Source organism: Brassica napus, chromosome C9 (genome assembly GCF_020379485.1).
Source record: "Brassica napus cultivar Da-Ae chromosome C9, Da-Ae, whole genome shotgun sequence".
Lineage (NCBI taxonomy): Eukaryota > Viridiplantae > Streptophyta > Magnoliopsida > Brassicales > Brassicaceae > Brassica > Brassica napus.
Window position 1 is genome coordinate 25,756,423 of NC_063452.1, and position 72,089 is coordinate 25,828,511.

The 72,089-nt window shown below is 39.4% G+C and overlaps 3 protein-coding genes across 3 annotated transcripts; 1 reads left to right on the forward strand and 2 right to left on the reverse strand.

The window, feature by feature from the left end:
- Positions 1-1,773: 1,773 nt before the first annotated feature.
- On the reverse strand, positions 1,774-2,733 carry LOC125592960 (peptide methionine sulfoxide reductase A2-like). The gene is made up of 2 exons (XM_048768690.1): positions 2,326-2,733; positions 1,774-2,240 (listed from the first exon to the last, which is right to left on the reverse strand). Exons 1-2 carry the CDS (start codon positions 2,500-2,502, stop codon positions 1,989-1,991), a joined length of 429 nt encoding a protein of 142 aa, XP_048624647.1. The 5' UTR covers positions 2,503-2,733; the 3' UTR covers positions 1,774-1,988.
- An 18,382-nt stretch (positions 2,734-21,115) lies between these two features.
- LOC125592559 lies at positions 21,116-21,814 on the reverse strand. Its single transcript, XM_048767793.1, has one exon. It carries the CDS (start codon positions 21,812-21,814, stop codon positions 21,116-21,118), a length of 699 nt encoding a protein of 232 aa, XP_048623750.1.
- A 7,547-nt stretch (positions 21,815-29,361) lies between these two features.
- On the forward strand, positions 29,362-31,325 carry LOC111204538 (basic leucine zipper 43-like). The gene has a single exon (XM_022699563.2). It carries the CDS (start codon positions 30,367-30,369, stop codon positions 30,895-30,897), a length of 531 nt encoding a protein of 176 aa, XP_022555284.1. The 5' UTR covers positions 29,362-30,366; the 3' UTR covers positions 30,898-31,325.
- The last annotated feature ends 40,764 nt before the right edge of the window (positions 31,326-72,089 follow it).

The window sequence follows — 72,089 nt, forward strand, 5'->3', positions numbered from 1 at the left end:
TTCCGTCGGAATATTCCGAGGAAATACCGAGGAACTAGTGTTTAGGGTTTCAAAACATCGATTTTTTTGCCGTATTTCATTTCTTATACAATTGTAATGCATACCATTGAGGATTCTTTGTATAGATGATCATAAACCATGAAATAACAAAATTTCAAAACGAATTGTAAGTATTCCCTTTACCGTTCATTAAAGTGTATAAGTGTTTCTCTTATGTTGTGGGGATTTCGTTCATACAATCGGAAAAGTGTTTATTATAGGGTAAGGAACAAATTTTTGACTTCATAATCAGTCTAAGACACTTAATAAGGGCTATATAAGTGTTATTCAAACCGCAAAACGTTGTTTTCGGTTTAAAAACCCTACTTCCTCGGAATTTCCTCGGCTAGTTCGTCGGAATTTCCTTGGAATTTTTAAAATCCCCCAACGGCTCTCTAACGGCTATAATATATCCTCAAAATTCATCGGTTTTTTCCGAGAAATACATTTTTCCTCGGTATTCCATAAGAATATTCTGACGGATTAATATTTCCTCGGAATTCCGTCGGTATATTCCGAGGAAATACCGAGGAACTAGTGTTTAGGGTTTCAAAACATCGATTTTTTTTGCCGTATTTCATTTCTTATACAATTGTAATGCATACCATTGAGGATTCTTTGTATAGATGATCATAAACCATGAAATAACCAAATTTCAAAACGAATTGTAAGTATCCCCTTTACCGTTCATTAAAGTGTATAAGTGTTTCTCTTATGTTGTGGGGATTTCGTTCATACAATCGGAAAAGTGTTTATTATAGGGTAAGGAACAAATTTTTGACTTCATAATCAGTCTAAGACACTTAATAAGGGTTATATAAGTGTTATTCAAACCGCAAAACGTTGTTTTCGGTTTAAAAACCCTACTTCCTCGGAATTTCCTCGGCTAGTTCGTCGGAATTTCCTCGGAATTTTTAAAATCTCCCAACGGCTCTCTAACGGCTATAATATATCCTCGGAATTCATCGGTTTTTTCCGAGGAATACATTTTTCCTCGGTATTCCATAAGAATATTCCGACGATTAATATTTCCTCGGAATTCTGTCGGTATATTCCGAGGAAATTTCGAGGAAACCAAATTTTGTGTTTCCTCGGAATATCCTCGGAATATTCCGAGGATTTCATTTTCCGTCCGAGGATTTCATTTTCCGTCGGAATGTCCGTCAGAATACCGCTGTTTTCTTGTAGTGAGAAAAACATTGACTTTAATTCATTCACACTACCTTCGCCACGTGTCACTCTCACATTAATTTTAAAAAACTTACGCTGATGTGCCGATTTAATATAGCTTCTCAAAATTTTGTTTCCTTTTTTCTCTTACAAGTTATGAGAAACACGAGACGTGCTTACGTGATCTTCTCATAAGAGATGTGAAAATTTAGAGAAGTCAATAAAAACATAACATTAGCTATAAAATAACTCTATGACTTCCCTTATTTTCATAAGAGATGATAGTGGCAACAGCAGGCTGTGGCATCATTCTAGCAGAGAGTTTGAACTTCAATTTTATGTACGTTACAATTACAGTACTGTGAGAATATCACGAGTTCTTCAATCCTTTTGCAGCCTTTTCTTCTTCCAACCCTTATCTCAAAAAGCGTTACATGCAGCTGATATAACAGAGGCCAGCCAATGAATGGTTGTGTCCTATGCACAGCTTCAAGGTTTCGAGGCCATGCATCCGTTCAAAATAAATTAGAGAATCGTAACACACAAATGTAAGAAAATAAAAAGTTTAGGTTCTAATGATGGTACTTACTAATTATTCAAACATACATCAGTTCAAAGTTGAGAAACTAAGACACGTTACACAGTTGAGATGATCCCACACATGCATCTTTATTACTAACTGAGACTTACAAATCAACACACACACACACACACATTCAAACAGATACATATTCTCTGAGAATCCTCTGTTTTGGGGGAAGAGGAACAAAGGCTTTTCCTCAGCCAAAGCAGCTGATAGGGTCTTTGCAGCTCTTTGCAGGGGACTGTGCATGGCCACTCTTTCCACCTTTGGAGAGGCAATGCTGATGGTATTCCTCAGCTTTATAGAATTTCTTGGCCGGTAATATCTCAGTCACAATCTTCTTCTCCAGTTTCTTCTGCTGAGTCTCTAGAGATTCTCGTGCTAGCTTCTCTTGCTCTGGTGTGTAGAAGTATATACCTGACCCGTATTGAGCTCCCACAAGTTTTCCCTAAGACAAGAACACAAAGTTGCATTATACATTACAAGCCAAAACATTCAGAATTGTAACAAAAAAACAAGAAAAAGTTTGGTACCTGACGATTCAAGGTGGTGGGATCATGCCTAGACCAGAACAAATATAGAAGCGTCTCAAAGGTGCACTCATTAGGATCATACTGAACCCTTACAACCTCTGCATGGTTCGTTGTGTTGGTGCAGACATCCTTGTAAGAATGATTGTGAGAGCTAATAACCCGTGAGAGATGAACCATTCTTACGCTCGAAATATTAATGCATCCTCGATAACTTAGAAAAATATTGGTTATAATTTTTTGGTTCGATGATACTACAACTTATTATCGTACGTGCATGATTGTATCACGCAAGATATCAAGTTTATGACAGGGCACAGTTTTAGTTTCTTTCAAACAATGTTCCGACGTGGAAGATTAACCGAAATCCCCTATTATTATGGTTAACACTTTTACACCAAATTCAATATCGGTTAATTTTATACCACAGAAATAAACGCTGGGGATCTTCTTTTGAAAACGATTTTAAAACCTTGAGTGATTGGCAAGGTTGATTAATGATAGGGGATTTGCATATATTTTCAAAACTATTGTTTATGGCAATATACATCGATTTGTGCTGAGCAAGGCAAAAATATTTAAAATTTAATTTTTTTTTTCCGTGTGATACGGCGTTAGTTGCATTAGGTTATTTAGACCTATATAAGACACATAGCATATAACCCATGTCTTTCTTACTCATAACCTAAAAGCAAAACCTAAACATTCTTCACTCATTCTTCTATAATGGCTGCGATAACTGCTGTGTCGGATTTGAAACCTTTCAAGTCCACGTGGAAGATTAGGGTTTTTGTTTTTTGGCTTTAATGTTTGCATTTCAGAATTTCTGAACCTACCCTTATGTCGTGCTTGATTTATTAATATAAAGTCTCTTTCTAATTATGTGTTTTTTTGTAACACCACATCCGTTAATTAACTTAACGACCAGAGAGTTTCATTACTTAATTTTATTAGAAGGAATTGGTAGTTCATCCCAACTTCCAGGTCTATTTCCTACCTAAGCACAATCAGTTCCCTTCGTAACTTGTATTACAAGGAATTATCTTCTAACATTAAACAATACAAATATTTAATGTAATTAACACTATCCATTTATAAACAACACTAGATTGGAAATAATTTTTGAGTTTTAGAATGTTAAATGTGCCCACTATGGTAACAGAATCGAACACAAGAATACGTGCATCAATATCATTCCCTTCGTGTATTTTTCGATATTTCAACCAGGAAAACTCTGTCATGAATCGAAAGAAACATAAGGATGGAAAGGAAAACATAGAAGATAATCGTTCACCGAAACGTTTAAAAAAGGGTATATGCATGAGACAGTTTGACTTTTACTCTATATCATGTTAAAGTGTGACTTCATTAATATATTCATTCGATGCTTATGTGTTCAAAAAAAAAAAAAAAATTCATTCGATGCTTTTGTACTTGGTAGACAATGAGAAGGACCTTTTAGGTGACTCCCTCCAAGTGGATATGAGTTTTAACCTAGGTCAGTTAAGATTATTTTCCAAGAGACATATGAAGTCTACAAAACTCACAAATTTGAAATTAATTTTTTTTATTAGACATAGCTATTAGGTAACTTTAGTTGAATATCTGTTTATGTTTAATTTGGAGGTTCAATCACGGGGCAAGGGAAATCAAACGTATCGGTGCAGTTGATTCATCACCCTCAACCACTGATGTCCAAACTCGTGTATTGAATAAGAATGAAGAAGTGTTTACAGCTTTGTATCTCAACAATGAATCACTCTCATCACGAGTTCATCATCATCGACAGTCTCATAGCGACTGGAAACAGAGGACTCATATCGTCTCTCTACAATCACATACAAAAGCATACCTTTCAAATGAACACTCTACTCCTTATTTAATATCATCTAACAGTATGAAATGAATAACTGCAAATACTCTATTTCAATCCAAAGGTTTCTTTTATTCTTCTTCTGTTCCCTCCTCTTCTGTTACTTCCTCACTCTCTTCCTTTGCTTCTTTACCCCTCCTCTTACGGTAATATGCCTTTCGGTACCTATCAATACTTCCCCCAACGAAATCCAGCTTGCCCTCAAGCTGGTAATAAGGAAAATGAGTGATGAAATCCTGATAATACAGCCATGAATTTTCCAATGAAGATTTCCCAACCCACTTAACCAATAACTCCAGTTAACCCTTTGCATCATAACGTTTCTCCAATACATCTTCTGGACTAATCGGTTCTTCAGCCTCCGTGATACTCCCCGGCGGTAACGCATCACATTGCTCCTGCGAACCCAAGGCTAACTTCAATTGGGAAATATGGAACACATGATGGATCTTTGCAGCTGGAGGTAATTGTAACTTATAACCTGTGTTTCCAATGCGCTCCAACACTTTGTATGGGCCATATAATTTCGCTGCAAGTTTCTGACAAACTCTATGAGCCACAGTCTTCTGACGATAGGGTTGTAGCTTAAGAAATACCATGTCACCAACCGCCAACTGAACATCTCTCCTTGACTTATCGGCTTGATTCTTCATTATCTCCTGAGCACGAGTAAGTGTTTGTTTTAAACTGATCAATACCTCATCCCTTTCCAATAACGCCCGCTCCAGCTCAAAGTTCTTTGTAGAACCCTGTTCAAAACGCAGAATAGGAGGAGGATCACGGCCATAGACCACTTTGAATGGAGTTGTCTGAATCGACTTGTGAAACGTCGTGTTATACCATAGCTCTGCCCATGCCATATAATTGTGCCAAGTCCGAGGGTGAGAAGACGAGAAACATCTCAAATATGTTTCCAAACAATGGTTGAGCACCTCAGATTGACCATCCGTCTGAGGGTGAAATGCCGTACTATACTGAAGCTTAGTCCCAGCCAAACGGAAAGCCTCTGTCCAAAAAGAACTCAGAAAGATCCTGTCTCTATCTGACGTGATGCTCTTCGGAAAACCATGTAAACGGACGATCTCAGACACGAACTTCTTGGCTACATCCAGTGCAGAGAACGGGTGTTTAAGGCTGATGAAATGAGCAAATTTGCTTAAACGATCGATCACCACCAATATGCTGTTATAACCATTAGACCCCGGAAGCCCCTCAATGAAGTCCATATTGATGTCTTCCCAAATCATCTCTGGAATCGGTAATGGTTGAAGCAAACCGGCTGGAGATAGAGTTGAATGTTTATGTGTTTGGCAAATACCACAAGCCGCCACATACTCCTGCACCTGCTTGTACATTCCAGTCCAATAAAACGAACACTGAACTCTCTTCAAAGTTTTCAAAACACCTGAATGACCACCAAATTTACTGTCATGAGCCTCTCGCAATATCACTGAAATGAATTTTGAAGTCTTAGGAATCACCAATCTTTTCTTTGACCACAATCTCCCTTCTATCACTGTATACTTCTTAGAGTGCAATTCTCCTTTCTGAATCTGCATGACCATTGTGCTTAACTTCGTATCGTCTTGTATTTCCTTATACAAATCTTCCCATTGTAAAGCTGTTGGGACTGTCAATGATAGTAACAGTGAAGAGACAGACATACTCCGAGACAAGCCATCTGCTGCCTTGTTTTCCGGTCCCGGTTTATAGAAGATGTCAAAGTCAAATCCCAATAGCTTTGTTAACCACTTTTGATACTCCAAATTTACCTCTTTTTGCTCCAACAAAAACTTCAAGCTCCGCTGATCCGTGTGAACATGAAACTTTCTACCAAGTAGATAGTGTTTCCACTTTCTCACTGCCATCACGATAGCCATCAGTTCTCTTTCATAAGCTGGTTTCAGTTGCTCCCGTGCTGTCAGAGCATGGCTAAAGAAAGCGATGGGCCTCTTGTTCTGCATAAGCACAGCGCCTAACCCGAATCCTGAGGCGTCTGATTCGATCACAAAAACTTGACTGAAGTCTGGTAACGCAAGTACTGGTGCTGTTACCATTGCATGTTTCAACTTTTCAAAAGCTTGCTGAGCTTTAGTAGGCCAAGAGAACTGATCCTTCTTCAGAAGTGTGGTCAAAGGACGAGCAATACTTCCATAATCTCTTATAAACTTCCGATAATATCCAGTTAACCCAAGGAATCCTCTCAACTGCTTAACCACCTTGGGTATAGGCCATATATTCATAGCATTAGTCTTTGCAGAATCAGTAGCTACGCCATTAGCTGATATTATATGGCCTAAGTATTCCACACTCGGTACTGCAAACGTGCATTTCTTTTGATTAGCATATAAATTCTGCTCCCTCAGCACTTCTAACACTTGTCTTAGATGATTCTCGTGATCTGACTGATTCTTGCTGTAGATCAATATATCATCAAAGAACACAAGGACAAAACGGCGGAGGAATGGTTTAAACACCTTGTTCATGAGTGCCTGAAAAGTGGCTGGAGCGTTGGTCAAACAAAATGGCATGACCAGGAACTCGTAATGTCCTTCCACTGTCCGGAACGCTGTCTTATGAATGTCTGCTTCCACCATCCGTATTTGGTGATAGCCTGAGCGTAGATCAAGCTTTGTATAGACCGTAGCCCCATGTAACTCGTCGAGTAACTGGTCTATGACAGGAATAGGGTACTTGTCTAACACGGTTACTCTGTTCAAAGCCCTGTAGTCCACGCAAAAACGTAGAGAACCGTCCTTCTTCTTCACTAGTAGTACAGGGCTGGAGAAAGGACTGGTGCTTGGTCGTATGATGCCCGTAGATAACATATCATTCACCATTTGTTCCATAGCCACCTTGCTGGCATGAGGATACCGATAAGGTCGAACAGATACTGAAGATACTCCTGGTTGTAAGTTGATTGCGTGTTCTTGTCCACGAAATGGTGGTAAGGCAGTTGGTACTGCGAACACATCAACAAACTCCTGGAGTATTTGGGAGAATTGCAAACGAACTTCTGGAAATGGAGATGTTGCTATAGAAGAAGCATGAAGCACTTCCCTTCCTATCTTGCAGCTTGTATAGACCGGTTTCAATGACTTGAAAGAGAACTTCGTGCCGTGTAGCTCTTTCTCGCCTAACAAGGTCACTTTGTTTCCTTCATAGACAAACGAAAGGACCTGCTCCTTCCAGTCCACTTCGCAAATGCCTAAGGTTTCAAGCCATTGAATACCAAGTATCACATCTACATTCCCCAGTTCAAGAGAGATGAAGTCACTTGTGAAGTTGGTTTGATTTAGTTGGAATGAAACTGATCTGCATACTCCCATTGCATTCACAGTCACTCCATTACCCAACAACACGTCCAAGCTACTGTCAGCATAAACTTTCATTCGTAACTTGTCCACAACCTCAGGTGAGATGAAGTTGTGTGATGCTCCGCTATCAAGCATGACAATCACCTCTCTGTTATTTATAAAACCTCTCATCTTCATAGTCTTCGGAGAGTCAATGCCCAAATAAGAATTCAGTGATAACGTGTGTAGTACTTTCGGATTCTGTTGTTCTTGTTGATCTTCCTCTTCGTTTGAATCAAGAACCTCAAGCTCTAATCCGTTGATCACTGTAATTACTCTTAGCATTCTATTTGGACATTCCATTCTGTGAGCTGGAGACCAAGGAGCTTTGCATTTGAAACAGATCTTCTCTTTTCTCATACGGTCGAGTTCTGCATCCGAATATTGTTGCCTTGGTCTCAATGTGTTTCGTTGTGGTGCTTAATTTTCTTTGTTAGCTCCAGCTTCTAGCTGTGGTTGATCGCCGCTTTGCTTTGGAGTGAAACTTGCAGTTTTAACATTATGTGATTGGCGCTGATATGCTTTTTGAATGTCACCTCCTGCCGCTGATCCAATCAACTTGCAGAAAGTAGTTTTCTGCATCTTCAACACTGCTAGTTTATGATTCGTTAAACCCACTGGTTCCTTCATTCTGATTACCTCCTTCATCTCTGGTTTCAATCCATTGAAGAAAACCTATATCAAATTTTTCTCATCAATTCCTGTTACTTGATTTCTCAGAGCCTCAAACTCGTTGACATAGTCTACAATGTCGCCTTCTTGTTGTAGACAGAACAATCTCGCTGCAGGATCATTATCAATTGGACCAGCAAATCTCTCTAACATCCTTTCTGTAAACTGAGTCCAACTCAGAAATGGATCACTGAGCATTTCTCCGTTGAACCAATTGAGAACGGGACCCTCTAAGCTCAATGATACCAACTGTAATTTATCCTCTTCGTCATAGTTACCAATTCTGAAGAACCTCTCCACCCTGGAAATCCAGTCAAATGGCAAAAGACCAGCAAACACAGGCATATCCACTTTTCTCAACATCTTATCTCGATTTGTTAACGCATTGTGGATTCCCCGATAACCTAAATGAGTTTGATCCAGATCTGAAATTGCGATCGGTACCTGATCATGATGATCCATTGAAGAAGACGCAATCCCTTTGCCAGGCCGTTGATTGATCACAGAACTAGCTTCGATTCGAGCTAGTGTGGCCGTTATCGAGGACATCTGACTCTCCAATGCTCCCAATCTGACCGCTGATTCCGATCCCATCGTCGCGATTTGATTCTCCAACGATCCAAGACGCTCCGAAGTAGCTTTGTCAGCTCGCGCAAGCTTATCGCAACCGATTCGCATATACTCGATTTCATCTTCCATTCGACGCCAAACCGTCTCTTTCTGCATCCAGAAGGTCGTCGTCGTCTCCGATTCAACTCCGATCCTCGTATCTTCCATCAATGCCGTTACACGTGAGCTCGATCAAGTTTCGCCGCACCAATGATAGACTGAAGTTATCTATTACTTGTAAATCCCAAACTCGTGTATTGAATAAGAATGAAGAAGTGTTTACAGCTTTGTATCTCAACAATGAATCACTCTCATCACGAGTTCATCATCATCGACAGTCTCATAGCGACTGGAAACAGAGGACTCATATCGTCTCTCTACAATCACATACAAAAGCATACCTTTCAAATGAACACTCTACTCCTTATTTAATATCATGTAACAGTATGAAATGAATAACTGTAAATACTCTCTTTCAATCCAAAGGTTTCTTTTATTCTTCTTCTGTTCCCTCCTCTTCTGTTACTTCCTCACTCTCTTCCTTTGCTTCTTTACCCCTCCTCTTACGGTAATATGCCTTTCGGTACCTATCACCAACGCTAATGTTTTTGGTTACCTAACTAATCTACACAAAAAAGTTGCATTTTGCGCGAGAAAAGGAAATCAAGCCAGCCAGGAAGTTGTGAACAAAACCCAACATCGTTCACAAAGCTGCTTCAGTCAATGAGATCACATCGTAGTATTTTTGTTGGATCTCCTAATTTTTTAGAATCAAATGAAGCTTTACCTGGAGCTGCTCTAAGTCCATCAATGGTTAATATACCAGGTATTACCATGGGAGTCTTTGTTATTTTTTTAATTCACTGGGTTCTAATGAGTTATGATAAAAGCCTATCTTTGTATCTTTTTTAATAACAGGCACAAAAATGAGGAATGACTCGACCGGTGAGATATCTAACGGTCAAGTCTCTAATTAAGTATAGTAGGTTAATAGTTGCATATGTATTTTTTGGTTATAGCTCAAAACTAATTAGAATTTACGGTAATTTCTATATTTTTTTTTTGTATGTTGTCACAGAATTCCTATCACAGCATAATGAATTCAGACTTGGAGAGTTGATCAAGCTTGAAAACTTTTTCATTTGCTTAATATCCTATTTTCATTTTACTTAAAACAATTCGTTTTGCCGTTCAGAATTTTGCTAAAAAAACTATTTATTATTGGTTTTATAATTATGCATCTTGATAAAATCGAGCTTTTTAGTTATAACACTTCTTATATTTTAAGAACCAAATCGATGTCCACATTAAACTTATAAAAATTCCACCCTGTAACCAAACCGATGTCCACATTAGACAGCCCTAATGTCTTCTTATCTTATAAATAACGAAATTAATAATCTCATCCCGCGCCTTGCGCGGGTTATCACCTAGTGTTAAATTATATAGTCAGATAGCAATGTATGTGAACATGACTATTTTTATGTTTTATAAACATGTCAAATGGGATACCAAACCACCACCCCCCCCCCCCCCCCCCCCCCCCCAAAAAAAAAAGACTAGATACATTGTTTTGTCTTAATGCTACTTATAAATTATAACATATCTGATATGGAATCACTATTGTTGCTACAACAAAGAGACGTGATTTGAGGGGAATGAGAATCAGATTAAGTTCACTTTTAAACGCAAAAAACTATACGTTAAAAACAGGCATATATCATATTTCCTTTTGTGGCAGAGATTGATTCTTACCAAGCCTAAGAGAATCTATAACCACATATAACAAGGAACATCCATGAGTTTGATTGATTAAACAAGAGATTCGTCTAGAATTAGATCACATGTTTGAAAAACATTGTAAAGTGTTTTTTCTTCCGTTTGAAAAGAACATTATAAAGTTATTTCTTTATATAGATGGATTTGGGATTTTATATATATGAAGATATGCAGGCATATGTCCGGACATAATAATATGACTGAATATGTTTGCGCTCATCTAAAAATGGGGAGGCATGATTGACCTAAAGTCATTGAATTTTCAAGAGTTGGTTTCTTTTCGAATTTACCCAGTGGAAATTGATGTGCCTAGTGATAAAAAGGAATATAAATGGATTATTCTAGATATAATTAAAAAGGGAAAGAAAAAAATTGCTCTATTAAACATCATGATCATGAAGTAGAATACAAATAAGTGAATAACATGTTGCATGTAAAAAATGATTTCTTTTTCAAGAAACAATGCATTTGACTGCATAAACTGAATCTGGAAACCCTACAAAATTATATATATACCAAATATCTGCTATATTGATTCAAAAGTTAAATAATCATTTGTCTTCCTTAATAAATCATACTAGATTTTGACCCGCACATCCGTACGGGTATTTGTTTTAACTTTTAAAATATACAATATATTTATTTATTGTACAAAAATATTGTTATATTAGCGTTGAATTATTATTTGTATTGAAAGTTTTTTTTTCTTAATATATACTATTTTTATTAGTATTGAATATGGTTTTGAAATGAATATGTTTAGCGCATATAAAATTATTAGTACTTAATTATTTGAATTTTTATTTCTTTAATTTCAATTTTATCTTATTCATGTACATTAATATTTAAATTTGTAAATAGCTATATATATAACATAAATGGACTACTTATTTTTGGACGGAAAAAATGATATGTTTTAATGTTTATATTGATTTTATATCATATTATTTGGATTAATTTATATATATACAATTAATTATGGGTTAATTAATTAATTAGTATTTTTGAAAGATATATTGTCATTTAAAACAATAATTAATGATGACCATACGTAAAATTAATTGATTTTATACTCTTATGAAAGATTTTGTTAAGAGTTATTAATGCTAAAAGTTAGGATTAGTTAGTTTCTAGTGGCATCTACCCTCCAACGGGGATGAAAGAGTTTCGTCCGATTGCTCTTTGCAACGTATCCTACAAGATAATATCAAAGATATTAGTCAACAGGCTTAAGAAACATCTGGATTCTATCATATCAGAGAATCAAAACGCCTTCATACCAGGGAGGATGATATCAGATAACATTGTGGTTGCACATGAAATATTTCACAGTCTGAAAGCAAGGAAGCGTCAAGCTAGATCTTACATGGCGATTAAGACTGACATAACAAAAGCTTATGATCGCTTAGAGTGGGGTTTTCTCAAGAGAACAATGGAGCAAATGGGGTTTGATGAGAAATGGATTGGTTGGATAATGGCTTGCATAACTACTGTGCGGTATTCAGTATTGATTAATGGAGCTCCAGAAGGTTATATTGCTCCAGAGAGGGGACTACGACAGGGAGATCCCTTGTCACCATACCTTTTCATAATATGCACTGAAGTGCTTTCCCATATGATGAACAGAGCAAAGTTTGGCAGATCTTTGTTGGGAGTGAAGATCTCTAATCAAGCTCCATCAGTGAATCATTTACTCTTTGCTGATGACTCCTTATTCTTCTCATTATCAAATGTCAAGGCTGCAAGGAAGCTTAAGGATATTTTCAACAAATATGAAGCAGTCTCTGGACAGGCCATTAACCTCAGTAAGTCATCAATCACTTTCGTGAATAGAGTCTTACCAGGAGTTAAAACTAGGATGAGAAACATTCTTGGAATTCATAATGAGGGTGGCTTTGGTAAGTATCTGGGATTGCCGGAGCAATTTGGGTCAAAAAAGAGTGAGATGTTTGCTTATATAGTGGATAAAGTTAAGGCAGTAACTCAAACTTGGAAACATAAGCACTGATCTCAGGGCGGCAAAGAGGTTCTTTTAAAAGCAATCGCCATGGCTATGCCAATATTCTCAATGAATATTTTTTGGCTTCCAAAAGAAATCTGTGAAGATATAAATAGGATCCTAGCTCAGTTTTGGTGGGGAGCAGGTAATAGAAAGGGACTTCATTGGTATGGATGGAAGAGATTTAAGTGTACCAAAAAGAGAAGGTGGTCTGGGGTTTAGAGATTTGGAAATCTTTAATCAAGCTCTTCTGAGTAAACAAGTATGGATGATTATGCAGAAGCCAGACTGCTTAATGTCAAGGGTTCTTAGGGCCAGATGCTTCCCTGATGGTGATATTCTTAAAGCTACTCTGAAAAAGAAAGCTTCATATGGATGGAAGTCAATTTTACATGGAAGAGACTTAATCACTTAGGGGTTAAGATACATTATTGGTGATGGATCACAAGTTAATATGTGGGAAGATCCATGGATACCGGCCCATCCTCCTAGAGCTCCAAGACCTCGTCAACATATAACTCAAGGCACCTAAGTTAGTCAGTTCTTCATGTGAGATATGAATCAATGGGACATCGAGAAACTTCGACAAGAAGTTATAGCTGAAGACGTTGACAAGATTTTAGCCCTCGGCACAACAAAACTTATTGGGTTGGCATTACAATGATAATGGGATTAATTCGGGGAAGTCAGGGTATTGGCTTGGTACACACTTACCAGGCAATAATCAACCTATACCTACATACGGGAATGTAGAGCTTAAAGCAAAGATTTGGAAGACAAAAGCTCCAGCTAAACTGAAACATTTTCTCTGGGGATTATTGTCCCGTTCACTAGCTACATGGATCAATTTGAAAAGAAGACATGTGATAAGAGATGCAGTATGCCGACGATGTTGTAATGCGGAAGAGACAGAAGATCACCTATTCTTTGAATGTGAGTATGCAAAGCAGATTTGGAGAACCTCAGGAATTTCAAATTTAACGATTCTCAATCACTCGACCAGTTTAGAAGACAAGATTGGAGCCTGTCTACAGATTTGTACATCAACAAAGTTAAGGCATTTTCAGGATTTACCATTCTGGATCCTTTGGAGATTATTGAAAGGAAGAAATGTGTTAGTTTTTCAACAAAAACATACACATTGGATGAACATTATACGCTATGCTAGGAATGATGCAAAGGAGTGGAAGCAGATTGATGATGCAGAAACAAATGTGGTGGATCGGAGAAACAATACTACAACAGTTCAACCACAAGGACATTGGATAAGGCCTCTTCAGGGATGGGTAAAATGCAATACAGATGGAAGCTTTATTAATGAGGAAACACTAACAACTGCAGGTTGGGAAATGGAATTTATAGAGGTGCTGCACAAGCTATAGGCAAACGAGTACAAAGAGCACTGGAAAGCGAACTACAAGCTATCCTCATGGCGCTTCAGCATTGTTGGAGTCTAGGACATCGCAAGATAACTATGGAGACAGACTGCAGAATAGCAAAAGAAATTCTACAAGACAATAAGCTTCAATTTCCAGTTTACAATTGGACAAGAGACATTAGAGAATGGAGTAAAAAGTTTGAAGCAGTTGAGTTTCAATGGATCAACAGAAGATCAAATAAGGTTGTAGATAAGCTGGCAACTTCAAATCCAAATCGAGATTCTTTTTTATTTCATTACTATGTACCAAACAACATAACAGCTCATTTTCAAGAAGATTATGTACTGTCTCATTCAAATTAATAAAATAAGTTGATATAAAAAAAACTGTTAGTTTAAGAGTTAGTCAATTTTGTATTTTATTTTTAACTATATTTTGACCCGCACAACCACGTGGGTATTTGTTTTTCACTTTTCTATACATAAATTATTGTTTTAGAACATAAGTAGTATATATTTTTAACGTTATACGTAAATGTTTACATAACTATTTTATACAATAATTTTATAAGTTACATGTTATAATTAATCAACTGTTTAAAACCGTATATATTTGTCACTTCTTATTATATATTTATTTTATTGTATTTGCATTTAGTTATTTGCATTTAGTAATTAATTTAATATATTCATGAGAAAACATATTTGAAAATTATTTTGTATTTAATTTATGCTAAATTCTGACCCATATTTCAAAGCTGGATTTCTTTTTACCAATATTTTTATGCTTATTCATTTTAGATAATATATTATTGTATATACAAAAGTCTAAGTTACATTAATTTTTAGACATGTATTATATAAGTTGCTAATTTTAAGCCGTTCTATCATCATATTATATTTTTAAAATAAATAGTTTATATTTATGAAAATAAAATTTATAGATTTATCAATTGAATATACTTTTATCATATTTATTTAATTATAATAATTATATTTTAACATGATCATGACTATAACGTAGATAAAATAGGATATAATTTATTTATTTTTCATTTAATAATCGATAACTTAAAATACATTAAGTTATTGTTAAAATATTTTTACAGAGATTTATTAGAAGTTTTAAAATACAATATATAAATATATATTATATTTAAAATTAAAATATATTATGATTAAAGTAGTTACAAAGATTTTATATTATTAGATTTAAAGAAATACATGTTAATTTTTATACATGTATTATATAGTTTGCTAATGTCAACCCATCTTACCAACGTATTAGATTTTATTTTTGAACATAAATATTTTATACTTACGAAAATAAAATATATAAATTTATATATTTATAAATTTAATACAATTTTATTATATTTAGCTCAATATAATAATTTTTTTAATATGATTGATTATGATTATATAATAGATAAAATATTATAGAATTTTTTTATTTTTTATGTTATAAACGATAACTGAATATATTAATGTATAATAATATTTCAAACTAATTTTGAAATTAATGAAAATATTTAAATATAATTTCAAAAATTAAGATCTTGTAAAAATCTTTTAAAACAGATTTGTTAGAATTTTGAAATAAATATATTTATATTTAAAATGAAAAGATATCAAAATATATTATGATTAAAGTATTTTAAAGATTCTATGTATTATTAGCCTTAATAAAATACATTTAATAAGATTTTTAAGTGATGGTCCAAATTAAAAAATCACACATAAGAGAAGTCATGATTTTTATTTTAATATATTAATATAGATATCAACTAGTTCCTGATAATTATACCTAGTTCAATATTCTTGCAAGGATATTAGGATTTAAAAATAATAATTAGAGTAAGTGATGTTCTAAAATTACATTTGTGCATAAAAATTAAAACAGTGTTTATAACATTTGCAGACGCCATTACGAAGAAGTTAGGTTCAAAAGTGCCAATCATAAATTTCTTTGATTAGTATACTAACATCTACTCTTTTCTTCTTGTTTTTGTTACGGGTTCGTGTAGCTCATAAAATGTTAATCCTTTTCTGATCTTTTGTTTTTTTTGGAGCAAAAAAATGATAACTATGTTCTTTTAGACTAATTTCATATACTTTATGTCCCATTAGGTTAATTATTTTCAAAATAGCAATAGTGCCCTTAAAATTGTAATTTTTAAATATAATAAATAATGGGTTCGATCAAGCGGGATCGATCGATCCGAAATTACATGGTCGAACGGATCGATCGATCATGATCATTATGCAGAACAAAAAAAAACGCATAGCATATACTGAACGAGATGGTTCATTTCACTCGATCGGCAAAGGTCGATTTCATACAGATCGACCGATCTCGAATTATAGACCGATCGATCCCGTGTCCAGGTAAGTATTACAAATCGATTTCCTGGTTTTCTTCGGTTATATCCGGTTTGATTCCCACTTGATTTGAACCGACCAAACACGATTTCAACTCTTTAAACTCGATTTCTTTGGGATGAAACCCATAATTTCTCATCTCCTTCACGAACAAAGGGGGAGAAAATCAAAGTCTCAAGTTCATAAACCCTAACTCACTCAATTTCAAACTGATTTGGTAGAAATAATATGAAATTTTTGTGAACAATCAATGAAATATAGAAGACCGCGTAGGAAGAAGGTTACCACGTTTTTTTGTTTTTTTTGTTTTTTTTTAAAATCGATTTTTAAAAAATATGAAAGTGAATATTCCCAAATGTTTTATTTCCATATTTTTAGAAACTGATTTCTTATCCGTAGAATACAGCTAATCTGTAGAAATCGGTTTTTACAGGTTTTTAGAATTATAGTAATGTGTAAATTTTGATTTTTACATGTTTTAGATTTACAGTAAATATGTAGAAAGTCGGTTTCTATGTGTTTTAGATTTATATTAATGTGTAAATTTTGATTTCTAAAGATTTTAGATAGGTAGGTTAAGCGCGGAATGTGTATTCTAAATATTTTTAGAATACTCTTATTTACGTAGATCACATATTCTACACATTGTAGATTCAATAAAAAAAGTGGATTCGTTTTACTTCGTAGAATGCTATTTCTACTTTATTTTGAACAGAATCTGAAAATTATTATTTAAAAATTTTTAGAACTGAAAAAAATACCACTAAGTTCATATAGGTATTTTATCAATATTTATAATTTTTACAATTTTTTTGTTTGTTTGTAAAACTATTTATTAAATTTATTTTCAAAAATATTAAATGGTATTATACACAAAAATGAGACAAAATAGATATTACTCTAAAAGAACATAGTTATTATTTTTTTGCTCTAAAAAAACAATTTTCCAGTTTTTCTTTTATCATTAATTTTTTGATGTCGTTAATTTGTGGTTTAACAAAATTTTCGGAATAAACTGCATCTTTACGTCTTTTTAAACGGGTCTTTTATGCCCTACTAATACTATAGTTAAATTTAAAACTATCATAAGAAAATCATTTCGCTCTAGAAAAGAAGAAAAATAAGAGTTCCCATTTCTTCATATACTATTTGTTGAAATACTGTAAGACAAGTTTTACTTACAAAATGTTGTAAATGAAGTGTTGGGGAAATACTTTTGTTATTATTACTGTCGACCAGAAGGTTCATATATATACAAAGTATTAGACCGTCATAAGGTCATGTTTATCCTAACAAGATAAGGATAAAGATAAACATTATGTTACAGATATACATGGAATATATACTAGATAAACACATAGTCTCTGGTTGTCTTTATCATGTCCCGGATTGGGCCTGCAGTACGGGCTGGTCCATGGTCGATCATCATTTGGTTTATAACACTCCCCCTTGATCGACACATCCGGTACAGGTTCGTTGCATGCTTAATGTTGCCTCATTAAAACCTCTCCTGAAAAACCCCAAAACCAATGTGGCAAAATGGGAAACCAAGGACAGGAAAAAAAGTACAACACATGAACTCCCCCAGATGAATGCATCACTGTAGTAGACGCATTCCCATCTGGTATCCGAGTCTTCTTGAACGTTGAAGTTGCCTATGACTTGGTGAAGATGATCAGCTGGATTCTCCTTGAATGAACTTGTAAGTCTTGGATGAACTGATGGTGCTTCAAACGGTGCTCGGATGGACTTTATAATCTGCAATAAAACTTTACTTGCAGGTCCTTTTTCATGTCCCACGGATTCTCTTTGGTTATATGGCTTTCCCAAAACGTGGACATTCAATATATATTGAGTCATAGACCCAGAACACATACGAACAACTTTACTTCATATCTTTCGTTCATTCGGACTTATATCTCTTCGTATGTGCCAATGGCTTTATCCATTGTAACCAATCATTCTTTATTTTCTTTTGTCGATCCATGTTGAGCTATAGACCTTGTCTATATTCGTTCATAATCATGAGTGTCTAAGGTCATACCATCAATAATTATTTGCTGCAATGAAACTCATCACACAATGAATTCGCAGTCATACACTCATGTCCTTTGTACATGGTTATCGATCTTTTCTTGCTTTAGCAATGCTTATAATCATTAAGCCACGACCAGACATCCTTCTGGTCACTATCCTGGTTTATGGTTCTCACTTAGGCGTGCTGACACACACACACACGGCTATGATTTTTCTACAGACTTTCCATATGTAAAACATAGCCTGTTTAATCAATCGATAACTTGTATCATTGAACCTTTGAACCATTAAACATTTTTCTCTCAGTTGGTCTTTATTATGATCACAAGGAATTATAATATTTTCTGTATGGACTGACTGTACTAAGTAAATACTTAGTCTTTCATATTACTTACAGCTGCTGTATATTACAATCCATAAACAACTTAGGAACAAAGCTTGTTCTATGAGAATTTCTTTCTCATATTTCTATGGTACGTTGATACCTTTATCCAGTGATCCATTTGCTGCTTACTACACCATTATTTCTTTAGTAAATATCCAGACAAAATTAAACTTGATTTTCTGTAGTAGCATCCACCATATAGGAGCATATCTCTTTATAAATTGTTTCTTGGTCCTTGTGAGTATCCTTGTGTAATCAAGCTATACTTGAACGTTATTTAGAAGGAACATGGACACACTATACCATGTGGTCATGTCCTTTAATCTCACGAAATTTCTTATCTCACAAGATCCATTCACTGGTTTCTTTCTTAGATGGCTTTTCTGTATGTACATGGTTACTACGCCCATCTGTCTTATAATTACTTTGAATTCTTTGAACACCCCACGTCCCTATATAGGTTTTATGAGTACTCTATGTGGGTTCATGATCCTCAGGTTATATCCTTCAAATCCCAAGTACTACAATCTTTTATGAGCTCTTATGTATGTAAATACATCTTTGGTGTTAACACTCTTTATCTTTAGTTTCATACTGTTCCAGACATGATCTAATTAGATTTTGAGATCTTATTATCCAAGACCTTTATACCTTGCAGTTTGGCGTCCCAAACTACATGGTCTGGTACCTTAGATGTGTGGTTGCGCAACCTTATTTCTCTGTCTGAACTGGTTTCTCTTATGAACTCGGATTTGTACGATTCTGAGCACCTTTCATTACTTTCCGAGGTTCCTTATTATTTGGAACTTATTTGTCTATCTCTAATAGACATTGTAGCAACTTGATTGTGTCTCTTAGACATCAAATTCGTGGTGCTTAAGCTGGTATGACATAGTCATTTTTTCTTTTCGGGTCAGTGTGTCTGGCATATATTTCTGCTAGCTTTTATATCTTTTGATCATATTCTTTTAGAACGTCTAGATCATAATCTTTGGTCTGAGGATCTTGCCAAGACAACTATGGTTGATACCATTATATTTCTCTTTTACTCTTTACTCTTTATCAGCCTGATAACTTTCTCCTTTCAAAGTTGGATAATCAGATTACTATCTTTTGTAATCTGTGTTCTTGGCCACTTGATTAAATCATCCATGTTTGGCACAAGATACATTATAGTTTCGTGGAGGAAGTCTTATTTATCTAATATATATTCTCAATCCTCATCTGAGGTTCCATCTTAAATGGCACACATATATGTGGTGGAATATTCGTATTTTCTTAAGATGGTTTGTGTATATGTCTGGTTTATGACCCTTAATCATTCAGAGGTGGGAATGTCTATGCTTACATGTATGGCCTGATGTAAATCAATATTTATATACATAATGTCCTTAAGCTTTAGGCTGGACGTGGGTGATGTACCATTAGTGAGAGCTTTAAAGCTTTCCAGCCGTGTATATTATGGTTGTAAACCATGGAATCCGAATTTATGATATGATCATGGACTGTGGGTTTTAGTCCTCTCTCCCCCTCATGAACATACTCATAATTTCGTAGTGCTTAGGACAGTGGAGCCTTAATTATTTTAGTGATTTTCCCTTTTGTGTACTTATAACACATTGTGAGATTTTATGGGATCACTTTTGTGCCTTAATTAATTTTTCATCATGTTTTGGATCAAGATGGCTAATCTGGTCATGCCATAAGTGTTTATTTCGTGGTGAACCATACTGGTTACCATGGCTTTATGCCTCTTTCATACTGATCCTTAGCATAGAATAAATCAGTAGAAAATATGGGTATAGGCATTCATAATGCTTTTAGGCGATTTTTCAAAAATCTAAAAGGAATCGTATTTTCTTTGCTCACTAGTTCAATGTAGAAAACATTGAAATTTTTTTTCTTTATAACTCAATGGGTCTGAATAATGTCGTGTCTTTTGCCATTGTCAGTACCAATTAATTGATTTCAAGTGATTGTAGGAAGGTAAAGTTGAACCTATACAATCAAGATGAAGTTAAATCTATGCGAGAAATCAATCTATCAGTGAACTGACTCATTAGTCTACACCCAACAATTGATTTTATGTGATTGCAGGAAGGTAAAGTTAAACCTATACAATCAAGGTAAAGTTAAACCATGCATGAAATCAACTATCAGTGGACTGATTATCCTTTTATTAAGGTTTTATTTGTTATTTAATCAAGAATCATCAAGCAAGATAATATATAAAAACAAAATCGTTTTTATTATTTCAATAACATAAATGAATAACAAATAAATCAAATCAGATATGAAAACATAAAATCAGAATGTCGGAAAATTATTCAATGTATAATCCGACCTCATGGTCCATGAGTGTCCACTCGGAATCCTCCTCAGATCTCTTCTTATCAAATGTGGCTTTATTAGCTTCAGGGATTTTCATCTCACTGTCTAGTACTTCATAATATATCTCCATGATGTCATTAAACCGTCTGATGTTATCCATCCTTTTCTGCTTCTTTTGCTCAATGTCTAATAAATATGAGAACATGTCATAATAGGTGGTGAAACCTTTGGCCTGATGTGATAACAACACTTCCTCTGAATGGAATGTGTCACGAGTTTTGTTTAACAAATCCTCGTTTGTTACCAATTCACCACATAGTCTAAGACTATAGGTGATTCTCATAAGATCAGAGTGATAATTGTCCACGGATTCATAATCCTGGAACCTTAGAGCTTCCCATTTTTTCTTGGATTCGTGCAACAATGGCTCACAGAATCTAGAATTCAAAAATGACCAGAGATTATGAGGATCATTAACATATCCAAACTCGTCTCTTAGGTCCTCACAGAGATGGTGTCGCATAATCATTATGGCTCTGTGTCTTTCACACGCAAGGGTGTCATTGCCATACTTGATGCACTTCCCAAGTCCTCTAGACTTCAAGACGGCTGAAGTGTTTATAGCCCAATCAAGATAATTATCTCCAGAGAGATCAAGGGCTTTGTAATCTGAGGGTATGAAACTCGACATCTGAAATCATTATTCAAAACAGGTCTTAATCAAGTAATCTTTTTGAAATTTTTCATGCTTCATATCAATGCCACACACGGACCAAAAGAAAAAAAATTTCTAAATGATGCATTTTCTTAAAACCATACGGTTTAAGGTGTGGATCAATGTATTTTTCAGATTTAAGGTCCTCTTATTTCAAACACAAGGTTTCAAGGCCTTTAGGGATTCTATCTTAGATGATCAGGAAAATGTTCCATATTTTCTTCATCCCATTGGATCGGATCATTTAGTATAATGATTTTTTTTTTCAGTTCAGATCAGATTTCTTGAAAACTATGAATGATCTATATCCCTAACAGTCGAGATTTCATGTTCAGTATGCAATATTAGTATGCAAACAATATGCAATCAAGCAAACCAATTCAATCATGAAATCAGGTTAGGGTTTTCGAAAAATATACCATATATTTATTATTATTATTTTTTTTTCGAAAAATAATCAAATCAGAAATTATTGTGACTTAAAAAAAAAAAATCAGGAAGATTTGATTTATTCAAACAATTTATTATATACTTTTCGATTTAAAAATAAATATATTTTCTCAGATATATCTCCGATATTTCGATTTTAAATATTAAAAAAATATTTTTTTTCAATCCTAATCAAGTTCTAGTCGTTATCAATCATCAGGAAAACAAATTTTCAGACAAGAACAGGAGGTAAAACCTCGGATTAATTTATGAAACCATGATCAGATTTTCAAAAAAAATTATGTAACATGCAGTCCTTAACAGTTCTAGTTGATTCAGATCAGATAAGAACATTAAACAGGACAATAATGATAAGTTTAAGCAAGTAACAGTCGGTTTCTTTCAACATATAGCAGTCAGATTTTAAAAAAAAATTGTTTAACTTTCAATCCTAAACAGTTCTAATGTGAAACTATCATCAGGAAAAGTTTTAAACAATTTTAAAATCAGTTTCAGATTAAGAACAGGTTCAAAACAAGTTCAGGTTCGAGATTTTAAAGAGTTTATGGTTTCTGGTTTTATTTTATTTGCAGAGACATGTTGCTAAATATAGCTACATGGCTGCGGATGGGGGTATTTAATACTTTTATGGGTTTTAGATGAGTTTCCGATGATACCTGAAAACTTTTGATGGGTTGATCGGTCTATCAGTTAGAGATCTTCCTGGTTAGCTGATGGATTGCTCGGAATTATTGTTTTTGTTGCTGCTTGTTGGAATAGGAGACTGGTATATGGTTGAGAGAGATTTGGTTTCTGGAACAAATTTTTCGCCTGTATTGTAGCTGAGCGTGAGGGCGCGTCCGAACTCCGATTGATGCGGGGTTAGCGGCGTTGGCTTCGTCTCGTCAAGAGCTTTAATTTGGTATCTGGCTCGTCGTCTGGATCCACAGGAGTTGAGGGATAGATCTGTTTGAAGTTCGTTGGGAATTAGGGTTTTTACTGCTCGGATTTATTTCTGGTTTTTAGGGTTAGGGTTTATGAGAGCAACGTCGTGCTGATAACGTGTTGTAAATGAATTGTTGGAGAAATACTTCTGTTATTATTACTGTCGACCAGAAGGTCCATATATATACAAGGTATTAGACCGTCATAAGGTTATGTTTATCCTAACAAGATAAGGATAAGGATAAACACTATGTTACAGATATACATGGAATATATACTAGATAAACACATAGTCTCTGGTTATCTTTATCATGTCCCGGATTGGGCCTGCAGTACGGGCTGGTCCATGGTCGATCATCATTTGGTTTATAACAAAAAAAAGTATTATAAAATATTTTAACAAGAGACACTTCTGGTTTATATACTCCTTATTTATTCTTATTTAGTTTCTCTATACTTTCTCACATCCACAAACTAATTTGCTGTATGGTGCGATATTTGTGTAAACTGTGCAAACTATTATATTATATATGTTGATTGATAATAATTAGAAAAATTAGGTCTCATATATACCCAAAAAACCATATTTAAATAAATACCTAAACACTATTGACATTTCTAAACCCTCGTACTGCCTCTGGCCCTGCTCAAACTTCTTCATTCTTCTTCTCGAATTTCCCTAAAATCTCTATCAAACTTATCCATTTTCTCGTTCATTTTTCCTAATTCTTTAATCTTCTTTAAAACTATTTCAGTATTTCTTACAAATGGATTCTTCTTCTCTTTTCTATTTTTACCATTGTAGATCCAATAAATAGTTTCATCGATGATTTCTTCTAGAATAGCTTTTCTATCAGTTTCTTCGATGTTTACCACAATTTTAAAGGTTCCAAGTGAGTCAACGCATACCGGAGAGATCTCTTCGGTTCATGTGTTGGTAAAATCACATGGTCGTATGGATGGACGACAACCTGAAATTCTCATTTCAATTGTGAGTACATTAATCGCTTTATAACATATTTGGGTAATTTTTTGGTTAAGCCTTGTGAGCAGATACATGTTTGGATAATTGCTACCAACCAGTGGTGCGTATAATTTAAATTGTTCGGTAGATGTTACAAAATAGGTGTGATTTGATATATGATATACAAATTTGTACATAATATATTTTTATTAGCTGAGACATGTTTCTTTAACTGTTACAAAACATGTTCACACTTTTTAAAATTAAGGGTAAGATGTTTATAAGTAGCTTGAGTTACCTGATAAATATTTTGTTAAATGTTACAAAATTGATTATCGAACTAATTTATGTTTTACATAGTAAATAACATACTACATTGAGGTTATTGGTTTCACCACATGATAAGTACTTTTTTAATAAAAAAATTATTCACTAACAATTTATATAACATTTACTTTAAAACTTAGCGTTAAACTTCTTTTGCTACGAAACAGTTTTGTTTATAAAATACGTAGTTGTTAGATATTACATAATAGGTTACCGTGATAATTTAATCTTTAGCTTGTACATGTTTGGTTAGTTGTTATCTAACTTGTTAGACGATGTTTATAATGGTTAATGAGATCTAAAAAAACTAGATGACGTTAGCTGATACATGAATTAATAGATGTTACTAAATAGGTTATTGTTCTAAGTTAATCGTTATATTTGTAACTTTTTCGCAATCCCTATTTTAACCATTGATTTTCAATTTGAAAACCTCAACTGAGAGATAAACAAACTGGGGAATTGAAGAGGAGGATATTACCGTATGATTAGCATCCATGGTGTTTCAAACATCAACATTATTGATGTAATGGCGATCGAGAAGATGAATTGAGGAAGAGGAGATTATCGTATGATTGATGTCGGAACATAGTAGGTGATGATTTGGAGATTTAAAAAGAAGATCGATTGATCTGAAAAGAAGCTTTAATATTAATAAAGGTTGAGAAAATTGGGAAAGAAAGAGAAATGAGAGAGATGTGAGTTCGGGAAAAAAAGAGAAACATGAAGAAACTTTAGGGAAGGGGTAAAATGGGAAAAATGAACACAAATATCTACAGTAGAAAGGGATTTTCATGGTTTTGGATAGTTTCTTAATTTTTTATTGATTTGGGTATATTAATCCAATTGTCTCTAATAATTAAGTTCGAGGTCTTTGGGATTATTTTATGAATACGAACGGATAGAGACGGATCGGTATTATTGCGCTTCTTAGAACATCTCTAATATAAAATTTTATTTTTTTCTCTAAAATAGAATAAAAAAATAGAGTAAAATTGCTATAACTTAACTTTATATCTCATTTTATAATGAAGTAATGAACAAACAAAAAATAAATTATTCTATTTATGGAATAAATTCTATTATAGAATGAAATATAAAATTGAGTTGTAACATTTCTTACTTCATGCTTCATTTCACTCTATTTTAGAGTAAAAAATGTAGTGGATTGGAGATGCCCTTAAGGTTATAGAATAGGAGAAAGCAACTCGAGATACTAGGATTAGGAAACACCAGCTCTTATCCTCACCTCTCATCGTTAATAATAATCTAATCGTGCAATCATATGATCTAATCAATGTGTCAGCTAACTAAAATTCAGAAATATATTCTTTCTTTATGTTTTATTCGGGGCGATACGTATCCACAATAAATATAGTAAGGGGTTAGAAAGTGGCTTACGTAATCTTATTAGATAGGTTTAACGAGTAATTACTTAACTACGAGATCAACATTATATATATAAATTAGTTTATGTATTAAATATTTTTACATTTTATGAAATTATAAATATATATTAAATAGTTAAAAGTCAGTAATTATTAAATATATAATTAAATTGGTGCGAACATATAAATCAATTTTAATAATTCAAAAAATATTTTTTTTATTTGATAGGATATGTTATTAAATTTAAATGATACTAACATATATAATATATTTTAGTATATTTTTAATATTAATGTCTATTAAATGATGATTTCTACTCATATAGTTTTTTTGATCATTTGTATCTTTTATAGAAAAAATTTAAATTATTGATAACAAAATTTTCATTATGGGATTAATAGTTTTAGTAATTTATAATTTAAAAAAAAAATAAGTTGTCAATGATCGTTCAAAAATTTTATCAAAAAAATTGTTCAAAGTAAATTTTGAAACTAAAATATTGTATTTTATATGGTTTATAGTTTAATTTAAAACGATATATATATTAATCTTAATAATTAATTAAATTAGACTTTTTACTTATATAATTTTTGTAATCATTTGTATATTGTCATAAAAAAAATTTTAAACCATGGATCATAAAATTTGAATGTGAGACTTTTAACAGTTTTAGTAATTTATAGCTGTTTGTGAAAATTTAAAATATAACATATACATAAAAATCTAAATTTTTATTATATGGTTATTGTGGTTGTTTAATTTATTTAATAGTTTAAAATTAAACAAATATGATAGAAGGTACACTATTTTTTATCAAATCTTTATTATTCAAAATCATTAATTGTCATATATACTTTAGCCACATTAGGCAATTCCGTAAATTTTATTTAAGGAAATAATAAAGTACATTAATGATGAATTTATTGTTAGTTTAATAAAAAGTTTATTATATAATTAGATGGACCAACATATTTCTCTAATGATTCTAAAAATCATTTTAGTGATGACATGTGGTTACAAAATGAAGTTGTAATGCTTCTCAAATAATATATAGGGGATTAGTTTCGGAAGGGTTAGTGGATCAAAACCTTAATTTGATTGTTAATACTATATAGTAACCAATGAAAGTTTTCTGTGAAAATGATGTTGAATTAGATCAATAGAATAAAACCAATAGCATACAATCATATGGAGTTATGTAAATGTGACTAAGCGATAGTATCGTCTTCATATCATTGTACCGAACTCTTTATTTTCATAATCACTGATTTAATATAAGTAAGATTACGAACCTCGAATATTAATAACTAAATAATGAAAACATGTAAATAAATAAATATGTGGAAGTGTTTTAAAGGTGGCAAAGTGGAGATATTGGGTTATAAAGCATCAATATATCAAATTGTTTTCATATAGTTGAAGCTTATAATAGGCGAAGGATCGCACTTTAATTTCTAGTGCAGTCAGAATATTTTTCTGCTTGCTATAGGAATTTCCAATGAAGATAGCATACTCCACGATGAGACTTAGGGGTCAACTGGGTTTAACGCTATCACCCGTGAAAATGGTAGCGGTTTTTGGTATTTTATAACAATCATAAAAATGATGTAAACCGATTTATACCTCTCTAAAGTTTTCAAAATCAAAAGTTTATGGTAGCTAGAATTTCGGTTGCGGAAAGATAAATAAAACTATTTATTTAAACACCCATATAAATGTATAAGAAATAGTTAGTTACATTTTTTGAAATTAAAATAATATAAATTCTAATATATATATATATATATATATATATATATATTATATTTAAATTTATATTATAAAACTTTAAATTAAAAAATATTTGATATAAGTTTTTAGATATAAATATATATATACATATATATAAACCACAAATAATTTTTAAAAATTAATACTATGATTTTATAATTATAATAATAAATTTTTGACATTTTATAATTATATAAAATGTTAATATTATTAATTTATTATTTAACAGTTGACATTTGGTAGTCAATCAATCATAATTATCTCTCAAACACACAAATTTCTAACCATTGTACTAGTCGTACAAATCACTTATTAAGGATTAAAATCTCAACTACCCGCATTCCCAAACTCCCGAAATTGCTGTGTTTACATCAGTGTTTTTATAGCACTTAGAAAGTTAGATTTTTTGAAATCATCCACAACCTTTTTTTTCCTATTCTTCTCATCATTATTTTTTATAAACTAAATCCTCGCATATATATTTCATTATTTTGTACATCATATCAATAATTGTGTTAATAAAAATTTATTGGTATATATATATATGTACGAGGGATATCACATTATGTATACAAACTATAAACTTTATATGTTGTTGCACTCTAATTAAATGGTCTACAAATTTACTTGCTTAATTTCGCGCGTGATCCTATAATATTGTTTTTACTGGCCAGAATCTAATCACTTCAGGAAATTTAAAAATAATTTTCTTAAAAGTCTTCTCAAGTCAATGTAAGCCCGCCAATTTTTTTAGCAGATTCTTACATCAAAATAAATCGTCTGAAATAGTATTTCCCCATTATAACTTCAATCTTTTACCAAAAAAAAATAAATTTTCAATCTTTTCAGATAAATATATCTTTGTGGAAACAACTTATATATACTTCAACTGTTTATTAGTTATATAAAGTTGTGGGGTCTTTTTTTCATTTATGCTGTGAAATGATGGTCGAACCGTATGCTGATCAACTTCAGCAGTCAGGTCAGGTCGAAGTGGGGGTTGGAAAAGGTGGTAATGGATTTTACCACTCTTTTGTTGTTGGCATAACCGTCTTTCTATCGGTGTATAAAGTGTGGTTCTCATGTAATGACCTCGGTTACAAACGGTGGCATTGATCATCTTAGTTCGATACTTTTGTATTTTCTCATGTATCGGTGAATTTGTATTTGGTGCATTAGCCACGAGTGGTCACTAAGAAATGTTTGGACCCACTCACTATAAATTTCAGGACCTAATTATCAAGTAATATGGCGTTTCTTTTTTTTTTGTCAATTTATTACTGGGCCACAACGGGCCGGCCCAGTTGGCCCATCAACCTTACCACAGGAAGCGCAGGTCGAACCCGAAATGTCTGGGAGATTGACGTGGTACGCAGACCACCTGTCCTAAAAGCTCCTGGCAATAATATCTCGTTTCTATCTCGATATTTTCAATTTTCTTGGACAAAAATTAAATAAATATAAGAGGTTTAAATCTGTTGGAGTAATCCCAACCCTCTTTCACGTGGTATCAACTAAACGCGGGTTCATGAGTTTTGTAGTAGAGTAGATACGTATATTTTGTGTGTATCTATGAGCATGTATATGTCAAAGTGAATAATGACAAATATCCAATTTGCCATACAAAATCATCAAATTAGTAGTTTTTTTCCCTTAGATTCTCTAATATTTTTTAGATCGTTAACAACGAATGAAAGAATAATAGATTTGACATATATTTTGTATCAAGCACATTCGATTAGAATCTTAGTGTTATTGATGGTCAGATACATCTTTCTAGAATTCTTGTAATAAGGCTATAATCTACTTTTCATCCTACGGTCAATTTGATATCTCAAAAAGAATTGAAAGAATTGTCGACTTGTCATACTTATATTGACAATGCATTTCTATTTTGTTGGTTAATGGATAGTATAATTAAACGCTAATGAAAATACTTTCTATAATATATTCTGTAAAACTGCAAACTACTTTATTTCGTCAAAAAAAAACTGCAAACAATTTTAAAATCTTACTGAAATATAAATTACAAGAATCAGTCCATTGATCGCGCTTATAAAGGAAAACGAACGAGGGGCGAAATTAGTATTTATTTAGGCTAGGTCGCTTAGCTAGGAAGTTGAAACAATGGTAGGCATAAATGGATCGTTTGTACTTGGTGCTCAAACTTATCCCGGCCTATTAGTTAAAGGATAATTTTTTTTTTTTTTTGATAAATACCAATGTGTTTGTTACTTATTTCTGATTGTGGGGAATCACCTTATGTTATACCTACGAAGTTATCAACATCTTAAATAAAAACTTACATATCACATGACAATAGGTAATATGTTGTAAGCTACTTTATAGGGTATTTAAGTGTATAATCCCTCAATAAATCGTGAAACCACCGATTGTTCAAATGGTCTACGAGTATGTACCAGTCTTGCAACTTCTGCCTTTATATAAATTACAATCATAATTGAAAATTGATTTTATATATATATATATATATATATATATATATATATAATATCCTCAACATACACAGTTCACACTATATCCATAGGACCCACTTGTCCATGATTCGTTATTTTTCTAACTCTCCAACATTATAAAACCCTCCCACTTCCTCCTATTAACTTCAAACTAATTTCTACCCACGAATACAACTACACAAGCTCTTTGATATTCATCTCTCACTCTTGTAAACCAAATCCAAACAATGACTCCGGCGGAAATCACCGGGTATTATCAATATCTATCGCCGGAGAATTTATCAACAATCCCGGCGGAATTCAACATACTAAACATGCCCTCATCTCCAATCTCTTCCTCTTCATTAAACTACCTAAACGATCTCATCATCAACAACAACTATTCCTTATCATCCAACGGTCAAGATCTCATGATGAGCAACAACTCAACTTCTGACGAAGATTATCATCAACATCATCAGAGCATCACCGCACTCGACGAGAGGAAACAAAGGAGAATGCTTTCAAACAGAGAATCCGCGAGGAGATCTAGGATGAGGAAACAGAGACATCTTGACGAACTCTGGTCTCAGGTGATAAGGCTTCGCAACGAGAACAACTCTCTTATCGATAAGCTGATCCGCGTATCAGATACGCAAGATAACGTATTGAAAGAGAACTCTAAACTCAAAGAAGAAGTTTCTGATCTTCGACAGCTTGTATCTGAACTAAAGCCCAACAAGAACAACAGTTTTCTAAGAGAGTTCAAAGAAGTTTAGTATTTCTTCAAAATAAATCGGCGGGGCAGAGATATGGGGGTTTGTGTTATCATATTGGGTTTTGGTTGGTTCTAGAATGTAAGAGCACCATTATCCTAGAGACCCTAAATGGGTCTCTAATTTTTTTTTTAATACTTTTTAATTGTAAAAGTGAATTAAGAGACTGGATTAAGAGACCCGAAAATTTACGTGCTCCATTGCAAGTTTCTTATTTAAAGGTTCTTAAAAAAAAAAAATTAAATTAAACACCAATTTTTTTTTTGATTTTTCTTATTAAACTTAAATTTTTTCTTAAAACATAGTACAAGATAACATTTTAAATATTGATTTTAAAATAAAAACATAAAAAATAAAAATGAAGGAATTTGTTTGATGACTTTGTGAGAAGAATGGAAATTGTTTTGTGATTAAATAGAACTTGTGCGATGATTGTGAGAAGGAGAGATGAAGGAACTTGTTTGATGAGTGAATGACTTTGTCTATAAAATGACCGACCTGAATAAACACATATATAGAGAATGTAATGGAATGAATGGTTATAGCAGCAGCTCATCTCTTATAAACCTCTGCAAAGAAGAACACGAGAGAAACATTACATCAAGTAGACTCCTATTATAAACACAAAGCTTGCTCTACAACAATGATCCGAGAACAGATCCTAGAGTGTATGTTGTTCTTGCAGCATCCAAAAAATTTCATAAGCAGATTAAACGTGAGTACATAATTCTAGATATATCACCAACCAAACAGAGCAACCAACCATTAAGCTTAGTCTGCAGCAATGGTCCAACAACATATCCTAGAGTGTATGTTCTTGGTAACATCTTTACTAAAGTCTCATTCTTTTTCTCATACCCAAAAACATTTCATTAGCAGATCAACTGTGAGTACATGATTCCAAACATCTCACCAACCAAACAGAGCAACCATTAAACTTACTCTACACCAACGGTCAAAGAACATAACCTAAACTCTACGTTCTTGTTCCATCTTTATTAAAATCTCAACCTTTTTATTCATATCTCACTCACTAAATCAATCAAAGCAGTAACTTTTAAAAGCTATAAACTGCCCATACCTAACTTTCTTGATGAGAACCTTCTTCTCCGAGTTCTTGATGTGATGAGTCTGCTGCGCTTTTATCAGCCTCTCCATCCCGCTCGACTGCATCTAGTTTCTTTCTAATTATCCCAAAAGGAGCTGTTGCACTCCAGCTCCTAGCACCATCATCTCTCCAACGTTATTTTATTCTTCAACGTTAAATCAAAGAAGAAAAGTACAGAGACAGAAAGAAAAAAACTTTCTCTTCCATCTTCTTCTTTAGCTCACGATACAAAAAACCCATCTTTCAAAACTCTGTCTCACCACCTCCATTGACAGACCTGAAGCTATGTTTCCTCGTCAAAACCGTTCACCACCATACTTAAAGTCTCTGTCTTTGAGCGTTTCCTTCAAAGGGTGGAGGCTTCCGAACAGAAAGTTCAAGTCTTGGGCTCTCAAAATATCATATCTCCGCAAACCCGCATGGACCCAAGCCGGCGTTTTCGAAGCAATCATCGCATCCACAAAAGGATTCAGCAAAAATACGGATCTTCTCCTGGGCATCGGGGATGAAGAGATCGAGGGTCTGACAGAGCAGCATAGCGGTGGAGTGCGGTTGTTTGAGAGAAGAGCTGATGAGGAGAAGGTAGAAGAAGCCGCCATGGGAGAGGGAGTGGAGAGAGACAGAGAGGAAGAGAGAGAGAGAAAGGAAGAGAGGAAGGCGAAGAGAGGAAGAGAAGAGACGGCTCTTCATGTACCAAATTAAGAGACGCCTCTACGGTTTATTTCTCTTTTTGATTTTTTTTTAAATCAAATTAAACATAAGATACCCTCTAAAGACGGGCGATAATGATGCTCTAAGGTTGGTAAGGATCATATATCACAACTTGCCGCCACGTAACAAAGTTAGAATCTATGTTTATCTTACGTATTAAGAATTTTTATATTCAGCACTATCCCCATAAAATAACGTTTGAAGTATATACTCTGAACACATGAGAGATTTTTGAAAATGAATGAACGATGAAAGACACAATGGTGATGAAACTTTACAGTCTAGTTTTTTACACTAATACTAAACGAAAATTAATAAATAAAAAGATGACCAAAGTAGTGTCATAAAATGTTGATCAACTATGACGACCTATATTAACACATTTAATTGAGAGGTTGTTCGCCGCATAAATAGACTTGCACTCAACAGCATTAAAACATATATGGCAAACAAGAAAGAAAACAAAAATATTGCTAAAAATGGTGGTGTAGAACCTAAAATCTACACTAATTATTTGATAGTTGATATCACTCAAATTATCATAAAGAGTCATTTATACTCTCTCAAATAAGAGATCGAGTTGTAGTACTTATGGATCGAATTCACAGGGAGCTAGGGAACCAATTAGATCTAAACAGTTTATGATTAAGCTAGACTAATAGTTTTAAAGCAGTAAATAAAGATATGCAAAGCAGTAAACAATAAACAAGTTGAACAAGAAAATTGTTCAGCTTGGCAAAGAGTTATTTGATGGAAGGATGGTTACTAGACTTAGGGTTTCATTCAGGTTATTAGAACTCTAAACTATAGATGCTAAAGATTGATTCTAGAACTCGATATCTAATAAAAAGACAACCAGCTCTCGTTGTGAGTCTAATCTATTGACTAAGTTCAGTGTTTCAGCTCTCGCATGTTAACACAGATCGAGTGTCGATCGACGCTATGGTATGAGCGTCAATCGATGCTACGGATTGAGTGTTGATCGATGCTATGGTATAAGCGTCGATCGATGCTGCCTTAGGTAAGCGTTATCGATCTGATCGATTATGTTCAACTAGATTCCTAGACCAACTCTCGTATGCGCCTAGGTATCTAATCCAACAGGATTCGAGTTCTGTTAATTGATTGCACTCTCGTGCCTCTCAATTGTCCTATGATTATAGGTTCAAGCAATTAGTCACATTCTCGTGGTTTTTCAACTAGTCTAGATCCTAGTATTACAAGCTATCCTGATGTAGAGATCTTTAGATATCCTAACAATCATATAATTCAGAAATTCATTCAAAACCCTAGAAATTCCTAAACCTAGCAGGTGGATCTACTCATGCATGATGTTTGTCACAGAAATCATAGATGAATAACATAAAATATAAATAAACCAAATAATGGAGTTCCTTCCTTCTCTCCTAATCTAGAACTATGAATAAAATAAAGTTTAGCCACCAACAATGGCTTAGAAAACACATAAATAGGATTTCTGGTCGTCCAAGGGTATTCTGGTAATTTGTTGTTGCTTCTGGGCTTCAGTCGGTCATAAAATATGCTTGGCCCGCATTCTGGCATCCATATCGATCGATATCATGAGTTCTGCATCGATCGACATACGTTCCTCTTCTCGACAGCTTCCTCTCGCGAGGCAGACTGACCACTCTTCAGTAAAACGGGCATAACGTCTGATACAGGATGCTGATTGACCTCAAACCGGTGGAATTCGAAAGGTAACTCAAAGCTATATCTTGTGCCAAAAGATGGGCTCAATCTAACGGTGGGAAGGTCTCCATCCATAGCTAAACATATGACACGTCTGTGCAGTTCTGCACCTCTAAAGACTCCAAAAGCACCATATTTCTCCAGAACGTACCTGAACCTGTAAATATTATAAATAGACTCTATATAGTAGTAAATATATATTAAAACACCTATTGACGATGGTTAAAAGTGGGTAAAATCCATGGTCTATCAACTCCCCCAGACTTACCCTTTTGTTTGTCGTCAAGCAAAACAAACAGGCTGTCTCTCTGAAAGAGGTTTGAAAACAGCAGGGACTCACATGATTTAAAACTTAGAATCAACAGCTCTACAATATTGCAATCCACATCTAAGAAGTCCTAATCATAAAAGCACATTATACCATATCCTAGCTTAGCAACCAAATTCACCTAGCCAACAACTTAGCAAATCCTGTCTGAAATTCCCCTCTACCAACCTCATTTTTTAACATAAATAAAAGTGCATGCTTTACCTTGGGAGTATCGATCATAGGATGCAAGGATTTTCAAACAAGTATCTAGATCTGCAGGTAAAAGTTGGTTCCTATCTTTTCTCTCTACTAATTTCTCTCTTAGTCAAAGTATGCTTATATTGCAAGATCATTGACCAAGATTGGAAAGGCTTCCATGAATCAAGCCTCAATGGTGGTTGCCACCAAGTCCTGTTTAGTTCTTTTTGACCTATATCCAAGAATTCATATGAATCGAACCTTGATGATTGCCGCCACCAAGTTCCGTTCGAATTCTTTTTGTTAGAATCCTTATAAAGCAAGCCTTAATGGTTGTAGCCACCAAGTCCTGTTCGGATTCCACCTAACTAACACCTATATATATATATATATATATATATATATATTTTTTGAAAATAAATATCTCTACCTATAAATCTAGGGTCGAAATAGAGAAAGAAAATGTGATAAATCTACACAAGGCTTTACCTTCCAGACTTATTTGAAGAATCTGATCTCATGTATACCAAGCCCCAAGACAAGCAGTTGTGTCAGGTTTAGTGTTGGAGATCAGCTTTGGTTCCTTCAAACAATCTCAGCAAGTGTGGATAGTTGACAAGTTGATCCACTTTAGTATCTTTAGTACTATCTGCAATCAATAAGTCTAGAATAGTGCTAAAGAATGGTTAGATAACAAGTAAAAATCATATAAGTTCATTATCCCCTTCTTGACTCAATAAAAATATTTTGAAAACATTTTTATAAGACTCATGAACACACTAGTATCAGTAGACCTCCCCCAGACTTAAACTACACTGTCCCCAGTGTAAATTCAGTCAGAGCTATGGTTAGAAATAAATCATATGGACTCAATGTAAAAAGTAAGAACGATATACCAGACCAGAATGAATGTCGACCGATGTAAGGATGTTGATATCGGTCGACGCAGGTAAAGCAATGTCGATCGATGTCGACAGGTTCGCTTGGTCGATATAGATGGCAATCGTTTACTCGGTTCTTCTTCTTTTTTTTTTTTTTTTTTTACTAACTAAAACACAATATTAGTTGAACCTCCCCTAGAATTAAATAACACTATCTCTAGTGTTATACAGTCTAAGATTGGTGGGGTAATAAATCATAAGGACAATATGTAACAAGGAAAAACGGTATACCTGACTTTGATGTGAGTGCCGACCAACACAGTTAAGTGGCGATCAATACTCTTGAAGCTCTGTCGATCGACACAGTTAAGTGGCGATCGATCGATTCTAGTGATGCTCTGTCGATCGATGCTGCGCAGCCATCATCGATTGTCTTGCAAACTCGTCTTCCTCGGATCTTTTCCTTTCTCCCACTCAGCGCTTATTTTTAGTCATTAGCTTGACTTTGGAGATCTGATTTAGCCCGGATGAGAATGAGAACTCGCTCCAAACAAGTCTCGATGTATACTCTCTGAAGCTTTATCATTCTTGTGTGAAAGCCTCTTCTATAGACTCTTCTCCTTTGTCTATCATCTCAGCAATAAGGAGTGCTCGAATCTGTGCAAATGGCTGTGAGAAGCATCTGCTGCGCACTCTGGGTTTCCTGACACCATCTGAGAAGTGAGGGATCAATGATACCTGAGAATTACTCATGATCCTTTTTCTCTTCTTCCATTTCCTTCTCTTCTTTCCCCCAGACTTTTCTGATCGCGTGGTGGTATCTCCATCCCTAAGATTTCCACACACATCGAACTCCTTCTGCTTTGATACGCGTCCAGTGTCGATCGATGGAGAAGTCGTAGCGTCGATCGATGCCGGCTTGTTGATGTCATTCGATGGTATCCACTTGGTGGCGATCGATGCTGCTTCTGCTGGGCCCTTATCGACTTCATCTCTAAATCGCAACCCTCTCTGAGAAGTTTCTGCATGTAGAGGATCATCAAGTACCCCAATGTAAGAGCTGAACTGCATACTTCTATCAGGTGGAATAGGAGATTCATCTTCAAACACAGCGCATGGAACCACAATCTTCATAGGATCATGTATCTTCTTCACTCTTTTATGAAACCCAACAGCTTCTTCTGTCCAGAAAGGTGGCCTCTGATGTTTAGGGACATCAAGGTGTGAGGCCTTAGACATGTACATCCTTTCCTCAATCGGTTCCATCTCAATTATGCAACATGGCAGAACGTCTAGCAATGGGCATCGATCGATATTAGGTGGGTGGTGTCGATCGATAATTGGTTAGCGGTGTCGATCGATGTCGGGTGGGTGTAGATCGATGATGTGGGGTGGTTGTCGATCGATCTCATCAGGTTGGTGTCGACCGATGCTAGCCTTTGAAGTTTCCAAATCTCTTCTCGAAGTATGCAGATCATCATCAAGCTTCTTCTTCGAATTTTGATCCATATCTTCAAGCCATTCCTCCAGCTCTAAGGAGTCTTCCATAGTGACTTCTCTGTCTACATCATCGATTGAGGTTGTAACGTCGATCGACGTTGAGGTCGTGATGTCGATCGACGTTGAGGTCATGATGTCGGTCGATGTTGAGGTCGTGTCGTCGGTCGACGTTGAGGTCGCGTCTTCAGTACCAACTTCCTCTACTCAGCTCAGCTCTCCAGACACATGTTGTTCATCCCTTTTTGCCATAATGTCGTCGAGCAGCTGTATTGGAATCATATACTCCTCATCTAACGATGCCAAGAACGTGTCCCATTTATCATTTTTCTCCTTTTCTCGAGGTGCTTCAGCATCATTAAGAAATCTGTAAAGGAAGGCTCTTTCAATGTCATCCCAGCTGGTTAGAGATCCTGGTTGTAGTTGACTGAACCAGCTGAATGCATCCCCAGAGATAGAATAGGGGAAGATCTTGTAGAGCATGTGGTATTCAGACACTTCATTCTGCTCACTCGACACGAGATCCTCCAGCTCTTCGATGTGGTTTCTGGGATCTTGGTGAGGAAGACCCTGGAAGGGGTTTTGACCTACCCAATCATACCACTCTCGGCTCAGGTCAAAGTCATTCATCTCAGCAACATCAATCACATCAGGGATCACAGGACCCTGAGCATTAATCAACTGTCCTGCGCTGTTGCGAGTGCGACCTTCTTCGTCTCTTAACATCCCATTCTCATCGACCTAAAGTATGAGCACTTCAATCTTCTCTGTCTCCCCGCAAGTGGTGTAATTTTTCACCGGATGAACAGTGTGGGATGAACAGTGCCCGGATGAACAGTATCATGGTGAACAGTGTCACGATGAACAGTGTCGACCGACACGGGATGAACAGTGTTGATCAACGGGGAATGAACATTGTCGATCGACGGAGAATGAACAGTGTCGATCGACGTCGGATAAACAGTGTCGTTCGACATCGGCTGCATATTGTCAAGGTGAACAGTACCTCGATGAACAGTACCTCGATGAACAGTATCTTGATGAACAGTACCGGGACGAACAATGTTTTCCGACACAGGTTCAATAGTGTCGATCGACATCGGGTGAACAATATCGATCGATGTGGGATGAATAGTGTCGATCGACGCTTGGATTTCAACGCTGTCAATCGCTGCTTGGAGGGTGTCGACTGCCCTCTTAGACTTATGGATCACGCGTTCCAAATCCAGTGGCTCTACTAGTAAGAGCCATATCCCCTTGTTGCTTCTGGTGCTCATATGAATGTACCTGAAACACAGGAAAAAAAAATTTATCAGTTTTTTGAACAGTAGTAAAACCTAGACTAAATCTAACTAAATAAGATCTAATGGCGATCAAAGCTCCCCGACAACGGCACCAAATTTGATATCACTCAAATTACCCTAAGGAGTGATTTATACTCTCTCAAATAAGAGGTCGAGTTGTAGTACTTGAGGATCAAATTCACAGGAAGCTAGGGAACCAATTAGATCTAAACAGTTTATGATTAAGCTATGCTAATAGTTTTAAAGCAGTAAATAAAGATATGCAAAGCAATAAACAATAAACAAGTTGAACAAGACAATTGTTCAGCTTGGCAAAGAGTTGTTTGATGGAAGGATGGTTACTAGACTTAGAGTTTCATTCAGGTTATTAGAACTCTAAACTATAGATGCTAAAGATTGATTCTATAACTCGATATCTAATGCAAAAGACAACTAGCTCTCGCTGTGAGTCTAATCTATCGACTAAGTTCAATGTTTCAGCTCTCGCATGTTAACACAGATCGAGTGTCGATCGACGCTATGGTATGAGCGTCGATTGACGCTATGGTATGAGAGTCGATCGATGCTACGGATTGAGTGTCGATCGATGCTATGGTATAAGCGTCGATCGACACTGCCTTAGGCAAGCGTTATCGATCTGATCGATTATGTTCAACTAGATTCCTAGACCAACTCTCGTATGCGCCTAGGTATCTAATCCAGCAGGATTCGGGTTCTGTTAATTGATTGCACTCTCGTGCCTCTCAATTGTCCTATGATTCTAGGTTCAAGCAATTAGTCACACTCTCGTGGTTTTCCAACTACTCTAGATCCTAGTATTACAAGCTATCCTGATGTCGAGATCTTTAGATATCCTAACAATCATATAATTCAGAAATTCATTCAAAACCCTAGAAACTTCTAAACCTAGCAGGTGGATCTACTCATGCATGATGTTTGTCACAAAAATCTTAGATGAATAGATGAATAACATAAAATATAAATAAAACCAAACAATGGAGTTCCAAGAGGACTCTGAAGGAGTTCCTCCCTTCTCTCCTAATCTAGAACTATGAATAAAATAAAGCTTTGCCGTCAACAATGGCTTAGAAAACACATAAATATGATTTCTAGTCGTCCAAGGGTATTCTGGTAATTTGTGGTTGCTTCTGGGCTTCAGTCGGTCATAAAATATGCTCGGCCCGCATTCTGGCATCCATATCGATCGATATCATGAGTTCTACATCGATCGACATACGTTCCTCTTCTCGACAGCTTCCTCTCGCGAGGCAGACTGACCACTCTTCAGTACAACAGGCATAACGTCTGCTATAGGATTCTGATTGACCTAAAACTGATGGCAGTGGAAAGCTAACTAAAAACTGTATCTTGTGCCAAACGATGGGCTCAATCTAACGGTGGGAAGGTCTCCATCCATAGCTAAACATATGACACGTATGTGCAATTCTGCACCTCTAAAGACTCCAAAAGCACCATATTTCTCCAGAACGTACCTGAACCTGTAAATATTATAAATAGACTCTATATAGTAGTAAATATATATTAAAACACCTATTGACGATAGAACCTAAAATCTACACTAAGTATTTGATAGTGATCAGGGTTTGATGTAGGGAAGACAAATGATGTAGGCAACAATATCTTTAAAACACAACGATGTTAAATAGTTTCCAGTAGGTAAAAATGGACTTTATTGATGAATAAGATCGAATACAATGAGTTGAACTAGATCGAGTGATACAAACGAGAACCGTAAAGAAAAGAGTCTAAGATCGAGAGGAAACAAGGTCGATGTTAGTGTGTAGCTCTCTCTAGGGTTTTCAATGTGTCCTTGTTCATGTATCTCCTCCTTTCATTATAGTAAGTCGACTTCGTGATCTCCGTAACTGCTCCGCGATCTCCGGGACTACTCCGCGATCTCCGGGACCTCGACTCCTTCACTTTCGGGCTTGATTGCGTGCTATGAGCTTCGGTTCCTTAAGGCCCATAACTTTGATCGCGGCCCATTAACGTTTTGACCGAAATTGGGTCAAACATTTGTCCCCCAGTCTCTTTTGATTTGATCGAAAATAATAAAGAGGCGGTTAGGTATCAATTCGGGTTTTGTCGCTTGATAACCAATGCGATTTTGGTTTGATGGTTCTTGGGAAACCGTTGTTTGGCGCGTAAATTTCATTTTCTCTTTTTATTTTTAAAAAAGGTGTAGCGGCTATATCAGCCGCCGCTAGGGCAAAACCTAGGTCATCACTATCTTTCCCGGGGATGCCGATAGAGCCGTTAGGATTGCTATAAATACGCGAGGTTTTACGTTTTCACCTCAATACTTTTTGCATCTTTCGTTTTTCTTCTGTTCTTAAAATTTCCTGATCACCGAACTTGAGATGTTTTCATCGTTCAATTTCCCTCGTTCGACGACTACATTCGATGATCTCGAGGACCTTTATAAGACGTATGGGGTTGATCGTGCCGTCGCTCTCGATTTGGCCAGCGCGACTGAGACTCCCGAAACTGTGCGGGAAGGTTATTGCGGAGCCTATCTTTCTTTATTTCACTCATGTGGTCTTATCTTCCCAGTCCTGGAGCCGATACTTGAGATTCTGGCGGAGCTTGGGTTATCGCTTACTCATATCCTCCCAAACTTTCTTAGGTATCTTGTCGCCTTCTTGGTTAGGGCTAGGGAGGAAGGTCTTTCTTTTGGCGTTAGTGAGTTCCGACAGCTCGTTCCGGTGAAGCGGAACCAGCAGAACCCTGGTACCTTCCTTGTGTCTCCGCGCCTAGGTCGCCACGTCATCGAGGACATCCCCTACCACGATGAGAAGTGGCGTGAGCAATTTTTTGTTTTCAAGGTGGATCGAGCATCTATGGGTGAATTTGACTTCTCTCGGCTTCCTCGGAGTTGGGCCGAGAATATCGGTTAGTTTTCTTTGGTCTATGTGTCGATTTTTCTCTTTGGAAAGTGGGTGGCTTAACTTTTTGTTTTTCTTTGATCGATTCAGATCCTTCCGGAAGTTCTTCGATGTCAGAAGGGATTCGTGGTTTGATCGGGATTCTTCGGGGAGGTCGTTCGAGCTGGTCTTCATTCGACCAAATTCGGATTCGAACTGTCTTTGCTATGCCGGAGGGGATCAATAGGGCCCCTCTGGTTGGGGCTTCTGATGACGATGCCGAACACTCCTAGGAAGTCATAGCGACTCCTTCCGTTTAGGTCCAGTCTTCGGATCGATTAACTAGACAGCTCGTGAGGAGGTCGTCATTCCGTACTTCCGGGTCAGTGTCGAGGGGCCAGGCTTCTGGAAGATCTCCCTTGATCTCGGTTCACGACTCCGAAGATGAAAACGCTTCGGGAGAGAGGCGATCTTCTGTCTCGTTGAGCCCTGGCTTGGAGGATGAGACCGTTACGGCGACTCGCAAACGACGCCGGTCGTCGGAGGGTGCCTTGCCCGGCTCATCTCGTCTAGGTTTGCTCCTGAGGGAGATGGTTCTTTGTTTGTGGCCCAAGGTGACCTAATTTCCCTCGCTGGTAGCATGAGGTCTGCAGGCTGCCGTCTTCCATCTCTTGCTTCCTCAGCCGAGAAGGAGGCTTACGCCAAGGTTGCGGTGGCGAGCTCTAAGGTTCGTTTCCCACCATCTTTTCTTAGAAAGTTTGCTTCGAGGTTCTTATTTTCTTGTCTTGATTTCTTCTCAGGTGATGGAAGCTTTCAATGAATACGTTGTGGTGATGGAAGACCACATCATGGCTTCTCGAAACGACAAGGAAATCGAGAGCATTGGTTCCGAGATCAAGAGGCTTTCGAAGGAGCTCGAGGTCACCAAGTGAGAAGGGAAGAAGGATGCCGAGAAGATCGAGGCATTGACCGAGGATTGGAGGAGAATTCACCAGGAGAACGAGGCTCTTACAACCCAGGTGGTTGCTCAGAAGGCGAAAATCGCGGCGCTCGAGGTCGAGAGGGATCGGGACATTCGTCGTGCTTCTCGCATTGCTCGTTGTGACATCGAGCAGCGGTACATAGAGATCCTTGAATCTTTGAAGGATAGGTCGACAAGCAAGAAGAAGGAAGTGTCTGCCGAGATCTGATTGCAAGAAGTGACCGCCAACATCGATCTTCTGAACGAGCTCATGGATGGGGGCATGACCATTGACGCAGAGCTTGCTCGTTTAAAGGAGATGGAAAGGGATTGTGAGGACCTCATCTCTTCAGCCGCCATGCCAGATTGGTCGATCTCTGAGCTCGATCTTCCTAAAATCTCTGAGGATTCGGGGGATCAAATTGGGGGGTCGTCTGTCCCCTATGATACCGCTTCTAGCTAAATTTTTTTTTTTTTGTTTAATATTTTTTTGCTCTCCGCGACCTTTGATCGTGATACCTCAGATATTCTTAATGGATAAGTATAATGTTTCGGGATATCTTTGTTTCCTCAGCTTTCAAGATTCTCTTCGTTTGGGTCGTTGAGATACGATGAAGCCTTGATCCTTATAAAGCTTCGCTTTGTTTTTAGGATTTACCGTAGTGTTTTGTTCAATTTTGTTTTTTCTTATCAAAGAAATATGGCTTCGTGAAGGTCAAACCCTCGCGAGTCTGATAAGGTGCGAACTCGAACTGGTAGTGCTAATGCGGAACTCATTTGATCCGGAGACGTGAGCGAAGCGCTCACAGAAGTTCTTCGTGAGGAGACCCGACTTCCGCGGATTTCAACCCAAGAGGCCAAGGACCTCGAGGGTGAAAAATTTGTTGCTCGTGTTAAGTCGAGTAGCCCAACAGGTTCGGAGGGGAGTGACCGCCCCCCGAAGAAGGCGAAGACGAATGGTTTGGACCATCGTCTCGGTGTTTCGGGTGAAGCGGCCGTTGCTAAACCGTTTCATTGGCAGTTCTCACACTCCAAGGATTGCCCTATTACGGAAGACCCGAACAGTGTTGCTCACTTGGTGAGGCATTTCAAACCTGCTGGGTGTCCGCTTCCTTTTTTGCGAAATATGACAGAACGTGAGGCTTATGTGAAGATGGCTGTGGCTCATGCTAAGGTCGTTCTTCTTGACACTCGATTCTTGTCGAATTTTTGGTTCATTTTGTCTATGCTGATTTGCTATGTTTCAGGCCATGGAGGCTAATAATGAGTTTGCGGCGACTTTGGAGAAGCGCCTGCAGGATGTCCCACGCTCTGACGAGCTTTACGAGATAAAGAAGGTCGTTCGAGAGCTGAAGCTTGGTCTGAAGATGGCTCAAGATCGAGAGCGCGTCAATGCCGCTCAACTGGCCGCCGCTGAGAAATTGGGGAATCAGGCTGCTTCGCCCGAAGCTCGTCTGCGAGTTGTGAGTAACGAGAGGAAATCAGTCCTCGAGCAAGTTTCCTTTTTGGAAGCGAAGGTTGAATCTTCTGCTAATAAGTTCTCTGAGGAACTTCGTCGCGCGACTTATGACGCTAAAATGGCTCTGGCGGATAGCTATTTGGACGTGTTGGTATCTCTGAAGGAGAAGTGGGAGAAGAAGAAGGCGACAACTGATTGTGAAACTCGTCTTAGGGAGGTCATGGCGAACATAGATCTCTTGAAGGAAATCATGAATAACAATCTTTTGGCTTCGGATGAGTTGTTGCGACTTCGAACGAAGGAGGTCGTGCTCGGGTCCGAGCTCGATGTGGTGGCGGTTTCGGATTTCTCCGTTGGGAAGTTCGATCTGCCTTAGATTTCGGAGGATCTACTAGAGGATTTCTTTGCTAGGGCTCCCTCTGCGGTGGACGATGTGACGAAGTGCTCGGGTGGTCAGCTCGAGGATGGCGAATTTGGCATCGAAGAGTAGCTTTAGGGTTTTTCTGCCTTTGCTTCTTGTTGCTTTATTTATTATTGTTTAATAATTAGGGTGTCATGAGTCCCGGTTTGTTTGCTGTTATTATTTGGTTTTTTGTGTTTATGCGAGGCCGATCTTTTCGACCGTGAGTCGATTTGTTGTAGAAACTTTCATCGATGGTTTTGTTGTAACAAAAGGTTTTGTTAGCTAGTTTTGTCGCGCTCGTTGGCGGAGTTGGCCGCAACCGAAGACTTGATCAGGGTCTCGGTTTTCGGTCGACTGTTATAGTTTTACGGTTTGTAGATGTAGGAAACCTGATATGCTCGAACTGCGATATCAAATAGCTATATTTATTAATATGCTGGATTTTGCTTCGTTACAGATTTGTAAAAAGAAGGCAGTTTAATATTGTCTTGCCGTTGTTCCTCGAGTGTTGCGATATGCTCATTCTGAGTTTTGTGGTTGGAGGGTGCCTGGACTCATGTCGTGAGTTGCCTACGTACCCTCGTTGAGGGATCAAGTCATAAGGTAGTTCGATTGTTTTCCCTGAGACAGGGTCTGTTGGTCGGTGGTTAGTGTACATGGGTATGTTTGTTGTTGGTTTTGGCCGCTTGACTATGGGTGTTGCTCGATATCTTTGACTTGGTGATATGTTGAAGGAACTGCCTTCATGCTATATAGCCAAGGCCTCCCAAGGATTGCGTTGAACGGGGCTGGACGGTCTATCACGATGAATTGTACGATTTTCCTAATTTCTCCGGCGGTTACCGCGAGTTCGATCGATCTGAGGAAATAGGTGGTTAATCCTGCGAACCCGATGAGGGGTGTTCGTTCTTGCTTTAGAAGTGCTTTGGTGAATCCCATTCTTTTGAACGGGTCGTAGAAAAGGACATCAGCTGAGCTTCCGGTATCGATCATTACTCGAGATAGTTAGCAACCGCCGACGTCGAGTCGTATCAAGAGAGCGTCGTTGTGTGGTTTATCGAGACTTGCGGTCTCGTTTTTGTCAAAGGTGATCTCATAATCGGGACCTGATAGGGGTTCTCTCACTCCTACATTGTTGTCGGCTCTCCGTTGGTACGCTTTGATTGAGTTGAACGAATTGCAGAACTTGGAGCCTCCGTAAATGAAGTCTATTCGTTTTTTGCCTTTGTCGTGGGCCGGAGAATTCCATTTTTTAGTCAGTGCTGGTCGGTACTGTCTCTGCCCCCTAGACAGATTGTGATTAAGTGTCTGCATTCTGTCTTTTTTTTTCTGAATCTGTAGGGCAATCGGTTTTTCCAGTAGCTCTCGAATTTTGGTCATCTTGTTCTTTCGCTTGAATTTGAGGATTTTTCCGCAAGGAGACTTCATGTTTGGGTTGTACTGAGCGATGCTGGGAGGAGGAATAGCTTCATCGGGGTTTTCCGATGTGCGGATCGCTACCGTGATCTCGTAGCGTATCTTCCCTTCGGCCTGGCTCCTGATTTCGTCGATTGCGCTGGTGTTTGGCCCCCACGAAATCATGTCGACTCTTTTCTTTGGAGCTGGGGCTGGGGAGCTCGGTGATTCCTGCTCGGTCTCCCTGCCTCTTTTGTTTGTCGAGACTTTGTTTTTTCGGTTGGATTTTGGAGTTACTGGCTCTTCCTCTTCCTCTCCGGTTTCTTCAGTGGTTTTCTTATTTTTCGTTCTGACTGCGACGCGTGGCTCGACATTCTTCGGTCGAATGGCCTTTGCGGTCATGGAAGGCACAATATTTGCTGAGGTCGTATATCGAAGACTTTTGCGGTGAGTTGTTTATTGCATAGGAATGTTGTCCTTTGTTCGCCGGCTCCTTAGGAGCAGTAGGCTTTTTAGCCGCATTATTCTAGTTCGCGCTATACTGTTCTTTTAAGGTTGTGACCTCCTCTTCATGGGTGGCGAAGTAAGAGGCTCGGTGTAGGACGTCATCCAACGAGATAGGTGCTCGTACTGGTAGTTATTCCCTGAATTTGGATGAGAACCAGACGCCATTCTTCAATGCTGCTAGGGCAACAACCTCGTTTTGATGCGAAATCTTGGCCTTGATTTCTCGGAACTTGTTTATGTATGCTCTCAACGGCTCGAAAGGTGCTTGCTTGAGATTCCAAAGATCTGCCTCGGTAACTCTTTTCTCTATGAAGACTGAATACTGTTTGAGGAACGCAGATACCAACTGAGTGAAATTGTTAATCGAGTTTTCTTCTAGTCAAGCGAACCATTCGAGGGTGGCCCCCGTGAAGTTCTCGGCGAAGAAGCGGCAGTAATCGGCCTCTTTTTCGTCGTCGTAACCGGCCTCTTTTTCGTCATCGGTGAGGTGTGCTCTCGATATTGCCAAACGGAAGGCTCGTACGTGGGCCTTTGGGTATGTGTTTTCTGCATATTCGGGGAATTTTAACTTCCCGACATGATGCAGCCTGACGCTGGTGATTCTGTTTGTAAATGGAGTCCTTCTGGTTTCCTCGATGACCATGTCGATAACTGGGGCAGAGCTTGTTGCCATATGCACGATCGCATGTATCCTTTTGAGCTCGGCATCGTTCCTCTCAAAATAATTCTGAAACGCTCCGGTTTCATTCGGGATCCCTAGGTCTTCCCTTTGGGGATCGATATTGACAGGACCGCGAAGATCATGCCTCCGAGCTTGTTCTGTTGAGTTATCGAATCCCGCTTGGTGGAAGGTCCTCGTGGAAGATGGAGTTCGATTTTCGGGGATCGAATGGTTCGACGGTGGGATCCGTGTTCTCGGTTCTCCCTGTCTTTCCGCTGATCCAATCTGGAATTGGATCGGAGTGCTTCGTGGGCGTTGGAGCCCGGGTCGATTTCGTCCAATCCACTGTAGCTTAAGCTTCGTGGGTCATGCCCTGCGGTGGGGGTTGTTGTGAGTTTTCTCCCGTGTAGCGTCCGGATCGAGCGCTGAGGATCTCTGGAGTACCGAACAGACCGGTGCTTTAGGGGTTCTACGTCGCTCTTAACGGATCGAGGGGCGCTTGATTTCTTTCTCGAATGTTTGCAGCTCGTTGCTCTGCGAATTCCCTCTCAGCCTGGTCTAGTCGGTTAGTGATGGTTTGATTGGCAACTCTTTGGTTACGAATTTCGTCGATCAGAGATGAGAGCATTCCTCGAAGTTTGGTTATTTCTTCTCGAGTTTGTGCTAGAGGGGTCGGCGAAATTGGTCTGGATTGAGATCGGGTTAGGTCATCAGCAGATTGTCTGGCCCCGGGATGGTTCTAGACTCGAACCCCGACTCGTTCTGGGATCGATGTCTGATTGATCGGAACAGATCGATCTTGACTTGAAGTCGCGATCAGAGGGATTCGTTGCCTCTGGGTTGTTCCGGTCGCATCATTGGCCCCCGTTAACCCAGTTGGCGTCACTTCGGTCCCCGAGTCGGATCCGATAAGATCGATGTCGTTGACTCTTGAGGGTGTGGTTACGGCGGTTTGGTTGGGATCCATAGTCGCGCTTAGGAAACTTAGATCGGTTTCTTAGCAAAGATGTTTTTCGTTTATCTTCCCCACAGTCGGCGCAAAAATGTAGAACCTAAAATCTACACTAAGTATTTGATAGTGATTAGGGTTTGATCTAGGGAAGACAAATGATGTAGGCAACAATATCTTTAGAACACAACGATGTTAAATAGTTTCCAGTAGGTAAAAATGCACTTTATTGATGAATAAGATCGAATACAATGAGTTGAACTAGATCGAGTGATACAAACGAGAACCGTAAAGAAAAGTGTCTAAGATCGGGAGGAAACAAGGTCGATGTTAGTGTGTAGCTCTCTCTAGGGTTTTCAACGTGTCCTTCTTCATGTCTCTCCTCCTTTCTTTATAGTAAGTCGACTTCGTGATCTCCGTAACTGCTCCGCGATCTCCGAGACTACTCTGCGATCTCCGGGACCTCGACTCTTTCGCTTTCGAGCTCGATTGCTTGCTATGGACTTCGGTTCCTTAAGGCCTATAACTTTGATCGCGGCCCATTAACATTTTGACCGAAATTGGGTCCAACATGTGGCACTTCTTTTTTTTTGCGATTTAATCAAGTACTTAAATCTTTCTATTTTTTTTAAGAAAATACTTGAATCATTAGAATATTTATTTTCTCATAGCTTGGATACACTTTCTCTCCCAAACTTTCTTCATCCAATTTAAAGCATCACTCCGAGTGTGACAGTCCACCAAGAATATTATCTTGAATTTCACCTGGCGCATTACTATTATGTAAAATTTGAACATTTTATTATTGTTTTCCTAATAACTTTTGACCTACTTTCTATTCTTTTTTTTTTTTTTACTTTTGACCTACTTCAACACACATATGGTTAATGATAGCCTTGGTTTATAAACTGCATGAATTTTCAACCACAAGTTCACATACTTTTTTTTTTGTCAACCACATACTTTTTTATTCCTCTTACATTTATGCTATATCCTTTCTCCTACTTGAAACCACAGTTTAGGATTTCGTCGAATTATCTACAGGAAATTAGTATATAAAATAAAAATATTTATGAACCGGTTTGGACCTAGACACAGTAGACGCCATGATCCTTCTATCCAAAACGTTAGTTGATGTTGAAAATTATTCTAAAAAAGCAATTAATTTTGCTACGCAAGAAAACGAAGTGTAGAACAATATTCTGTGCCTATATACCCCCAGTGAATTTTTTATTGGCCACGAAAGAAATTCGTCAAGTTGCGACCCATTAAGTTGTCCAACATAATATTTCTTCAATTAGATATATTGATAATTGCTTGATATAATTCTCCGTGACTTTATTAAAAGCATATGGTTGATCAGACTCTCTCTCTTCTTCTAGAGAGAGGTTTCTCTCTCGACAGAAACTCAATACCTTTTATCAGACACAAAACTGCAGATGATGGATTCGACCATCCCTCAAGACCCGAAGAATAGACGGCCCGGCCCGTATAAGGTGAAGCGACAGCTCGGCTCCACAGCTCGAAGCGCTGATCTCTCGGCGCGATGCGAGAGTGCTTTTAGTCGATCGTATATCGACTAAACGTATCCAGCTCAACGGCCCCTCGAAGCAACGTGGGCTTTTCGGCCCAACGAATTAAAAGCCCACGAAGGCGGCGCTCGCGAGCTAGGGCACGGAAGAGCATCAAGTCGATTATATAAGGAGAAGGGGGTGCAACGTAAAGAGGATCCAAAAATCACTCACACATACTTGGCGGCTAGATTAGGGTTTTTCCTTTATTACCTCGCCGCGTTGTATCTCTCCGGTAAAGCTCTTCGAGCTCCGGTTCCCTTTTCTTTGCGCATCTCCTTTTCTTGTAACCGACGAAACGCTTTTACGATCATCAATATGACGTCTTTGCTTAACCTACCTCTAAAACCAAACGTTTCCTCATTTAGTACCGTTTCCCGATCAAACAGTTGACGCCCACCGTGGGGATTTTAGCAAAGTAACGTCGACAAGATGGCGACGAGCAACGATGGCCCTTCCTCTAGAGAAGAGCATGAAGCTCCTGAAACGACGCCTGCATCTTTTCATGCGACTCCGGCGCCGTTACCACCAGCATCCATAGAAACTATCATAGCGCGCCTTGCAGAGCAGGACGCAGCCCAGAAGGCAGCGACCGACCAAATCGCAGCGCTCGCAAAAATCTTAGCCCCTCTCGCTGCGAACGTGGAAGCCTCGACGGTGCAGTACCGAAGACATCTGTTTAACACAGATCGAGCGACCGGCCCTACACCGGCGCACGCTGAAGACTAAGATATCAACGACGGCGATACAGCTCAAACCCCTGGAGGTCTCGACGCCCATACCATAAACGAACTCACCGCGTTAAAACAATCAGTGCTCGATATCAACTCTAAGATCCACAATGTAACGACGTCCGCTCCACAAATCGAGCGTGTCCTCGCATAATCTCTCCGGATGCCGTTCACAGAAAAAATAACGGGGGTTCGACTCCGAAAGATGGAAAAGCTCCATCTTCCGACCTTCGATGGTGTTAGAGACCAGTGTGCTAGGTTTAGGGCAAGACCTAGGTCTAATCACGACTTTTGGGGGTGCGATGACTACTTCGACTTACGTTTCCTGTATCTTTTTCGACCTGATTCCATCCCGCTTTAAAGTCCTGGATATGTTATCGGCTTACGTGACTTGTATGGTAGGAATCGAGCATCTCTTCGAGGACAATTTTTAAGTCTCCCAAAAGTGGTGATCAAAATTTCAGATTTTTACTGCGCTATTACCCTTGTGTCGGGTGTACGAGAGATATCTCTACGAGATGGCTAAGTCTGTTTAGGACGTTAAGAGTTTGTTGTGATCAGCAACAAACTTATCGGTAGATATTACCGTTTTTGAGTCTTCGTGAAGAATACGTGTTTGAGAAGATGTTAGTATGTATGACTGTTTGGTCTTCCAAGAAGGTGCATTTATCGAGGAATGTAATTTTGTAGAAAAATGGTTCTTCAGGCGTCTACGACGTCTCGCAATGCTGAAGATTGATTTTTTCTTTCGTATGCCGCGTTTCATGCTTGAAATGTTTGCGGGCTTGAAGATGTTTCGCGATATTGCAAGGGTTTAGTCTTATCCATGCGTTTGAGAAACATTCTGGTCTGTCTACGGATGTTCGCAGCCAAAATTGTTGTTCCTGTTTGGATGCTAATAATTTGATTTGCGATCGAGGAATTAGGACTGAGGGGTCGCGTAAATTTGTCCATGGGAAGAAGCGTTTTCCTTCATAGTGCTTTGTGAAGTGTTGGTTTTCGAGATCTATTTCGTGCATTTTTGAGGATGTTTCGTATAGCTCTAGAAGCTTTGTTAGGAATTATTCCTTACATGCCGCATATTATGGGTAAAACATAGCGGGCTTAAAGTGAATTGTGGAATGTATCGAACTTGGTCGATTGTCGACAAGTTTTGGTTTTCCGTTAACCGTTTGGTTGTTAGGACTGAGTTTCGTTACGAAGAATTTATCATATGATTTCCGACTGTGGGTTATACGATAATTATTCTCTTAATAGTCTCACGACGTTTTTAGACAAATCGTAGATTGTCGTTTAGCCGTTAAGTGATGGAGCGATGGTTTCTCAAATAGTTTGGCTTGGCGTGAAGGATGTGTTCACTCAGATAGCCAAGGATGTTGTAGGTCGAGGATTAGACCATGGTACTTTGACATTTAAGGTCATGTTAGTTTACGATCGTCCTTAAAGGGGATGCCAAATTCTGGTTTGGACCTTTACTGGAAGGCGTAATTGACTGAGGGCCAAAGAGCGCTTGTCGAGATTGATAGGCCAAGTTTGCCAGAGTTATTCGTCTTAAGATGGCTGATAGTCATAGAAAACGATTCTATGCTTTAGGTTTCAGTTATACGATGAATGTTTCGTATAATGTTACCTATAGTCTTATGAAAATTGATTCGTTTTTGTCTGAGGAAGACGTAGCCTAAGAGGTTCGATACTGAACCAGTGCGGAGTCAGTTGCGGGAAGATTTCCTGCTCGGATGTGACCGAGGGGAACGAAACGTAGAAGCCAGTGAGCGGCATGGCTAAAATACGAGATCTATTAAATCGTACTGCGAAGAGATCTCTCTTTAGATTGGTCATCCAAAGTCAGATTTTACAGCTTTGTGTTTGCTATACAAAATATACTTCTTCGTAAGACCAGTTATGTTTACTTTCAAAAGTTTCTTCGTAAGACTTGGTCTGATTGTACGAAGGATTTTTCGTGTAAGTAATGGAGACCGGTTTTATGGAGATTGTAAATCGGTGATATGTATACATATGTCAAAGTAGCGTTGTTTCTGCGGGTTTTACGAGAAAGGTTTCTTCTGTGATTTCGATCTTAGGTGAAAGTTGCTTGGAGTTACTCATGGAGTGTTACCGAAGTTTATTTCACTACGATCTAGTCGCATAACGTTTTTCATTGGTTTTTTGAGAGGATTCTCATGACACATTCGTTTCTGGAACGAATTGGTCAACCAGAGGTAGACTTAGCCAACGATCCGGAAGAAAGTGTTCCCTTTAATGTGCTCGATGCTACATTTATTCTAGAGTTTTCTTCGTCACAAATGTTCTCGATGTTTTTCCGTGACTCACTTGGTTTCAATGGATACTGAAAGAAATGCTTTGATGATTGAAGATTTCTCGTAGAAATTTTTATACGAAAATGGCTTTAATTAAAGCCAGAAAGGGCTTCAAGACTTTGGCTAATCGTCGAGTTTCAGTTTGATATTGGTACAGATTTTCCATACGCATGATTGCGACAAGAAATGCTGTGTAGTCTTTGAGATTATGTTCATGATCGTCTGGATATGTTGCTAGCGTTTAGACAAATTTTAGATTGTCGTTTGCCTAATTGGGACGATTTGCTTTGACGAAAGCGTTTTCTTGACGATTTGCTAAAGTTTTTGAAGTTTGAGAGTATACGAGTATAGTATATGTACCTACTCCCCCTTTTTTTTACGAACGAAAACGGTTGAACTGATACTTTGAAAAGTTGTGTACGTTTCTTCTTCCGAGGTTTGGAATGATCGATAATCCGAGACGATTTACAGACGACGCTGGGACTGTGACTTGGTTGTTTCCAGGTTGACGACTTGGAATATGTCGGTTTTAAGAAAATCGCTAGAAATGAATCGGTTTTAAGACGACGTTCGTGTCTCTAGTTTTTTCTCTCTTTAGGAAGCGAGCTGGATATGGGTGGTGATCGTTTCTCGATTTTCAGAGAGTTTACATCAGTTTGCAAGATATGGCTGAACAGTCATGGAACAATATACCGGGACAGGAAAAATTGCCTAAGACTTAGTTTGCTAGACTATCCACCTAGGTTTTAAGTTCCCTAAAGTTCTACGGCAGTCTCAAAGGCGTTTCTATTTCTTAGTAATTTCCTACGAAAGTTCCAAGCCTGATTTCAAGTCGGAAATACCTTAGTTCTCTCGAAGATTCGGGTTAGCCTCTTCTCCGTTTTGCTTGCTCATTTGCCCTTACTCTTTTCGTGTCTGTCTGCCCATTTCGAATAGCAAGAATATAGATTCTTCCTGGACTTCTCTGCTTTCCTGGCCGTGTTTAGGCTGCTGTCAATATTTGCGGTTTTCGTGATCCATGTTTCAATCTGAGTATCATTGGGTTTACGAAAGGGAATGAGCATCTCGTCGAAAACTTTTTTAGAGTTTAGGAATAACCAGGGATGATCAAGAGGTGCCAAGGATGATCAGGAGGTGCCAAGGATGATCAGCAAGATTTTCCAGGTGATGAGATTTTGGCGACAGATCGAGGCGCGAGACGAAGATGGTGAGACCGTGGAGAGAGGCGGATGGGCGAATTTTGATTCTCGGATTTCGCTCCATCTCTTTCCTTATCCGAGATTCTTTTTCTACGATTGCTGTTAGACTTTCGAAGGTTGTCAAATGTTGCGAACTTTAGTTTTACGAAAGTTTTTTCAAAAAATAATATCGAGTTTAATTTTACGAAAGTTATTATGCACAATGTTATCGATTTTAATTTTACAAAAGTTGTTTCGTAAAAGGTTGTCGAGCTTAATTTTTGCAAAGGTTATTTCGCAAGATGTTGTCGAGCATAATTTTACGAGATTTGTTCCGTAAAAAAGTTTTCAAGTTTTGGTTGTACGAGAACCGTGACGAGTTTATTATTGCTACCAAACTTAATCGCAAGTTTTTCTCATATCCGTGGGATTGATCCGTGGAAGTTTCGAGTAGTTTTTTTCAAGTAAGATTTAGGTGACAAACATCGACAACTCGCGGAATTTGTTACTATGGAAGTGATACTTGAATTCTTACGAAACCTTTGGCTTCAGAAAATATTTTAGCGGTGGGGATACGATCTCCCGTTTTGCTTTATTTAGTCTTCGTCAGCCGTTTTAGGTTTCGGCTGATTCTATAGAAATTAACTTCGTCTCTCTGAAAGTTATTTGGAAGAAGTACAGCAGTGGGGCTTTCATAACCGATTTGCTGCGCTTCCTTTTTATACGATAAGTCTAGGATTTTTTCGAAAGATATTCGGAAGAAGTACATCGGCGGGTTATGTACCAGATTTGCTGTGCTTCCTTTTTTCCACGACCGACCGAGGGTTTTTCCGCAAGATAGTCAGAAGAAGTACAGCGGCGAGTTATGTACCCGATTTGCTGTGCTTCCTTTTTCCGCGATTAACCTAGGGTTTTCTGCGGTTTGGGGAGAGGAAGTTTTAATTTTCCGAAAAGTTTTCGAAAAACGTGTTTTGGTAAAACCCTTACATGTTGAGATTTCTTTAGTTCAGTAATGAGCCAAACTTACGGGGTTTGATAAGATTTATCGTTTCCCTTTACGTTTAGAAAGAGAAATTGCGAGCTCGTTTCATTGGACTTCCTGTGACGAAAAGTCGCGGAAAGGTTTTCGATTTTCTCAAGAACTGTGGCGTTTGCGTAAGCGTTGGGCATAGGCGCAATGGCAGCTGGAGTTGTCTTACCAGCGTTGTTGCGAACTGCGATTTTGTCTTTCATATTTCCAGACATTGTTTTGATCAAGCGTTTTGCGGCTATGAGTTAAAGTAATCCGTACCCCCTCCTTCTAGCGCCAAACTGTGGGAACCAAAATTCCCACTGTCGATTTCCCTTTAAATAAGGAAAGTTAGGAAAATCCTAATTTCCTAGAGGTCCCGGATCTCTGCTAAACCACACGCCAATCAATCAGAATATGAGAATGAAAACGATGAAAATATAAGAAATCGTAAAAAGAGAGCAAAAAGAAGTCTTATTCCGAATTTCCGTATGAGCGTTTACAACAAGGTAGGAGCCTCGGCTACAAAAGCTGTCGGCGAGTTCCCTAGTTCTAATAACATAAGACTGCAGAACCTAGTTGAGTCGCAGCTCAAAATAACAAAAACGGAAAATTTCCTAATTGCTCTAAGTGCTAAGTTTGCTCTGAATCGAATACCCTTTGCTTCACACCTAGGACTCGTTATATACTTACTCCTAGGTCGATTTGCGCCTTTCCCCTTCTGCCCTTAAGCCATCATAGCTCAAAAATGGAGATATTCCCGTTTTCCCGATCTTCGTGATTATCTTCCGAAACTTCACATTTATCCGCGGAAACTTGATATTTATCTTTCCTTACGAACCAAGCACAAACCGTCATAAGGCTTATGGGTTTTCAGTTAAGAAATCGTAAGTGGGCTTCGAGTTGCGTTTTAGGTCTCTTTGGGCCGTCTTTGACTCGAAACGTTTATTATGGTTTCTTCGATAAAAACAAACTTCCTGCGGTTTTTATCATAAAGTTTGACTGATGACTTCGAATGATGGGAAACAAAGAATGGTTTAGCCATGACCTACGGGAGATAGCATTAAAGAGTAGACGAGAATGCATGGATTCGTGTCGTATCAGCGTTTTGGGAAAGCTAGGTCGCTACATAGCGACCGAGCCGTGTACGTGCTTGGTCGCTACGTAGCGACCGAGCTTGGCTGGAGCTTGGTCGCTATGTAGCGACCAAGCCGTGTTCGTGCTCGGTCGCTACGTAGCGACCGAGCTTGGCTTGAGCTCGGTTGCTACGTAGCGACCGAGCTTGGCTTGTGCGTGGTCCGATGGTAATACTTGAGCTTGTCCGTGGCCGATTTGGATACGTGTCCGTTGCCTTCGGACAATCGGTATTTAGTGGTTCGATTGAGATTAGAACAAGATTTTACCGCAAGGCTCTTCGTAAACATTTCTTTACGAAGATTACTTTTCGTAAAAATATTCATGCTGATTTTTACAGACTTTCAGACATTGATTCCGTCGTGACCGATTTTGACCCCAACATAAAGTCTAATTAATCAATTAAATCAACATTCAAACTCAAATACCCAAAGTGATACATTTGCTTAGTTTTTATACTTAGCCAAATATAAAGCTTTACAAGCTTTTTGTATCGTTCACTTTGGACCTCCATTTCTCATTCAAAACAACTTCGATTTTGACCAACAAATACACTAACTCATAGTGTTCACGGTAACGATTACATCATGCCCAAATTCTGATCTTTCCGACAGACGTCTCCGTCAAAAAATCCATTGGAAAAATGGTACACCATTTTGTCAAAAACGAGTTCTAACAGGTTTTGATATACCGGATGCTTGTGAAACAAGTACAGGATCGAGGGAAGCTTAGCGAATATGTCCCATTCTGTTAACATTTCAACGTCAATCAGGATTCATTTGCTAAGATTTTGTTTCGAGACACTACTTCACTTTTTTCTTCTATGTTCTTGTGTAGTTTTATTTTGTGGACATCATTTCTTGTTATGGATTGTTGTAATAACACAACTCCTTGCAGCACCGAAATGTACGGAACTTCGTAAACTGATATACTCTATATTATTAAAAGCATACAATCTGAATAATTCAGTTTACATAATGAATAACCAGTTTGACAAAAAAAAATTCTTCTTCCGTTTTATTTTAATTTTCGTTGTAAAGTAAAATTTTCCTTTCAAAATAAGTGTCGTTGTAAAATTTCAATGTTATTAGCTTTATATGCTATTTTATTTTCTTTTTAGTTAAAATGTGGTTAACTGCATAGATAATAATGTTTTATTTTTAAAATATATAAAATTTAAATATTTTTTAATATGTGTTACCAAATCTGAAATAACAATTAAAATGATGGAATGAGTAAAAATAAATTATCTAATAAATATTTCAAATGAAAAAAAAAAAACCAAAATAGAGAGAAAACAAAATCTGCATTTATTACTAGCTGGGCGCACGATAGAGTAACGCCTTTGAGGTTTAAGCATCTATCTTGGTGGAGAAGACAGCCGAATCGCAACAAGAATCAGTCTCTCTTCGTCCTTCGTCATCGACTCTCACTCTACTGCCAAAAAGGTATGGATCTTCCTTCTCTATGAACTTTTCTCGATCGCCTATTGATTCTAATACATCTAGCTGGACTTCGAGGATTTTACTCCTCTTGTCTGCTTGGTAACATAAAGGTTCTTTAAGAATCGATGATTTAGCATAAATATATGAGCAGCTCTTATGTTATAAAGACGTACTTGTCGAATTGGCGTTCTTATAGGTCCACGAATGAACATAAGTCTGTGTTTGATTTACCTCTGCTTACGTGTCTTTAGTAACCTCACTTGTCGGAGTTTGTAATCTCCTCATTTGGAACATAAAATTTGTGTGTATGTTACTGCCCAGCCCTGGTGTTTGTTTGGTTCATAGTACAAATTCGACACAATTGAAGTATCTACAGTCTATTAGACTCTCCCCCAAGCAAGGTTTATTTTTGCATGATCTAACTGCATCTTTGATGTGTCCTGATACAGGTTACAAGCTAAACAATGGAAGATGTACTAACCGAGAATCCTCCCCCTTCAAGATTTATCCAAGAAGATCTTAATAACTTCGTCTCACCATCCCAACCCCTCCCATCTCCTTTCATCAACTTCTCAAACCCCAAACCGAAACTGCCTCTCCGACCATCTCTATTCATCATAGCCCTATCTTCACCTTCCCTATACGTCTTCCGCAGCTTACCTTCAAAGACTCTCATTGGAACTCTCATCATGCCTGAAGTCCCCTTCTATGGAAACACCATTGAACCCTCTTTGCAAGACGAAATGAAGAACCCTAAGGAACAGACACGCAACCGGATCTGATGATATGAACTCGATCTGTAAGGATTGAGAACTGATGGATCGTTTAGTCACACAAAGGGCTGCGGATGACCCAATGATACTACCAGATGTTTCGATGGCCGCTTGATGTGACGCACAAGTCCGGCTCAACGAAAGGGAATTCACGCGGAGATAACCTCACCAAGAGAACAAGGATGTTCTAAGCAAAGAACAAAGAGAGAAAACTCAAAATTGAATAAGAAAAAATCGAATATCTTTATTCATGGATGTGTTCTCATACTTATACAACTTGTAGTCAAAGGAAATAAATAGAAATGTATGAAAAAGAGACATAGGAAGTAGATAATTGACCAGATCTAGTCAAAGCACAGAAAAACATGTTGAATGGTCGAAATTAACCATTCGGCTACCCATGTCCAGATTCATTGTAGCCGACAGCTCGTCCTGCGGTAAGGAGCAGCACACGTCTGGTACGGTCTTCATGTTCGGATGGGAGATTCTCACGGACTGTTCGGGACCAAATGGAGGCTAAGTCATCAGAAAGCTTCAAGAGTCTTGCCTTAGAAAGATTTGGAAGCTCAAAGTTCATGAACTGATCGAAGTGTCGGACAAGGTCGGTTTCGGGTTCTACTCGGTCGAATTCAGTTCTGGCTTGACTGATGGTCTTAGAATGACGAACATGACGGGAAAGGCGAGCTTCAGTACGGTTGATTCGGTCATCTGGTCGTGGGTTATGCTGAAGCTCCAATCCGGACGTGCGCGGGTCGATCCGGTACACGGCCCGATCAGTCTGTTCGGCCCGATCGGAAGACCGAACCTCAATTGAATTGTTCCGGACGTTCTGATCCTCGTACTGGTCTGATTCCATGGACTGATCCTCGGACTGGGACACATCATTCCCTACTTCTTCAAAAGGATTTGTCCACAAATCCGGATCATCTACAAGAAAAAGAGAAAGATCAGAAACGTTAAAGCTCGAAGAAATATCATTCTTACCTTGAAGATCAAGCTGATAAGCATTGTCATTGATCTTTTTAAGGATCTGAAATGGACCATCGACTCGAGCCATGAGTTTGGACTTTATTTCTTCCGGAAATCGCTCCTTTCTCAAGTGAACCCAAACAAGATCACCTTCCTTGAAATAACCTCCTTTCTTTTCTGGTTGGCATGTCTTTTATAGATCTCGGTCTTAGCCTCAATGTTTGCACGAAATTGTTCATGTAGTTTCCTGATAGTGTCCGCCTTCCATTTGCCATCTGTACTAATTCTTTCACTCAAAGGCAAAGGTAAAAGATCAAGTGGACACAAAGGGTTAAATCCATAAACAACTTCAAAAGGAGAAAACTTTGTAGCAGAATGCATTGCATGATTATAAGCAAATTCAACATGTGGTAAACATTCTTCCCAAAGTCTAAGATTCTTTTTAACCAAAGATCTAAGCAGTGCATACAAGGTTCGATTAACAACTTCAGTTTGACCATCAGTTTGCGGATGACAAGTTGTAGAAAACATCAATCTCGTTCCTAACTTAGACCACAAGGTTTTCCAAAAATAGCTAAGGAACTTAGCATCACGATCAGAGACAATGGTTTTAGGCATCCCATGCAATCTAACAATCTCTCTAAAGAATAAACCAGCAACTTGCACGACATCATCAGTTTTGTGGCAAGGAATGAAATGTGCCATTTTTGAAAATCGATCCACAACAACAAAGATTGAGTCTCGTCCAGCCTTAGACCTAGGCAATCCTAACCCGAAATCCATAGAAATGTCTACCCAAGGATGAGAAGGAATATGAAGGGCAGAATACAAACCGTGGTTTGAGGCTTTGGACTTAGACTTCTTGCACACCACACATAGGCCACAAATCCTTTCCACATCTTTCATCAAACTCGGCAAGTAGAAGTGATCATGAACAGCTTTGTAGGTTTTCTTAACACCAAAGTCTCCCATAAGACCTCCTCCATGAGCTTCCCTGAGAAACAATTCCCTCAAAGAACATTGGGGCACACACAAGCGGTTATCAAAGAATAAAAATCTAGAATTTTGAAAATATTTCCCAAAAGCAACCTTGGAACATTTTCGAAAAATCTCTTTGAAATCCTGGTCAGATGCATACAAATCTTTGATAAACTCAAAACCAAGAAACTTCATTTCAAGGGCTGAGAGAAGAGTATACCTTCTAGACAAGGCATCAACCACGACATTCTCCTTACCTTGTTTGTACTTGATCACATAAGGGAACGTCTCAATGAACTCCACCCAATGAGCATGCCTCTTGTTTAGCTTCTGCTGACCCTTAAGGTGTTTCAGAGACTGATGGTCCGTGTGGATGATGAATTCCTTAGGCCAAAGATAGTGCTGCCATGTTTGAAGAGCCCTCACCAATGCATACAGCTCTTGGTCATAGGTGGGGTAGTTGAGCGTGGTTCCACCAAGATTTTCACTGAAATAGGCAATGGGTCTCCTATCCTGCATCAACACAACACCAATACCAACTCCGGAGGCATCACATTCGATTTCAAAAGTCTTAGAAAAATCAGGAAGTACAAGTAAAGGAGCTTGAGTTAACTTCCCTTTGAGAATCTGAAATGCCTCTTCTTGAACTTGTTCCCATTTGAACCCAACGTTCTTCTTGATCACTTCAGTGAGTGGGGATGCTATGGTACTGAAGTTCGGAACAAACCATCTATAGAACCCGGCCAGGCCATGGAAGCTCCTTACCTCGCCCACGGTCGTTGGACTCGGCCAGTCTCGGATGGCTTTGATTTTCTCCTCGTCCACTCTAAGCCCATCTGCACCTAAAAAAAACCTAGAAAGACCACATGATCTGTGCCAAAAGAACACTTTCCAAGATTAGCAAACAGGCATTCCTTCCTAAGAACCTCAAGAACGGATTTTAGGTGCAATTGGTGATCATCAAGGTTTTTGCTGTAAACAAGAATATCATCGAAATAAACTACAACAGAGTGACCAATGAGCGACCTTAAGACATGATTCATTAGGTGCATGAAAGTACTAGGTGCATTTGTGAGATCAAAGGGCATAACAAGCCACTCATACAAACCTAGTTTTGTTTTAAAGGCGGTTTTCCATTCATCACCTTCTTTCATCCTAATCTGATGGTAACCACTTTTCAAGTCAATTTTAGAAAAGACTCTGGAACCATGAAAATCATCAAGCATATCATCAAGACGGGGAATATGATGTCGATACTTTACCGTAATGTTATTAATGGCCCGACTGTAACACCCCCAAACCGTCCTAGAGATATGGTCGATCAACCGGCCAAAAATCAAACAAGAATATGACCGATCGACCGTCCAACACCCAGGGTTGGAGATGAATGAGCCAATCGGCCAGCCAAAAATCAAACAAGAACATGACTGACCGTCCAACCCAACACCATGGTCCGGAAGCGCTACTTGACGGGTTAGGGACGATCCGGCCAGAGTCACAAAATTTACTCCACGACCTAGACCAGTTCATCCACTAACTCGTCCCGCTGCGTCAAGGAACAAGGCTTTGCAACCCGTACCTAGAGTTAGTGTTTCCGTTAGATCGAGGCCTAAGGCTTTTCAACCCGTACTACGACCTAACGTTGTGTTAGACCGGACTAGTCAAATATCAGAGTACTCATGAAGCGCATATAAAACAATTACTTTTATTGATTTAGGAAATATTCATACAATGAATAATTCAAGACTGGGCCCGGCCTAATACCAAATCGAGTCAACATAACACAATTCATAATACCGTTTACTAAAGGCATGAAAATCTACACCAGCAGTCCTAACGTCCAGCTCCAAGCTATTCTATCATCCTTACCTAAAGCGACCTGCAAAAAGGACAACGAAGTTGGATGAGTAATCTAGTATTACTCAGTGAGCTGGCGGCCTCTACCCGAAACCTAGACTCTAACCTAGAAAACCCAAAATAACAATCAATCTAGCCCTAGCATGCAATAAAAGCTAAGGCTAAGCAAACCGTTACTAAGTTAGACTTGGCCTCCTGCCATGATCTAGCTTCAAGTAACGGGAACCTGCATTTAAACAAGTCAACAACCAATCCCTAGTTAACCATATATACGCTTGAGTTCAGTACTCATGTAGTGTTAGACACTTAGACTATACAAGTATAATTAACCGGTCGACCAACAATCAGACAAGAACATGATCGGCCAACCAATGATACCACATAGCTTATAATATCCACCACCCTTCACAAGCAATCTCTCAAACAAATACAGGCCAACGTTAGGCCTACAATAATGAAATACACACCAAGTCTAATCTGGTACCTGAGCCAGAATTAGGACTTAATGTCAGAGACCTGCAAGCAAACAATCAACAACCACAACCACAACAATAATAAGATAGTAACTATCAATGACTCGATCTAACTCGTAACACCATATATCGGTGCTACACGGACTCGAGGGTTCCATAACCCTTACGACACTCTAACACAATACTCTAACCTGGGCCCTGGTGACTTCGTGTTCCTCCTCTTTATCGGTAATATCCTATCTCCCTACCACAAAGGCCAGAAGAGGGAACTTTCAACCGACCGCAGCCCACAGTCCTTCGGGTCACCGCGCGACAGCCCACAGTCCTTCGGGTCACTGCCACATTACACCGTCGTGTAATACTCAGCCATAGGACATGACCCCATTCGTCTGAGTCTTCCCGATCCAGCAAATAAGGGGTTTCCTTGAACCCGCTGGGTACGAGGCCGAGGAAACACTAAGCACCCTGTGGGAACCAAAATTCAAACAGTCGAGTTTTGTTAATCGGAGGAAAGCCAAGTTAACTTAGCCTTCCCTGAAGGTCCCGGTTATCTGCTGGGCCACACACAACACGATCAATATGAAAGAATAAAATGAAAATAATCAGAAAAAGAGAATAAGAGGATCTTATTTCCGAATTCGCGTTTGAGCGTGAACAACAAGTAAAGACCTAGGCTACAAGAGCTGTCGGTACGTTCGCTAGTCTAGCGACCTAAATCAAAACTAGTTGAGTCGCAGCTCGATTAGTAAAAACGGAAAAAGATGCCTAAATTGCTCTAAGTGCTAAGTTGCTCTGATGTGCTCTCATCTCCCCTCCCTCTTCGTCCTAGGTCCTCCTTATATACTCCTCCTTAGGTCGGTTTACCTCTTCTTGGGCCGGATTTGTCGCGAAGCGGGCTTTTCCATATTTCCTTCTTCTTTGTGATTATCTTCGGAAATTTGACATTTATCTCTTCCCGCGGATGAGATAAACCGTCATACCAGTCTTTTGGCTCAAGTCTTTTGGGACCATAGATGGGCCGTTGTCCGCAATTCGGACCCTCTTTGGGCCGTATCGAGACTTAAGCGTTTTTACGATTTTACTCGCGAAGTACCCGTTGGTATAGGCATGGTTCTTCCAACGGAACCCCGTTTCTTCGCATAGCCGAGGCAGTAGGTGTTAAGTTAACCGTAACCTGCTCTACTACGAAGAATAGGAAACCGTTCGAGAGACATAACCTTCCCAACTTCCCGAATACTTTCGACAATGTTTTTTAAACGGAACATTGGTGTCGTATCCACGGACCCGAAGACTGAGTTACGGAAATTTCGAACGAAGATGCATGGTTATGGGATGGGACCAGGTTCGGAATGGTCCACGGAGAATTGGCCGCGCTCGCCAGGCTAGCTGATCTGTGCCACGGTCGAGCTCGCCGGCGAGCAGACCGGCAACACGGTCGTGCTCGCCGGGCGAGCTGGCTCGTGTCACGGCCGAGCTCGCAGGCGAGTTGACCGGCAACACGGTCGTGCTCGCCGGGCGACCTGGCTCGTGTCGCGGCCGAGCCCGCCGGCGAGTCGACCGGCAACACAGTCGTGCTCGCCGGGCGATCTGGCTCGTGTCGCGGCCGAGCTCGCCGGCGAGTCGACCGGCAACACGGTCGTGCTCACCGGGCGAGCTGGCTCGTGTCATGGTCGAGCTCGCCGGGTGATCCATTTCGGCTATTCGTTTTCTCGGCTTTTGAAGTTTTGACCGAGATTCGATTTTTCTGAGGACTTTCGGACATCGATTCCGTCGTGACCTATTTTGACCCCAACAGTTAGCCCCCCAGCTAGCTAGGATCCGTGGACCTGGGTGTTAGGTCCTAGCTTGCGGTATGGTCTGTTCTAGGTGGAATTAGACGTAATCGTTTGTCGAAAGATTGAAGTTGAATAGTAAAAAAAAATTGTATAAGTAAGGGAAGTAAGTTTTTCAAATTCTTTACTCACTTCTTCCCTTAAGAAAAGATTCCTCCAAGATAGATATTTTTTCTCCAAGATCTCTCTTTGCTTAAAGAAAATGTCTTCAAGAAAAGGATCTTCAAAGAGGAATTCTTCCTCACACTCGTCTTCGGATGACTCTTCTGCCAATGAGGTGATCGCCCCGAATGAAGAGTTTGAAGTTGAGGAAGAAGCAAAGGATGCGTACTACAAAGCTCTTTGCGGCTCGCCTCCGCCTTCGCAAGACATTCCGATTCCTAAGAGGCCCGTGAGGTCGCCAAACGCACCCCTCACGCCGAGCATGGTCTCTCCCGACTACCTCATGACTCTCAGGGACTTTTACCAGATTCCAAGTGGAGTCGTATTTCGGATCCCGAGTGGCAACAAAAGTGCGAAGAACCCTCCGGAAGGTTTCTTTACTTGCTACGAGGCCTTCCTGGTGTATTGCCGCATGTGGTTTCCGATCCCTGGTACCATCGTCCGCGCGCTTCACCACTTTGGGACTTCGATCAGCCAGCTAAGCGTTCCGGCCTTGTAGTATTGGCTCGGCGTGTTGATCTCGAGTTACAAGTTAGGAATGGATCTTAACCCTGGCGACTTCGAGGGATTTTGGTCTACGAGAGGAACGGGGATCGATGGCTCATACCGCATGGCGCCTAAGAAGGGCATGGCTATAATTTAGGGGCACACTTCACATCCTAAAACATGGTTTGAGCGCTTTTTCTTTCTCCGGATAGATTGAGAGTCTGTCGAGGAGAGCTACCTCCACCTATTCCGTCGGGAGTGGAACTTCACCCGTGGTAATAGGAATAGCTATGTTTTTCATTTTGATACCTTGAAAACATGCGAAGATGATTTTTTTATTATCTTGCAGTGAACAGGATCCTTCCGCCGACTCCTGCCGATCTTTTTGCCAAGCAAGATTTTCTCCGCGGCAGGCCGTTCTTCTGGAATTCCTTCACCGTTGAACGGATTCGGAGCACGGTGGAGCTCCATCGATCTTAAGCCGTCTCTCAGCCTCTTGACGTTTCGTATGACGTAGAACCAGTCATTGATGTCTTGCCTGCTCAGAGGCAGAGAACCAGGTCTCGGAAAGGCAAGGGATTTGCCTCTGAGAATGTCTTGGGAAACCCTCCGCTGCCAGAATGGAACCCTAGTTTCTCCCCAGGGGAAAGAAGTGGAACCAGCGAGGTTCCCCTCCCAGCGACTTTTTTGCCGACCTCCCTCCCGGTTTTACTACTCATGAGTCGCTGGACGAAGAGTCGAGGAGGAAAGTAGTCGCCGAAGGCTCCAGCTTAATCAACGAGGTTTATCCTTTGAACTTTGATCTAAATTATATTTTTTTTTTGTTTCCTTCTCCGATCTTAAGTTCGTGCAGGGGATGAGGGTGTTCAATGCGGCGCTCGACGGAAGTTTCCGGGAGTCGCGTATCTCTCACTTCAAGGCCGAGGAGGCTGAAAGAGAACTCTTTCAGTTTCGAAAGGAGGTCGAAGAACAGAGCCGGAGACAGGCTAAGCTCTATTCTCGGGCCCTTGTCCGTGCGGAGAGGAGACGAAAGAGAGCGATTGTTGCCGAAATGAAGCGGAGGGCTGCTTTGTTTGCCACCGAATTCGACAGCTTTAAGGATGCTCAAGAATTCGTGGGCGATTTTCGCGAGTGTCGTGGCTCAGTTGCTACCCTCTACAAGTCGCAGAACGAGGACTTCTCTTTTCCTGCCGAGGTCGCTGAGATGTCGGGTCTTATGAACGGGTGTGCCCATGCCGAATCCTTGGTTCCTCCGATCGAAGGAAGGGTCCGACAGCTTTGGGATTCCATCGAGGTCTCGGAGGACACGGCGGAAGCGGGAACCGGTGTTGGTGATGAAGGTGCCGGAGTTGCGGACAGAGAGGTGGACCAGCCTGCGAGCTCGTTCGGGGTCTCCATGTCCGGGTTCTTCGACTTTGAGCTTTGAGGATTGTTGGGATTATTTCCCTTAGTTTTATTTTGAGGTTTGATGTATCTAGGCCGAGTGTGGCCGTATTTGATTTATGTGTGTTATGGCCTTGAGAGGCTATGTGAACTATGTGTTTGAGACCGGCCTTTTGGTGGCTTTGGGTCCTAGCCATTTTTGCGGCTTCTATATATATGATGAATGATTGACATTCTGTGCGTTTTAGTTTATACCTCTGCCAAGTGTGAGGGAAAGATACGAGTAGTCACTTCGTATCTTAACTCTTAGTTTATCGTCTTGTTCGTTTGCTCTTACTGAACGAGGGCGTTCGAAAACGTTTAGGAGTTTCGCAAAGTTTCGTGAGCGTATTAGATATAGATGATGGGACATGTTTTTAAGATCTCGTATCATGTCTTGAGATGTTAGTGGACCAGTAGGACTAGGTTTAGGGCAAAACCTAGGTTTACTTTCGGCTCTAAGGCTGTGCGACGACTGATCAGCTCTCGTTTTGCCTGTGGGCGATTTCCACCTGGTTCTTTCCGATTTAAAGTCCGCGACTTGGCGCCGGCTTATATTACTTGTATGGAACGAACCGAGCACTCTCCAGAGACCGTCTGGAGTGCTGACCAAAATTTTGGATTTCTTGTATAGCGCGCTATGGTATCCTCGTCGGATGTAAGAGAACCTTTACTTTTATGAAAGGTTTGACTACGAGTTCTTTTTTGAGAACGTTTTGGGTTTGTCCGTCGGGGCCAATCGACGGGCAATTTGTTTTTTTTTTATTTAGAGTCGCAGACGGACCGTGTGTTTGGATAATATCTCTCGAAAATATTTACGACGTCTCGCTTTTTCCGAAAGGTATATCCTTTGTAGTGAGAAAGTTACGATCTTCGTTTTTCGAGAAGATGTATTTGGTCTTGCTTGACCATTGATACGCAGTGATTGTTGTTTAAGTTAGTTCCCATCCAAGGACTGCTTGAAAGGTATGCGTGTTTGGAGACCCTTGTCTTGGGTGTTTCTCAGGTTAATCTCCGATTGTTGTGGCCTATTGCAAGTGAATCGGGAGACCGAAATAAAATGAGTTTTATTGGAATAGTTTCGAAAATATCGAGTACATGTGTGGATATTCCGAAATTTGTGGGAGTATACGAGTATACGTACCCACCCCCCCCCCCTTCCCCCCCTTTTTGGAGAGGGGGATAGCTGAACTTGTCAATAGGACAAGCTGCCTACGTACCTCTTTCGAGGATCAAGCCATCTCGTAGTTCTGCTTTGTTGTTGTGGGCGTCCTACTCGTTGGATAGGGGTGTTCCTACTCGTTGGATAGGGCCGTTTCTGTTACTTTGGCCGTTGAGGCTTTAGTTAAATCGGCGGCCGTTTCGTGAGTCGGGTTTTCTGCTGGTAGGGCGATGGACTTCGGGATCGCGTCGCTGTCCGGAGCCATTGCCTGGGCGAGTGATTCCGAATCGCTCTTTGTTGAACCTTCGGGCGTACTCTGAGTTTTCTTGACTCGCTTCGGGCTAATCGCAGGGGTGTTCCGAGTTTGTCATAGCTTATGCTCGGCCAAAAAGCAGTGCCTAGATTGTTTCTGGCATCCCCAGATTATTGCTGTTCCGTTTGGTGTTGGGAACTTGATGCCAAGGTGGTAAGTCGACGGTACCGCCTTCATTGCGTTGATCCATGGGGTTCCCATGATAACATTATAGATGGCCGGGTTATCGACTACGGCGAAGTCAACGATTTTCGTGACTTCCCTTGCAATGACCGGAAGTTTGATCGATCCTAGGGTCATTGATGTTGTGCTCGAAAAACCGGTCAGGGGTTTTGGTTCCGGGACGACTTCCCCGAGTTTGATGTTCATTCTCCGGAGAGTGTCGCGGAAAATGACGTTGACCGAGCTGCCTGTGTCGATGAGGATTCTTCCCACTTCGAGGTCTCGAATCACCAAGTCGATGACCAGCGGGTCGCAGTGAGGTTTATCGAGTCCGACGGTTTCCTCCTCCTCGAAAACAATCGTATCGTTTGGAGCGTTGTCGGTCGGGGACCGAGTCGTCCAGTTAGAACTTGTTTCCGCCTTTCTTCCGCAGGCCTTGATGGATGAAACAGAGTCGCGGTAGAATTGCGATTCTCCGATGATCATGTTTATCCTCCGGTGGATACTATTGTCTCCATGGTCATCCTACTTTCTTCCGCGTTTCTCGCCAGACAGGTTTGCGCGTGCGTCCCTCTCGGGAGACTCTTTATCAGTCCTGGGAGGGCGGTCGGAATCCAGGATGAGGTCTTTTATGCTAGTGACCTTCGAGAGGTCGCCAGCGAGGAGTTTTGCGGCTAGCCTTGCGCCGAGAACTATGCAGTTCGTAGTGGAATGACCTTTGGTCTGGTGGAACTCGCAGTAGGAGTTATCCTTGTACTAGGTGATGGTAACAAAGTGACCAATGAACGACCTTAAGACATGATTCATTAGGTGCATGAAAGTACTAGGTGCATTTGTGAGATCAAAGGGCATAACAAGCCACTCATACAAACCTAGTTTTGTTTTAAAGGCGGTTTTCCATTCATCACCTTCTTTCATCCTAATCTGATGGTAACCACTTTTCAAGTCAATTTTAGAAAAGACTCTGGAACCATGAAAATCATCAAGCATATCATCAAGACGGGGAATAGGATGTCGATACTTTACCGTAATGTTATTAATGGCCCGACTGTAACACCCCCGAACCGTCCTAGAGATATGGTCGATCAACCGGCCAACAATCAAACAAGAACATGACCGATCGACCGTCCAACACCCAGGGTTGGAGATGAATGAGCCAACCGGCTAGCCAACAATCAAACAAGATCATGACTGACAATCCAATCCAACCCAACACCATGGTCCGGAAGCGCTACTTGACGGGTTAGGGACGATCTGGCCAGAGTCACAAAAGTTACTCCACGACCTAGACCAGTTCATCCACTAACTCGTCCCGCTGCGTCAAGGAACAAGGCTTTGTAATCCGTACCTAGAGTTAGTGTTTCCGTTAGATCGAGGCCTAAGGCTTTTCAACCAGTACTACGACCTAACGTTGTGTTAGACCGGACTAGTCAAATATCAGAGTACTCATGAAGCGCATATAAAACAATTACTTTTATTGATTTAGGAAATATTCATACAATGAATAATTCAAGACTGGGCCCGGCCTAATACCAAATTGAGTCAACATAACACAATTGACAATACCGTTTACTAAAGGCATGAAAATCTACACCGGCAGTCCTAACGTCCAGCTCCAAGCTATCCGATCATCCTTGTGGGAACCGAAATTCACACCGTCGATTATAATGAATAATAATGGAGGAAAACCGAGTGAACCCGTTTTTCCTTGAAGGTCTGAATTATCTGCGTAATCACTTTAGAACGATAAAAAGATAGATAATCGCTCAGAGGCGTTTTATTGAATAGTATGAATACAAGATTTTCTCCGAGAGGAGTAGAGATATGCTAACTATAGGAACAACAGGATAAGAGGCTGCCAAGACGTCCTAAGCCTTGTCGTGCTAGTCTAACACCTAAGCCCTAAGTTCACTAAGCTAGCAGGAGTTCTCTAAGTCTAAATTCTCGGATCCCCTTTTCTTCTGCTCCTGCTCTCCTTATATAGTCGCTCTAGGTCGGTGGCCCATCCTTCGCCTTTGGGCCCAAGTCTATCTTTTTCGGGCATATTCCATTTTTCGTCGATCTTGATAGTTATCCTCGAATCTTTACATTTATCGTATTTCTGCGAGTTTGGACAAACCGTCATAACTTTTATGGGCTCGAATCCCTTCTGAGAGCGTAGATGGGACTCTAGACCAGTCTGGATCCTTGCGGACCGTTCTTAGGCCTTTTGGCGTTTATACGATTTCTCGGTTTTGGTCATAAAACTTCGAGAATAACTTTAATCAAAACGAAACGAGAAGTATATGGTCCCGAAGGTCGGATATCACAGCTATACGGAAGATACGGGAGTCGAAGTAAGTCGGACAGGCCGGGATCAGGTCGAACTCGCCGGGCGAGCCGACTCGCGTGACGGCCGAACTTGCCGGCAAACACAACCACTCGCCGGGCGAGTGCAACCACACGACGGTTCAGCTCGCCGGCGAGCTGACCGGCGTGATGGTTGAGCTCGCCGGCGAGCTGACCCGCGTGACGGTTCAGCTCTCCGGCGAGTGGCTTTTGTGCGGGATTCGCTCGTTCCTTCACTTCCGATCTTTCTTTCAGTGAATGTTTTGCGAGAAATCCGTGAATAAGAAATAATCATAGCCGTTGATTTCGAAATAACCGTTTTTGACCCCAACAGTTAGCCCCCCAGCCCGTAAGACTCGGAGACAATTTTGCGGGCGAGTGATATGAATTAGAAATTGAAATCTTTGGCTAAGAATATTTATTACGAAAATCCACGTCACCCTCATATCCTTATAAGTAGCAACTCACCAGTCCTCATTCTTCACACATCTCTTTCTCTCACATTCTCTTTTCTTCAAACTACCTATCAAGAATGTCTTCCTCCCCAAGTGAAAAGAAAAGCTCCGATGTCGAGATGGGTGAGGCCAACTCGGCACTTCCGACTCCGGCCATGCACGAGGCTACTCCAACCTTCATCGCCGGGTTTCTTTCTTTCAAAGAGAGACTGTCCAGATGCAGTGCCGAGAAGGAAGGGGGTCTGATTCAGCCTGAGGTGCCAGCCATCCTTTCTTCGCCTGCGATGTCGTCCTCGGCTGGAGGAAACAAGTCCCCTGGTGATGCCACACCCCTCCCAGAATCGGCCATGGTTCCTGTTCAAGTTCCGGAGGTCTCGACTCAACCCTCGGGCTCTTCGACCACACCAGTCCCAGCTCCTAAGGAGGAGAAGGCGGCGGAGTTGATGCCTCCACCTTTGGATAGGAAGGAGATCGTCCTAGGTCTTCCCGCGTCCAGTGCTGCTCCTTTGACCAAAAGCCACAAGAGGACCGCCGCTGTGACCTAGATCGTCAAGAAGAGGAGATGTACCGCTGGCGCGGAAGGGGAGCCCCCGGGACCTTTGTCGCAACATCGTGCCAAGGTTTGTTTTGGCTATTTTCAGCATGAGCCACCTTGTTCTACGATTATCCCGACCCTTATTTTGTGTATAGTTTGTATACCTGATTGACGGGATGCTCAGCGACTGCGGATCAGAGATAGAGCGTTCGATAATGGGCCTGGCTGAATCGCGAGAGGCGTTGAAACAAGCCGAGGCCGCGTTGAAATCTACTGAAGCCACTCGTGCTGCTGAGCTCTCTCAGCTGGAGGTTCGGGTCAGCGATCTCGAGCGGGACCTCGGAAAGTCGGCGAGTGCATTGTTTAAGCTGAAGAAAGAGAAGAAGAGCAAGTCTTCCGAAGTCCATCGTCTCCAGCGTGAAATTCAGAACCGAGAAGAGTCGAGGACTATTGTTTCGAGGGATGATTTCCACGCTCGCCTGACGAGGATGGCTGTTCTGTTCGATTCCCTCATGGCGGTCCATGAGAAGGACCTGGCTCTGGCGAGCGTCGAGGGAAGCCTGAACGAGATCCACCTGCTTAAAGGCGACATGGTTCCGACTCTGGACTCCGAAGAAACCAGGCTGTTGTCTCGCAAGGAGGAATTGAAGGCTTCCGACGGGGACTTCGACTCGATCCTCTCTCAACTGTAGTTCGAGTGCACCCTCACGCCGTGTTCGGGAGAGACCAAGGGGCATGGCCCCGTGGCTGAAGAAGGTGGAGATGTTGCGAACGGGAGAGGAAACGACGAAGCGGCCGAGGGAGGCACTGGCTGTGAGGTTGAGGATGAAGGTAGTGCTCCGAGGAGTGCTTAGGGTAATGATCCTTTCGGGGATTTTTTTTATTTTCTGTTTTGGCCTGTTTGTGAGGCCACAGTTTGCATGTTTCGGGACTGGCCGTTGGTGGCTTTGAATCCCTGCCCTT

What these genes read in the sequence shown, in the direction of transcription:
- LOC111204538 (XM_022699563.2), top strand. Translation starts at nt 30,367, where the DNA reads ATGACTCCGGCGGAAATCACCGGGTATTATCAATATCTATCGCCGGAG.
- LOC125592559 (XM_048767793.1), bottom strand. Translation starts at nt 21,814, where the DNA reads ATGTCGAGTTTCATACCCTCAGATTACAAAGCCCTTGATCTCTCTGGA.
- LOC125592960 (XM_048768690.1), bottom strand. Translation starts at nt 2,502, where the DNA reads ATGGTTCATCTCTCACGGGTTATTAGCTCTCACAATCATTCTTACAAG. An exon ending in CCACCACCTTGAATCGTCAG is followed by an intron (nt 2,241 to 2,325) that starts GTACCAAACTTT and finishes TTCTTGTCTTAG; the next exon opens with GGAAAACTTGTGGGAGCTCA.